Here is a 72089-nt window from a genome sequence, read left to right on the forward strand (position 1 = left end):
CTTTGAACTTCTGACTCTCCCAGACCTCAGAGAAGAAAGCCCGCTGCCTGGACTAGCTGGCTCCCCAGTGACCCCCAAAGACTCTCCCCGAGCCAGGGACCAACCCCCAAAGCATGTTGAGGAAATCTGAGTCACAAACAGCACGGTCTCATCAGTCAGCCCCATCTGAGGTCTGTGAGAACGCTCCCTGGCTGGGGTGTTTGCCTTTCTCAGTGTTTGCCACGCCTCGTATCTGGAAGATGTACTTGGTAGACACAATGGGCCCTAATGAAATAGATTTTCCCAGTAGTCACAAGATTCTAGAACAAAAAGAAATTGCAGAGGTCAAGTAACCCAAACCCCTTTCAAATTAAAAAAAAAAAAGTTGGTTTTCAAGACAGAGTCATATCATGCAGCCCAGGCTGACCTCCAAAGCACGCCTTTTCTATCTTACCTTACCTTCCTGAATGCTGAAGTTACAGGCCCAACCTGAACTTTTTGGTTTTGGGCTGGTGGTACAGAACAGGGGCTCGTGTGACACAGGCTGGCCTCTAGCTCACCTTACAGCCGAGAATGTGTTTAGCCTTCTTTCCTGTCTCCCTGGTGCTAGGACTATATGCATGTACCACCACACACGGTTTATTAACCCAGGGCACCTGCCCACTAGGCAAGCATTCGACCAATCCCCACCCCCAAATTTTAACGGCCCCACCCCATCCACTTTTACAGGGGGCTAGACCTGTAAGGGACTTCCGGGCAAGCAGTGATCTAGTCAGTTGAAACAGCTAAGACTCCCCAGTGAGGATATATGTAGAATGCAAAGAGTAGGGGACAGAGCTCTTCGGCTTTGGGAGGGACGGTCCATGGCGAGGATGATGTAGGAAGAGTGCTCTGGGACATAGCCGTGCCCCGGATTCCCCTCTGTGGTCATCCCTTTCAACAGCTGAGCCAGGTGCTGCTCCTGCAGAAGGGGAGGAGGTGCAACTTGACATTATATCGGTTAGGAGCAAGCCCCGCCCGCTGAGCCCGGCCTGAGTTCAAACACAGTGTGGGAGAGTCAACCTTGGTGTCCCGCCTTCTTTGTGGCCCAGTCTCATCAGCTGTATGGAGATGACCACGGCAGGCTGGTAGCAGATGATGCATGCAACCTGCCTGGCAGTTATTACCCTAGGCCACTGGTTCTCAACCTTCCCAACGCTGCCACCCTTTAATACAGTTCTTATTGTGGTGACCACCCCCACCCATAAAATTATTTCATTGCTACTTCATAACTAATGTTGCTACTGTTACGAATTGTAATGTAAATATCAGATATGCAGGATATCTGATATGCGACCCCTGGGTGGGGGGGGGGATCGGTCTCAACTCCTTGAGAACCACTGCCCTAGACTCTAGGGCTGTGCTTCACTTGCTGCTGGATCCTGAGGGTCCCAGACAGCATACAGCATGCAGACAACATTCTGTTTGTGTTTATCATTCTTTACCTTCGTCCAGTTATTATTCTTTATACGGCCTGGAGTTTTGCTCACTCTGCCTTGGTCACCTTTCCTGACTTTTTTTGGTCATGGCCAATTTTTCCTAATGCCCTGATTGCATCCGCGTGTGCTCCCGCACCCTGCAGACTCAGCCTGCCGGGGCTGCTGGGCTTCCGCCTTTCCCACCTGCAGGGGGAGTGGGAGCACCACCCAGCCTGCCCATCCCTGGCTTTGCTGCCCATCCCCCTCCCATGGCTATTCCCTTTTCTATATCTTGAAATATAGAATTATTGGGCTTTGACTAATAAGCCAGGAGTGGCAAGAAAAAAAAAATTCTACATTGCTTTTCCCTGAGAAGGTTGTCCACTTGTTTTTGTTTTGTCTGACTCAGAACTGCCTGATGTCATTGCCTTCTTCTCTGACAAATGGGACCCTCAGCAAAGAAGGACACAGAGCCAAGGCAAGAAGGGAGGGGCCAGCGGCGTTCTGGAGGGTTAGTGCAGGCAGCTGGAGAGTTCTCTGTGTTGGGGCGTCGACCTCAGGAAGACAAAACACCTTCTTCTGGGTGATTCTGGCAGGGCTAGCCCAAGAGTTTCTTCCCATCAGCCTCTGCTTCCTGAGGGTTCAGCACAGAGAAGGCAATGGCCGCCTCCTTCACCTAAAGGTTCAGCACAGAGAAGGTAATGGCCGACTCTCCCACCTGAGGGTCCAGCACAGAGACAGGCCCTGGAGTATCTGAGACAGCCTCTCACCTTGGATTTTCTCAGCAACTGAGGACTGGCATTCACTTTGATATAGTGAAAATTAGTAGGATTTAGGAAAATATAAGATAAATGATTCAACTCTGCAAATTAACCTGAAGGCTGGGAGTGGTGGTTGGTACCCTTCTGTAATCTCAGCATTCTGGAGGCCAAGGTAGGCGGACTGCTACAAGTTCGAGACCAGCTTGGTCCATTGAAGTGTTTTCCTATATTGTTCTATTAATAATAAATAAATAAATAAATACCCAGGAGTTAGATATTGGGGTAAAAACCTGGTAGATCCACAGAGCAGCCTAAGAACGATCAGCTGATCCTGCCTCTCCACACTTCCCACATCGAAAAGACTGTGAATCTCTCTAAATTCCTCCCTGTATCTTCCTGTGCCCCCCATCTGGGTCCTCCAAAATCTCTATGACTAATTCCGGCCAGTCAATCGCTGACTCCACCTCTTGATTCTAGGTAAATCTCATCAGCAGTCTTGGAGTGTCAGTGCCAACAAACAGCCTGCAGCATCCTATGTAGCAAGTTTCATGTCCACCAGAACAAAACAAGATCCTGTCTCAAGAAAGTAGAATAAAAATAATTGCCCAGACCTGAATGGATCAGATGGTGCCAAGTGAGAAGTTTCTGAAGCAAAGGGAACACTAGCTGAGTGCAGCAGCTCACGCCGGCAAGCGTGGAGGTGGGGACAGGGATCCAGTTGATCAAGGCCATTCTCAGTTACACAGTGGCTTGAAACCTGAACTGCATGAGACCCCGGATCAAACAAACAAGCAAATCCACAGGCAGGATAGAAACGAATAATTAAAATAAGAGCCACAGCCATTGCCACTGAGCTAAGGCCTGCCGGAGGTTAGACTTCGGCGATCTACATGGAAACTGCAAAGTAAACTTCTCAGTCGTGAATGCGTGCGTTGGCCTCTGTGCTTCTTTAATATAGACAGGCGAACGCCCGACACTGTTCACTTTCATGTCTTTGGTGGGTTGAATGAAAATGGCCCCCATAGGCTCACTGTTTGATAGGATTAGAAAGATTAGGAGGCATGCGTGGCCTTGTTGGAGGAAGTGTGTCATTGGGGGGTAGGCTTTGAGGTTTCAAAAGCCCAAGTCAATGTTCCTCTGCCTCTCTCTCTGTCTCTCTGTCTCTCCCTGTCTCTCTGTCTCTCTGTCTCTCTGTCTCTCTGTGTCTCTCTGTCTCTCTCTCTCTGTCTCTCTGTCTTTCTCTGTCTCTCTCTCTGTCTCTGTCTCTCTGTCTCTCTGTCTCTCTCTCTCTGTCTCTCTCTCTCTGTCTCTCTGTCTCTCTCTCTCTCTCTCTCTCTCTGTCTCTCTCTCTCTCTCTCGGCCTACGGACCAGGATGTAACTCTCAGCTACTGCTCCAGCACCATGTCTACCTGCATGCTGCCATGCTCCCCACCATGATGACTCTGATCCTGTAAGCCAGTCCCCAGTTAACTGTTTTCCTTTATAAGAGTTGCCGTGGCCATGGTGTCTCTTCACAGCAACAGAACAGTGACTGAGACAATGTCTTTGTAAGGACAGTCAAACCAGGGTTCAATGAACTAAGTAAGCAGGAATGTTAGGTCTGTGCAGTGCTTTTAAATTTTATTTATTGTTAGTTGGAGGGGAGTGGGTGGACGCCTGCATCGCGGCACACATGTGGAGGTCAGAGGTTAACTTCAGGAGTCAGTTTCTCTTCTTTTACCTCTACGTAGATTCTGAGGATGGAACTCTGGTCGTAGGCTTGCAGGACATGTACCTTTATCTGCTGATGTCATCTTACTGCTTTAAGGTCGGTCTCCTGTTTGTCCGAGTGCAGATCTCCCCGCCAGCACCCTGAAGGCCAGCAAGTGGCAAGAACGGCTCTGACCACGACCACGGTTGTGGCAACAGTGTCTCTACCACGGCCACAGGTCTTTTGTGAAACAGTGTCTCTACCACGGCCACAGGTCTTTTGTGAAACAGTGTCTCTACCACGGCCACAGGTCTTTTGTGAAACAGTGTCTCTACCACGGCCACAGGTCTTTTGTAAAACAGTGTCTCTATCACAACCACAGATCATTTATGGCAACAGTGTCTCTATCACAGCCATGGGTCTTTTGTGGCAACAGTGTCTCTGACTAGAGCCCCAGGCCTTTTGTGGGAAGAGAAGTCTTAGGTTCAGTCTGGAAGATGAAGAGGCAGGTCTTGGTAGTGGCAGGCATGAGGTACTTTCTGAGGTGCACAGCCTCAAGACTAGGGTGTGAAGCTAGGGAGTCCTAGAGCTAGGGCCATCTCCACAGGCAGAGCCCAGAACAGCTTGGGGGAGCTGGTGTTTGACTCCAGCATGGCCCCATGCGCCCAAGCTCCATGCATGGGCTAACATTTTGTCCCAGGCCCTCTACCTCATCTTTACCTGATGTGTCTGCTCTCAGCCTGTTTCACAACTGTCTTTGAAATCTAAGAATGGCCTCCTTCTCTGGGCACCAAAATCACCTCAGTTCCTGTAGCTGAATCCCACCCAAGGTACTCCAGCATCAGGACTTGTGGCCTGGAGACTGGTGCAGAGAGAATGGCTGGGAATGGGCGTGTGAAGAGAGGGAGGAGAGTCTGATGGATCTCAGATAAGACCACACTCTGTGTGCTGCCCCACAGACAGCGTGACTGAGACACCTTACTGGAACTGATTTACCCACCCTGTGGCATAAGCCAAGACAACCAGCAGTGGGCCTCAGTGACCCCGCTTCAGTCTGGCTCTTTTGACTTTCAGTTCCTGTGACCTCTGAGGAGTGAGAGCAGGAAGGTGGGTGACTCAAGAAGAAAGAGCATTTTTTTTTTTCAAACTCCCAGCAGCCCCAGCCCGAGGCATCCCTGGCGCTACTCTCCTCCACAGCCCTGACTCCCGGGGGCCTTTTTCTTGCTTCTGGGAGGCTCAAGGCTCCGTGATCAGCCGGCCATGCTCTGGTCTGGGAGTCCTGATACCTCTTCACAATGGACATTGCTGCTTTTTCGTGACATTCTCTGTCCCATCCGGGGTCGTTGTCACTGGGAGTGAACACAAAACAATGGGCTGTGGTGACCTGAATGCTATCAGTATTTGCCTTCCCGCCTCGTCACTGTGTGGCTCTTCACCTGGCTACCCAGCCACTTGTGTCCCAGAAAGCCTCACCCTCATCTGCTCTTGTGGTCCCAACAGAAAGTTCCCTTGGGGGTCCATTTATCTTTACTCCATCTTTCTGTGCAAACTGGGCCTCAGAAAATCTGCCAAGCTTTTAGAGACAACTGCTAACCTACCCTTGTAGGCACACAGATGGCACACTCATCCAACTTCAGGTGCTGCAGGCTGCAGTGTAGCTCCATGCATGAGACCCCGGGTCCCACCCCTAGTGTGGCAAAATGAAGTAAATGACGATTTGGGATGATAAAAAAGTTTGTAGAGCCAAGCGGTGGTGGCCTATGTCTTTAATCCCAGCACTCAGGAGGCAGAGGCAGGTGGACCTCTGTGAGTTCAAGGCCAGTCTGGTCTACAGAGTGAGTTCCAGGATAGTCAGGGTTACACAGAGAAACCCTGTCCTGAAAAAAAAAAAAAAAAACAAAAAAAAAAAACAAAAAACTTTTTTTTTAAATGTTGTAGAGAATCCTTAAGTAGGGTCAAAGAATAAGATTTCAAGTCATCCTTAGACTGGAACAGGAACTGAAATTGAAGTCATCCTTAGATTGGAACAAGGAACTGAAATTAGCAAGATGAGATTTACCACCGGCAAGCACGAACTTCTGTCTTCAGACTCAAACCCCTAGCAGTACAGCTGGGTGGGTTCAGTATTCGGACGATGGACCTCAAAGACCGCAAGCTCGGTGTGTGCCAGGAATGTGACACACACTCCGCAATCACGGGGGAGCGGGGCTGGTGACGTGAAGTCCCCGGGGTGTGTGTGTGTGTGTGTGTGTGTGTGTGTGTGTGTGTGTGTGTGAAATAGGCAGCATCCTCGGCACTGCGGGACCCGACATGGTGGCGTCCCCATGGCCCGACCATGCATGAGAGAGTGGGAGCGTGCGGGAATCTAGAATTCTGACAGACACAGGCCATGAGAGAACTACGAAGGTTTAGAGACCGAATTTAAAAACAAAGAAAGTATTTTTATTTATTTATTTTTATTTTTCGAGACAGGGTTTCTCCGTGTAGCTTTGGAGCCTTTCCTGGAACTCACTCTGTAGCCCGGGCTGGCCTCGAACTCATGGAGATCCGCCTGCCTCTGCCTCCCGAGTGCTGGGATTAAAGGCGTGCGCCACCACTGCCCGGCCAAAGAAAATATTTATAGGGAACACAAGCACTATTTTTAGTGCTGGAAGGGCTGTCCTGTGCAGGAGATAAAGCAGCCCCACCCTAGAGGACAAAGCAGGCCCTGGAGCAGAGAGAAGGGCTCTCTCTGGTGGCTAAGCAATGAGCTCCCCGTCACGGGGGGCATTCAAGCAGTCGCCAGGTGGGGGTAGTGCAGAGAGGACACTCGAGCTCAGCAGAGAACTCAGATGCTCTGATTGGGGGTGTCTGTCACAGCTGGTTCTTCCCTACATGCGAGCGTCCAACACTCTTTGGAAAAGCAATAAGGCCGCTGGACTTTGGCAGTATTTCTCAGCTGTTTTTAGACCAAGCTTTAAGATTTCAGCTAAAGAGCTGGGGAAGACGGCCCAGTAGGTAAAATGTTTGCCATGCAAGCCTGCAGACCTGAGTTTTATCCCAGTTTTATTATTGTTAATAATAAAAAAATTTTAATTAAAAAAAAAAAAAAGCTAGGCACAATGGTGAGGAGGGAGAGAGTGGATCCCTGGGTCTCAAGGGCCAGCCGGCCTAGCCATATGGGTAAATTCTAGTTTCCAAGAGAGCTCCTGTCTCAAAATATAAGGTGAGAGTGATTAAGAAAAACATTGGATGGCAACCTTTGGCCTCCACACACGAATATACATATGTTCACATATGTGTACACGCACTCAAACATGCACATATATAAAAATAAAACAAAATTTCAGATAAAGGACACAGCTCCCGGGGATAACAACCTGGGTCCAAATCGTGGCTTTGTTAATTTTTTTAGCTGTGTGACCTTGAGCAAATCACTTTACCTCTCTGGTCTCCATTTTGCTAGTCTACATGTTAGGGATAATTATAGAGATGTTACAAGGATTAAATAAATTAGCCTTTGGGAAGCATTCGGAACGCTGTGGGAACATCATGTTGTAAATGTGCTTGTTACATCCAATAGGCATATATAATGGCTGAAGACAGATGGTTCAAGGTCTTCGCTCTTAACTGGCTCTGGAGCAGCAGCTCTAGCTGTAAAGTCAAGAGCCCAGAGGCAGCAAACAAACAGACGAATTCCAGAAATCACAGGCACAGACTCTGCTCACCCCAGACACAGAGTGACCCCCCTGCTGTCAGGGTGGCCGATTCCCCCTCCTTCTTCTGGAGCTCGGAGCAGCCTGAGTGCACTGGAGGGCAGCCTGTGTTTGTTCCAGGGAGACACAGGGTCTGTGCCTCTCCTCGATTGTAACTGTCGTCCTGGCTTCTCCACGTATTAGCCCAAATTAGTAAAAGGACTCGTAAAAGCGTTTACTAGGCTCAGACAGCCGAGCCACTTTCTCTGGCTGCAGGGCTTGGCAGCTACAGCTGCTGGTGCTGAGGGCTGACGGAGGTGCCCACTGCACCCCGAACTCAGCCGGGTTCCAGCCAGCCAGCCAGCCATCTCACCCGAAGGAACCATCACCATCGCCATCGCGCGGGAGGCTCTGCCACGGCACACTGGGATGTGTCAGGCAGAGCTCACACTGACTACAGGCTGTGCGAAAGGAGAAGTCCCTTCCTTGGAGTTGAAGTTGCAAAGGGGATCATCGGGTTGAGCTGAATAGCCGAGGCAGGATCTCTCTATGTATGAGCCTGGCCTCGAACTCCTCATCTTTCATCATCTGCCAGCTTTTCATCTTGCAGGATGTCTAGCCCACTTTGCAAAGAGGGGAAAGGGAGCATGGGGAATTGGAGCTGGCTCACTCAGAGAACATAGGGCACACTGGCTGGAACTGACCAGAAACCTACATTCCCCCAACCCAGTCCCACAGGATCTGGGTATAAAAAGAATGGGTGAGGCCGTCCGTCCCCATGGGGCGGGGAAGAGCGTGATCATTGCCATCACGTCTCTAAATTATTATTGTTGTTATTATAATAACTAGTGGGTTGAGTTGAGTGGGTGGTGGATGCCAGATAATTACCAAGACCCCCAAATTAAAGTGTGGAGTCTTGACTTTTCCACGGCTGCTCAAAGATGAAAATGAAAGCTGGCCTCGGGGAGCTGGGGAGGAGCCCTAATGGGAGACCAGGGAGCGCGACTCCAGGGAGCGCGACTGGAACGGCTATGAAGAAGGGCCAGGCCCAAGGATTGGAAAGCTGGGGTGAGACCTGAGGATCCTGGACTACAGTGTCTGCCCTGCCCTGCGATCCCAGGCTGCAAAGGGTCTGTTCTAGGAGCACCGAGAAGATGGTCACACCACCCCAGTGTCCTGTCCTGCATCTGTACTCCCTCATTGCCTGAGATTCCTTGGCCATGATGTGGGGACAGGACTCACACCTGCCTTGAGGGGCTGTGGCCAGTAAGGTGAAGTTGGAGGAGGCCCCGAGAAGTTAAGAAAGGTGGGTCTTTGTCCACCTCTACTGTACCCCGACCGACTCCCTTGATATCTGGGTGACATTAGGAGGCAAGGCCCTGCTCTCTACCAAGTTCAGCAGAAGTGCTAGACTTAGTTTCCCTTTGCTTAAGACAGAGCAACAAATTCTCTTCTGCCCTTGGCCCCTCCCTGGCCCTGAGGACTGTGAGATGGATGGAGATACGGTCCTGGGAGGCAGGGTGGGAGCTAATGACAGTGGGCTCTGTTATTATTGTCATTACTTCTCTGTCCAGCAGGCAGCAGGAGGTGACTCACCGTCTGCATTCTGAGGCCTGTCAGGACCTGCCTGCCAGGATCCCTCCATTTTAAGCCCTCATCATTCCCAGCTCTCTGGCAGCTTGGGGGCCCTCTGTTAATGGGTAGAAGGAGGAGGCCTCAGTTTGGGGACTCAGGGTGTCCAGCTTTGAGTCAGGAGCAGCAGCAATAGCAGGACTCAGGCAAGAGCAGGTTACGGGGGACTGTGACCCCAGCTCCTAGGGAGATGGTGACTCCTTCCAAAGAGTCAGGGTGGGATCGAGAACCTGGGCCTGGTGGGCTCCTCTCTGTGGGAAGCCCGGGCAAGGGCCAACCCTGCCCTGGCCTCCTGGCCCAAGGAACCTCTAGAACAGTGGTTCTCAACCTTCCCAATGCTGCGACCCTTTAATACAGTTCCTCATGTTGTGGTGACCTCCCTACAGTCATAAAACTATTTTGTTGATACTTCATAACTATAATTTTGCTACTGTTACAAATCGTAATGTAAATATCCGACATGGAGGGTATCTGATGTGACCCCCCCCAAGGGGTCAAGACCCCCAGGTTGAGAACTGCTGCTGTAGAAGTTGAGTAGCTGAGTAAGATGGTTCTTACCCTGTTCCCCTTGTCTCCTAAAATCCTCTCTGCTGCAGGAGGCAGCCCCCCAGCCCCTGAACACTAGACACCCCTGCAGACACAGGAGAGGACAGGGCTCCTCCCAGTTGGTGCTGGGGGAGGAAAGATCTCAGGGCAAGCATCCAGACCATGGGGTGGGAGTTCACAACCCAAGAGCTCTATCCCCTGAGGGGGAGGGGGAGGGGAGGGTTAGTGCTGGGTTCTGACCAGATACACCTCTCCCCACCCCCCAGGTCTCTGCTGTGGTCCCTCAGCTGTTAGAGAACGTGACTTGAGTTTGCTTTTAATTGGAGCCGGAGGGATCTAATGGGCCTCACACCTGTACACAAGAAAACGAAGTCTGGAGGCTCCAGGGCAGAGTGCAGGCCCTGACACAGACCCCAGGGTCCTCCCAGGTACCCATGTCCATTTTGATTCACTGAGAAATAATAATGGTGTCTGTAACTATTTGCTGATGAAGTGGGGGAGACAGAGGAGGTTCTGGGCTCTCCTTCCAGGCTGAGGCACATTTCCTCACGTGCTTTCCCGCCCATGATTGTTCAGGCAGCACTTGCTTTATCCACTGATGTGGAACTTTGTTTGTTTTTTTGAGACAGGGTAGCCTTGGCTGCCCTAGAACTCTGTAGACCAGGCTGGCCTCGAAACCACAGAGACCCACCTGCCTCTGCCTCTAGAGTGCTGGGATTAAAGACGTGCGCCACCACTGCCCGGCTTGATCTGGTACTTTATACTGAGATTTTAATTAGGTCCTAGGAATCCAGAGACAGACTATGGCAGGATCCTTGATGGTAGCCTGGATCAATGATTTGCTGGAGTTATAGACCAGTGATCAGGGATACAGAAGGGGAAATGTAGTTAAAGTTTTCCTGCCTGGCCCACAGTCAGGACAAATCTCTCTCACCTGCCAGTCCCACAGCTGCTCAGACCCGACCAAGTAAACACAGAGACTTATACTGGTTACAAACTGTATGGCCGTGGCAGGCTTCTTGCTAACTGTTCTTACAGCTTAAATTAATCCATTTCCATTAATCTATACCTTGCCACATGGCTCGTGGCTTACCGGCATCTTCACATGCTGTTTGTCATCGTGGCGACTGGCAGTGTCTCTCTCAGCCTTCCACTTCCCAGCTCTATTCTCCTCCTTGTCCCGCCTACACTTCCTGCCTGGCCACTGACCAATCAGTGATTTATTACTTGACCAATCAGCAACACACTTGACATACAGACCATCCCACAGCAGGGAAAGAAATGCTCCCGGAAATGGGGAAGGCTTCGATACAGTGACATTTAAATGGGTTTGAAGGGTAAATAGGAGTTTGCTAGAGAAGGCTGAAAATGACAGAGATGAAGTAAATGCAGAGAAAACGACATGAAAGAGTTGGTGGAAAGAGCTCTGCGTATTCGGGAGTAATAAATAGTTTGCAGGCTGGAAAGACAGCCTCACAGTTAGTCATACTTGCTAGACCTCCAGAGGACCCAGGTTTGGTTCCCAGAACCCATGTTCGTGCCTCAGAACTTTTTATCTCCAGCTCCAAGGACTCCAACACCCTCTTCTGGACTCTGTGGGCACCAGAACACATGTGGTGCATGCACACATACAGATACATTAATAAAAATAAAATAAATTGAGAACGGAACAACCCAGAGCGTGTGAGATGGTGTGAAAGAACGGAGGGATGGCGGGAAGCAAGGCTGCGGGGTGGGCTGAGACCAGCCCAAGGGAGGCGCAAGGCAAGCTTGCATCTGAGGGTCTCACTCCCAGGGGCAACACTGTTTCATTTGCATCTAATTTGCATCTCCCCTCCCCCACTCCTCATTGCCCACCCCTCGCTACCTGAGAACCTGCCGGTCCTCTTGGTCCTCTTGAGACTAACCTTAGGCTTCCAGAGAGGCTAAGTACCAGCTGTGGTCACCAATGCACGCTCTGCCTGCACAGGGGCCTCTCCACACCCTTGGCCACCCCTCTCACTGTGTGGCTGTTATGGAGTCTTCTCACCCTGGCATGCAGCAGGGTCAGGCTCTGAAGCTGGGCACAGGACTACACACCAATCCCTTCCCTCCCCTCTCCTGGTCTGACCCAGCTCCTGGCCTCCCAGCTCCCTCAGCTGGCACTCCAGTGTCTTTAATCTCTCTCTCAGGGCAGCAGGCCTCCCTGCTTTCTGGCTGGTGGCTTGGCAGCGCCCCACCCCCCACCCCCCGCCCCAGCTCTGGGAGCCTGGAGTATGGCAGCATGCTTCCTTTATGCCTAACTAGGAAAAGAGGACTCTCTGGCAGAGGAGGGAGGTGCATTTTGGGAGTGACAAGGCTTGAACTGGGGTGGGGTGGGGGGACTGGGAGACATTTGACTGACTACTCCCATCTGCAATATAGTCTCACCTGCAAAATGGGGGCATCAGGCCTCTGTGTGCAGGGGCTAAGGGGGGGTCACACGTGCCCATCAAGGCGGGGCAAGATTGGTGAGACACGAAAGCAGGAACACCCTTCTGAGACGGGACGACTTAGCTTCCAGCTAGAAAACAGAAGCAAACCAAGCAGTGTCTCCGTTGGAGCTCCGCACTGTGTGGTGATGACTCAGGAGTGAGGCAGGAGGGGAAGGTGTCCCCCACCCCCCTGGGCCGGCAGAGCCTCTACTGGGGGGAGGGGAAAAGCACTTCCAAACCGGAAGGAAGGCAAGACGGCCCTGTGGGAGGTCCCCCCGAGAGCCTCAGACAGGTGACTCCTACTGACCGGGGCCCCGCCGACCCGGTTGCAGTCTGTCTGCCCAGCCCGCAGGGTGGCTGTGGAGCTGGTTGGTGGAGTTGGCTCAGGAAGAGTATTTTGTATCTGGCTTCTGGAATGACTAATGAATGAGCTGTCTCTACTGCAGGAGAATTATGCCACTTAAGCAAAACCCGGCCGGGAGCTGGGCGGCTCTGAGATAGCGAATAGGAAACGCCTGTCAGGCTGATGCTTCAAAGCCAAATATACTCTCTGCGTGGCTCTCTCGCGCGCGCGCTCTCTCTCTCTGTTTGCTAAGTTTACTTTATGCAAAATATAACTCAGCTGAAAATATGTAGATGGCAATGAGCTGGCTCCCTCCCCCAGAGAAGCCGGGAGGAGGGGGGTAGAGCAGTCCCTAGACAGCCTGTGAGCCTCAGGGAGGAGCGGCCAGGTTCTTCTCCAGAACCAAAAAACAGGGCCTCTTCTATGGGGGACAAGTACTACAGGAGAGCTAGGGAGCTGGGTTCAAGTCCAGCTGCTCCCCATTTTCCAGATGTGGCCTCCAGTCTATGGCCCAGAAATGGGGGAACTGGACTAGGCCACATCTAACCCCCCCACCCCCTACCCCCCACCCCCGCTGCCACAGCACGCAGACACAATAGAGGCAGGGGTGTCTATGGGTTACTGAGAGACCTGGGTATAAGGATAAGGTCATCTTGAAAAAGACACAGATTTCTTAGTCAACGACGCAAAGGATGTTCTGGGGTACAGAACAAGAAATAAATGCAGGTCCTCGGTGAAGAGTCTGGACACAGTCACCCTGAGCCCCAGTGACAGCTCATACCCTTTTCCATTTAGGTTTATCCTTGGGGATGGAGCTGGGATAAGGGGACTGCGGTTTCCAAGAAGAGCTGAGGGTGGAACAGGGTTCAGCACTCCCAGGAGGGTGTGGAAAGGTACAGCTGAGGCCGCTCAGCCCTCTGAGAGCTTCCTGGGTTGCTGCACTTGCAGGAGCCTGGAACAGGAACCCCACTGAGCCATCACGGTGTGAGAAGTCTCAACAGATAAAGCGTTGAGTACACTGAACCTTTCTGAGCCTTGGCCCTGCTCTAAAACAGGGACAGTGGTTGCCAGTCTTAGCGGTGACATGCAGCCTGCCTACCACAGTACCCAGTGTGCTTCATCTCCGTTAAAGGGAGCCGCTATAGCTTTATTTCCAGGGCCTAAGGAGAGCTCTTGACAGGCACTCCATGAGCTGGGACTAGATACAGCCTGTCAACCATTTTATTCGCTCTTTAGGCTACTGGCAGCACCCCCCCATTAACCCCGTGTGTCCCCCATGATATATAAAGATCATAAGGAAGTGTTAGAGAGGTAGCCCAGTCAGTAGAGTATTTAATATGCAAACATGAGGACCCCACTTCAGACCCCCAGAGTCCATGGTTTAAAAAGAGTATATTGGAAAGCCCCACCTCCTCTGCAACAGGAAGCTTCAGAGCTCAAGGACTCTGGAGAGCGATGGGGAGGAGGGAGGCCTGCTGGAGAATGAAGAATCACAAGCCTGGCGGTGGTGGCACAGGCATGCCTTCGGTCCCAGCTGGGAGGCAGAGGCAGGAGGATCTCTGTGAGTTCAGTCTGGTCTACAGAATGAGTTCCGGAACAGCCAGAGCTGTTATATAGAGAAAGCCTGTCTGGAAAAACCAAGAGAGAGAGAATCAGGGAAAATGACAAAAACAGAGCGGGCACAAGAGTGAACGGCGGTCAGCCTGGCGCAGAGGGTGGCCGGGGCTCAGGAGCGGGCACAGGCAGGACAGGGTCCCCTGAGAGAGATGTAGCATGGGCTAGGCAGGGCTTAGGGCTTGTGGGACAGGTTGAGACTTAGGAGGTCATACTGTACAAAGGTCACAGCAAGCAAGCAGAAAATTGCAGGATTTGGGGAGGTCAGTAAAAGGCTGGATCCTCGGGGCAAAATGGGCAAGACTCTGTCCCAGATTGGGACTAGGGGGGGAAGGTGGACCCAGTCACAGGGATGAGGCTTCTATTCACAGCTGGAAGGAGGCAGGGAGGAAGTCAGGCAGAGGCCTGTGCAAGGGGAATGGAGACAGGGTGCTGGCTGCCAGGATGAGTCTGTGTCCTGGAGTGAAACAGCTCTGCTAACTGGGCCAGCAAGAAAACTTCCAGGGTCTCTAGTCCCTCCTCTGTAAGATGAAATTAACCGTGTGTGCCGCGCAGGGTTGCTAGTGACTATCAGGTGATAGATACATGGGAATCTGTCCTCTCAACAAATGTCCTACACGTGGTAGCTCCCGTTAATAAGAACAGTCACTGCAGAGAGTTGGGAGGAATTGACAGGGCTTGGGAAAGATCGGAGTTGACATGTGGGCGCCATTAGCAAGGCTGAGTATCTTCTGTAGGTTTTAGCTAGGAGCTGAACTGGGAGGTAGGGGGAGTCAGCTCCTGCTGGAGGGGAAGCCCCGTATCGCCAGAGCAAGGGACGCAGCAACTCAGCTGAGGGGTATCTAGGTTAAATGTTCTCACCTTATTTTCTCCAGTATCTTCCCAGACAGATGTTGTATGGGAATTTCAGTCAGAGCCAGAGACAGGCTTGTCTTGGCCCTTGGCTGACATGCCAAGGTCCCCCATGGAAACACACACACACATACACACACAAACACACACACACATACACACACATACACATACACACACAAACACACACAAACACACAAACACACACACATACACACACATACACATACACACACAAACACACACAAACACACACACACATACACACACACAAACACACACACATACACACACAAACACACACACATACACACACACACAAACACACACACATACACACACACAAACACAAACACACACACACATACACACACACATACACACACACATACACACACATACACACACACATACACACACACATACACACACACATACACATACACACACATTCCCACCAGTGTTCTCTCTCTCTCTCTCTCTCTCTCTCTCTCTCTCTCTCTCTCTCTCTCTCCCCGAAACAGGGTTTCTCTGTTTTGGTGCCTGTCCTGGATCTCACTCTGTAGACCAGGCTGGCCTCGAACTCACAGAGATCCACCTGGCTCTGCCTCCTGAGTTCTAGGATTAAAGGTGTGCGTCACCACCTCCCGGCTACCACCAGTTCTCTTAATAGAAAAGAGCTGAAAGTCTCAGGAAGCCTCAGAGGATACAGGAAATGCAGCGTGCATGGCCAGCCTGAGAACTGCCCCCAAACCTGTGCCCACCACATCTTAATGAGGCCAACTCCAAAGCCACTTTCTCTGTAATCTGACAGTGAAGAGGAGATGATGCTAAGAAACCCCCACTCCACCCTTGGGTTGCCATGACTACCCAACTTCTTAAAAAAGCAGGAACTACCTTGGCATCTCATTGTAATACAAAATAAAGTTACTGCAGGTCTACAAGCAGAGAGCTCCAGGAAAGGGAACCTGTTACTAGAGCAGATTCTTCCCAGTGGCCAGAGATGAAATCTGAGCCTGGCTGGATGGGCCCTCTGCTCTCCCCAGCCTGCCGTCATTGCTGGCACTCTCTCCTCAGCTGGACTTCATTTGCTCGTGAAATGATGAGCAGTAAAAGAAAACACATCTCCAGTCCATATGAGAGGCCAAGTGGCCTAGGTCCCAATGCAGTAGAGCCCCAAATGGAAGCAGAGGCAGCTGCTCATGGGGGGACCTGCGGAGGCCAGAGATCCACGCAGCACACTGCACCTTTCCTTTGTGACTGTGGTAGGAACTGGTGTTTCCAGAGCAGGGACTCTGTTAGGTCACAGAGCAAGCCTAGAGGAAGTCTGTCATCTAGGAGCATATTTACCTGCAGTGCCCAGGCCCATGCCATTGGGCACGAGGAGGGAGGGAGAAGGGTGTTTTACTTCCTTTTTCAAGAACTCTACTTCCTGGGTAGAAGTGGCCACCCGCCCTTAGCTAGGGGGAGACAGTGGAAGAGCCTCACCATAGGGAAGAGCTTCAACCCTAGCAAAACACTCATTTATTGAAACTAATTACTGGAAGTCCAGGAGCTACTCAAAGGACCCAGCACTGCTTCCCTGAATGCCCCACCAAACCCTCCACTCATTCACACATCCAAGGTTATTTGGGGTCTGCTTTGTGCAGAGAACTGCTCTTTGATATAGTCTATTGAAATTCTGTCCAAAAGGAAATGGCTATTTCCCTCTTTCCAAGCTGTGCTCCCTATGAACCCTGTAAGAACCCTGTAGGAGAGTAGAGAGGACTCCAGCAGAAAGGCCCTGGGTGCATGGGAAAGTCTCTGGAGATGGACATATAGGTGTCTTCTTTATGTTTCTATTGATGTGATAGAAACGCCATGATCAAAAGAAACTTGAAAAGGGTTTATTTTGCTTTATACTTCCATATCATAGTCTATCACTGAAGGAAGTTAGTGCAGGCACTGGAGGCAGGCACCAGAGGCAGGAACTGGAGGCAGGCACCAGAGGCAGGAACTGGAGGCAGGCACCAGAGGCAGGAACTGGAGCCAGGAACTGGAGGCAGGCACCGGAGGCAGGAACTGGAGGCAGGCACCGGAGGCAGGAACTGGAGCCAGGAACTGGAGGCAGGCACTGAAGCAGAGGCCATGGAGGAGCACTGCTTGCTGTCATGGCTTGCTCAGCCTGCTTGCTTATAGCACCCAGGACTAACAGCCCAGAAGTGAGTCAGGTCCTCCTACATCAATCATCAATCAAGAAAATTCATCATAGGCCAATATCTGGTGGAGGCATTGGCAATTTGCCTGCATGTACGTTTGTGTGAGGGTATCAGATCTTGGAGTTTTAGGCAGTTGTGAGCTACCATGTGGATGCTGGGGATTGAACCTGGGTCTTCTGGAAGAGCAGCCAGTGCTCTTAACTGCTGAGTCGTCTCTCCAGCCTGGCATTTTCTCAGTTGAGGTTTTTCTCTTCCCAAATGACTCTGACTTGTGTCAAGCCAGTATAAAACTAGCCAGCACAACAGGCATACACGAAAGTGGGAAGCAGACTCACACACCAGTGAGGGGAGAGGGTTCTCGAGTACCAGCTTCACACTTATCTAGATGTGAAAGCTCAAGCAAGTTACCATACTGCTAAGACTCAGTTTCCTCAAAAAATGCTGGGAACAATAAGAGCAGCTCAGGGAGTTGTAAAAATGAATGAAACAAAATCTTCTCTAAGAGGTCTTCTCCAAGAGAAGTGTGCCCCAACCAAGCTACACCAGTGAACCCTTTATACAGAACCCTTCATAAGACCATCTTCACTATTCAGAAATGAAATATATGGGTACCATAACATATGCTTTACAAAAATCAATACAATATCACAACTGAAAGACAGATAGGTAAAAGGAAAATAACAGAGTGAAACAATACACATATACACATTGTAGTCAATGAGTGAGCATGATTGTACCAAAAAAGCCATCAATGCAGCCAGGTCAGATGGCCACACCTTCCTACAGTCAATATATTTGAATGAAAGAAGTGAAGCAATATTTATGCAATATTTATTGTGTGAGTCTTTGTATTTGATGTTCTGAAACAAGATTAAACACCGTATATTTGTAAAGATAGTTAACTTACCACTCATCTACCGACGTGGAGGAATAGAGGTGTGTTGTTTGGGTAACTCAAATACTGTAAACAGTGTTGGTAGTGCTGTTTTCTGAAATGGTGAACAAATCCTGTTAAAGACAAAATACAGTGCTCTCTTGATTTGTAAGATAGTTCCAGACACAAAAATTATGTACTCAAAAGCTATGAAAAGTATGTTGTGTTTACTTACAAAACAGAATTAGGTTCTAGGCACAGACCAATATAAAGAGGTTCTCCACCTATTCTAACAGCTGATGAGGTACTGAGATGTCACATGAGGTGTAAGACAAGAGTGGCCCCATTTATTTTGTTTATTTTGTTTTTGGTTTTGTTTTTGTTTTTTGAGACAGGGTCTTACTATGCAGCCTTGGGTGGCCTAGAATTTGCTGTGTAGACCAGTCTGGTCTCAAACTCATAGAGATCCTCCTGCTTCTGCCTCCCAAGTGCTGGAATTAAAAGCATGCACCACCACAGCCAGCTCAAGAATGTCCCATTTTTGACAACCCTCCACCTCCTCCCAAGTGGCACCTCAACCAGCCACAAACATAAATATGCCACACACTTCTAAAGTGCCTCTAGGGGGCAGCACTGCCTCCTCTATAATCAGCAAGTCAGCGAGCTCAGGACATTTCCTATGGTCCACTACTAAGGGAGAGCCACAGGGCCTCAGGAACAGAGCACAGTCAGCATCAGGAACTCCATCAGCACATCACCCCAAGTTCCAGCTCATATTGTATCCTGCTACATTTTCATTTGTTCGGTACCACAGGCAATGGCCATATTCTGATGTGAGGAGTCTGGAAGAGGGGAAGGGAGAAGATAGCAACAAATAAGTGTGTCCCAGAGCACCCTGGGCTGCAAAGGCGAGACCAACCCCATTCCTCCAGACATACAAAAAGCATCACCTGAGCAACGAGCAGATCCTATATCACTCCCCCGGACAGTTACTGACTACTTCAGTAGGAGTATCAACAGCACTCTACAAGTTAATCCCCCACTTGCTCACGTTGGTTCAATTGTAAATCCACACCACCAACTAGGCCACAATGGTGGAGCATCCGGCGTCTCAACTGAACGTACCTGAAGGAAAACCATCATCTTCTGTGGAAATAAAGTACGCCTCTGACAGGACCAGTCAAGGCGCTGGGTTGAGAGGTCAGCTGGGATGCACCCCAATAATCAACCAAACCTTGCTTAAGTCTCAGATCTAATTTCCCACAAAAAGGAGCAACCATTTCTAGCCACCCCAGAAAAGGGCACACACTTGACAGGAAACGAGTCCCGATGCCAGCACCACGGGGAAACTCTAGCCTCCACCGCTGGATTCCTTTACTAAAGTGGGTGCGTCTGAACTTTAAAGTCCCAGCTTCTGCTGCCAGGCCCTGGCTGCTGCTGTCCTGACCACACAGGAGCTGCCCCCACACCGGCGGGGCAGTCCTGAACGCGGGCACCACGCCATGGCTTGTCAGGGAGATCTGATAAGGCTGGATTTCTGCTTCGCTTGCTCTCTTGTTCTCCCCAACAGCTGTAAAGGGTGGACCGAAGGATCCAGCCTGATCTTAGCTGTGCGTTTTGGGGGGCTGGATGGGATGCTGGGTGAGAAATCCCATCATGCCTCTAGCACAGATTCTCCCTTCCCTGCTTTGCTGGCGGAGCAGGTTTATCCTTTAGGGAAAATGAGGTGACTTTGCCCTAGACAGCAAACTCGGGAGGCTGTAGTCTTAGACGAACCAGGAAAGGCACTGGGAAGGAGTCTGAGGCTCGTGGATTGAACCCACCTGAGAGAAATAGGAAAGCCAATCTTACAGAAGATTTGAGGTTCACACACAGCCCCACAGAGCACATTTTGTATATCCATTCTGTCAAGAGACAAAGTGGTCCACCAGCAGCTGACGTGGGCAAGCCTGTGTTTGGGAGCAAGTGGTTCCTACCACGTATCAGGTGAGGCTGGGCACAATGCAGGCTTGACAAGTGTCACCGGCATACGTCTAGGGCCTTGGGAAGGGACCAAGAGAAAGAAAACAAATCCAGAAACAAAGCAGGAATGCTGAAGACATGTTCTCTGGGTCACTTCTCATCACAGCCTGTTCTCTGAGGGGTCAACACCAAGGTGGGCTCAGCAAGTCCCTGCAGGTGGGAAGAACTGCATCACGGAAGTGCCTGGGACTGTTGTAGCTTTTGAAGAGGAACTGATGTTTCCTAATGTGCACAGGAACATGCCTTTTAGAGGTACACGGAGATGCTTTCTTCAACAAAGACAACAGCAGCCACAACATCCCTGCCGCCTCCACCAGCTGGCCTTCTTTGTACAGCGACCTCTCCAACTTGGGGCACACCTTGGTAGAGACCCAAAGGGGCAGAAAGCTCACAAAGCCAGCATGTTCATGGGTGGCTCTAAGTCCTACATGTTCATGAGAATCACCTGCCAAGTATTTAAATGTCCACACTTGGTCCCACTGCCAGGGATTTTGGTTTAATTGGTCTGGGCCAGGCCCGGGGCACAGGTGTGCTTTAAAATTCCCCAGGAGATTCTGCTACATGCCAGGACCGGGAATCACTTGATAACAATAGGAGAGGGCCTCAGCTTCGCATCCAGATCTCAGCTACCTTTCATTTAAACACACTTCTAACAATCCAGTGGTCTGGCTTTCTAGCTGGTGTGAGATTGAAAGCCGTATGTTCAGAGGGAGAGAAAGATCACGAATGGTATGAGCGAGATGCAGCAGGGCAACACATCAGGTCTGATTATAAAGATAGAAAACCCGGGCTGGAGAGATGGCTCAGAGGTTAAGAGCACCGACTGTTCTTCCAGAGGTCCTGAGTTCAATTCCTAGCAACCACATGGTGGCTGACAACCATCTGTAATGAGATCTGGCACCCTCCTCTGTGTACATAATAAATAAATAAATCTTAAAAAAAAAGATAGAAAACCCATAGAAAGCAAACAGAGCATCCAGCCCCCCCTCTACACACACACACACACACACACACACACACACACACACACACACACACACACAGACTCCAGTAGATCCTATTTACAGTAAGGCCAGAGATCAATCACGGGGAGTCAGGAGAGCAAGGGTCATGGTGTCTCGAGTGAGTGACACACACACTGTCCGTGAGGTGTAAGGCATGTGTAGACAGGTGCTACCAAGACGATGTCACTTGATCCTTACCACAGCCCTCTGACACACATATTAGCCCATTTTACAGATGAAGGAACTAAGACTCAAGGAGGATCCCTCCTGACTTGATCAAATCTGAAGCAGCAGCAAGCTTGAAAGCCAGAACTTGTTGTTACTGTTTTTCAAACAGGGTTTCCATGTATACCTCAAGCTGGCCCCCAGCTCCTAATCCTTCTGCTTCAAGCTTCCTAAATGCTAGCTTACAGGCATGTGCCATCATGGAGGGCCCAAATCTGAGATTAGAATGTCAAATGTGGGTCCATTTGATTTGAAAACCTGTTAGTTTAACCCAGCAATCACATGTGTTTGAATGTGCTGTATCTGTTCTGTGCAATTACTGACATTCTTCTTGACCTAGTGCCTAGCACCACATTATCCTACATCATATGTCCATCTGCTCAAGATGTTCACTTTAAGAACAGCTACACACGTGCACATGAGCATACACACATACAAATATGTGCTTTTTTAACAGTGATGAAAGAACTGGGCATCCATTTGGGAAATAAATAAATAATACAAGTTATTTCCCAGCTCGCACCATTCATCAAAATGGATACCAGATGGCTGAAGGCGGAAAGGAAACCATCAAGGTACTAGAAGAAAATATAAGTGAATATTTTATAATCTTAGGATGGGGAAGGACTTTCTAAACATGTCAACAAAAGCAGAAACCATAGAGGAAAAGATTGATAGATTTGACTACATAAAAAATTAAAAACTTATGTACATCAAAACCCAACATAAATTGAAAAAATACTCAACCTCACTAGCATTCAAAGAAAGGCAAATTAAAGCAGCAGTGAGGGGCTCTTTTTTTCTGTGCTGATCAGATTGGCAATGATTAAAAAGAATGATAATGCTGAGAGCCGGGGAGGGAACCAGCCCTCTCACACACACGGTGGAGGCAGTGGGAATCACCACATTCTTTCTAGAAGACATTTTGACTCTAAGCATGAAAAGAGCCCAAGAAGGCCCACACCTTTGACCTCGTAATTCTACATATAAAAATGTATCCCATGGACAGATTTGATGTATGCACGCTCAAAACGGTCACTGGGGTGTTTTTTATTTTTTGTTTGGTTTGTTTGGTTTTTGTTTTTGAATACTGAAAACCTGGAAGCTGAATGTTTAATAAAACTGAATTAGTCAATTAAATTGTAATATACCACCCACTAGAACACAACCAAACGTGATACTGGAAAGAGCGACAGACCAATGAATGGCATAGAACAGAAAGCCCCAAACAACCTAATACAGGTGCAATTCTCCTTTCCCATAAATACCAAGCCCGTGAGGCAAAGGCAGATTTTATTTATTTATTTATCTATTTATTTTGGTTTTTCGAGACAGGGTTTCTCTGTGTAGCTTTAGTGCCTATCCTGGATCTCGCTCTGTAGACCAGGCTGGCCTTGAACTCACAGAGATCCACCTGGCACTGCCTCCCAAGTGTTGGGATTAAAGGCATTCACCACTGCCACCCGGCTCCCCAGATTTTTAAATCAATGGAGCTTGACTAACTGAGAAAAACCTGGACCAATATTTCAAAGGAGTATAAAAGACTAAACTTCAACTAAATCAAAGATATAAATGCAGCCTGGTGTGGTGGCTCATGGCTTTAATCCCAGCACTTGGGAGGCAGAGGCAGGTGGATCTCTGGGAGTTCGAGGCCAGCCTGGTCTACAGAGCAAATTCCACCCTGTCTCAAAACACACAAAAAATTAAAATACCATATTTATGTGGTTCTCATATCTACTGAAAAATAGCAAACTTCAGAAAGATATACTAGAAAATACTAATAGTACTCATCTCTAGTTGGTAAGATTTACAATTACTTCATTTTAATTATTTATTTTCTACTTTTTCTGAAATGATTGCATTTGTTTTTGTTTGTTTGTTTGTTTTTCAAGACAGGGTTTCTCTGTGTAAGAGCTCTGGCTGACCTGAAACTTACTCTATAGACCAGGCTGGCCTTGAACACAGAGATCTGCCTGCCTCTGCCTTCCAAGTGCTAACATTAAAGGTGTGTGCCACCACCGCCACCCAGCCTACATTCGTTTTTTATCACTGCAAAGTAAAGAGAAAAACTTACCTTAAATAAGCCTCAAGGTTATTATTTTTCACAGTTACTTTATAAAACAAAATTTATTAGTGTGGTTCAGGACATGTGAAGATATACAGATATGTTATACATATACAGAACAATGTATGTAAGATGACTATTTTCAAAAGCATAAATGTATACTAAGAAGACTTCAGGAGGTATGCTACCAAGTATTTGTTTTCTGTATGTGTGCCCCGTGTGTCTTCCTTCCTTCCTTCCTTCCTTTCATGGTCAGAAGTATCTCTGTTCTCAACAATAAACAATATGATCTTAACAAAATTTTTTTAAAGCTGGACAGTGGTGGTGAATGCCTTTAAACCTAGCACTTGGGAGGCAGAGGCAGGTGGATCTCTGTGAGTTCAAGGCCCACTTGGTCTATAGAGTGAGCTCCAGGACAGCCAGGGCTACACAGAGAAACCCTGTCTGGGGAAAAAAAAAAAAATTTTTTAAACAGATCCCTCAAGAAACATTCTAAACTTTGTACCCACTGGTCTAAGGAAGCAGTAAGCATGGCCCTGGGCCTCAGCAGAGGTGTACTCAGCCTTTCTTTGGTTCCCTTGAGTAGCCCTGAGTGCCAGGGTGTCAGCTGCCATGCTGAACACAACAAAACTACCTGTACTTGAAAGTCTGTCGCTGAGGCGAGGCAGGCTTCCTAAGAAAGGCTCCTTCAGCCCTTTGCCTTGCAGCGGACAGGCTACAGATCTGTTGGACCAAGAGATGCTCAAGGAGGGCATGAATAGCGAATGACCACAGGCAGCAAAGGCTGTCTGTAAGAATCCATTTCGTGCCCAGGTGCTCCCCTGGCAACTTCGGCTACAGCCTGCTTGGTCATCCTACTCTGACACCGAACTTGTTAAAAGAAAGCTGGGGGGTGGGGGGGTGTAGCCTGCGCGACGGCTCAGGGAGTAAAGGCGACTGCCACCAAGCCTGGTGACCCGATTCTTGGGACCCGCATGGTAGAAGGAGGGAACCAGCTCTGAAATACTGTCCTCTGACCTCCAGGCATGAGATTTTGCATTCATGCATCCCCTTCCTCCCACACAAACAAACAAACAAATACTTGATCAAATTAGAACCAGCAGCAAGCTCTAAAGCCAGAACTTCTTGTTGTTACTGTTTTTCAAACAGAGTTTCAACGTATACCCCAAGCTGGCCCCCTGCACTCCAGGAAAGGCCCCCTGCAAAAAGGCCTGGACAAGGCTGAGCCCTGAAGTCCATTCAACCCCCAGGCTCTTCACTGGTCCTAAGAATTTACAGCCTCAGCCTCCAAACTGGCCTCTTGCCCTCCATCCATGCCCTGTCCAGCTCATTCTCCAAGCCCCAGCACCCTCCTGGAAATACAGCTCATTATTTCATTCCTGGGATCAAAACATACTGTCCAAAAACGGTATTTCTCTAACTCTACCACTGAAGCCAGCAAAGAGCAGAGGAAAGAAATGTCTTCCATTCTCCCAGCTCCCAGCAGCCCTGCTAGCAGACCCTTGCTCTCTTGGAAGCCCTGCGTTCTCTTAGGGATTCATGAGATTTTTGAATTCTGTTGCTCAGTACATCTGAATTTCTTTCTTTTTTTTCTTTTTTTTTTGTTTTTTGTTGTTTTTTTTTGTTTGTTTGTTTTTATTTTTGTTTTGTTTTTCCAGACAGGGTTTCTCTGTGTAGTTTTTGGTGGATCTCTGTAGATCAGGCTGGCCTCGAACTCACAGAGATCCGCCTGGCTCTGCCTCCTGAGTGCTGGCATTAAAAGCATGCACCACCACCGCCCGACCCGGATTTCTTTTATATGAAGCTGTTTAAAATTATTCACCTCAAGGAAAATTGATGCTTCTGAAGGAAAATTGTGTTTATGCAGAGGCTTCACGTGTCCTCTTGGGAGACTACCAGTGGGGTAAAATTCAAGCTCTGGCAAGCAAGGCTTTTTATGGTTTGACCCTCACAATTTTTCCTGGACTTTTCCTATCACTCATCACTGGGCCCCCTGGACCCCCGCCTTCCTGATACGCCATCTTCCTCCCAGTCCTGAGGGGACATTGTCTACTTGTTGACAACCAATCCACTATCCCAAAAGGCCTTGAGGGAGACCAAAGGACCAACTGCCATGCTATGCCTGTGCTTAGAAGCAGAAGCCTGGTGTTTAAATCCTGACTCCATTCTTCACACCAGACCTGTTTACCTAACTTCTCCATCACAGCTATAAACTCCTTGAAGGGCTGTTACAGGAATGACCTAAGATTCGAGCCGCTCAGTCTGTAACACAGGCTCCCTTCCCCTTCTCCCAGCTCCCACTGCACGTTATGCACACCAGGAATGCCTCCCATGTATTCACCTGGCCACTTTTCCATAACTGCCCATTTCCTTCAATAGGCCAGTGTCTCTGCATGCCTCAGAAGCTCCTTGTATTGACCTACAATCCTGTGATTTGGATGTTAGGAAATAAACTTATGCCTCCGCTTGTTGTTTTTGTTTTTTATTTGTTTGTTGTTTTGAGACAAGGTTTATTATGTAGCCCTGACTGTCCTAGAACTTGCAGGCTGGCCTGGAACTTGCCGAAACCCACTTGCCTCTGTCTTCTGAATGCTGGGATTAAAATCATGCACCACATGCCCAGCCATGAAATATACTTTAAAGAATTATTTATTTATTATGTATACAGAAGAGGGTGCCAGATCTCATTACAGATGGTTGTGAGCCACCATGTGGGTGCAGGGAATTGAACTCAGGACCTCTGGACGAGCAGTCAGTGCTCTTAACCTCTGAGCCATCTTTCCAGCCCTGAAATATACTTTAAATAATAGTTTCCTTTACTAATGTCTCATTCCCTTAAAAAAAAAATTAATGAATTTGGGGGACTGTAGATGGTCTACTGGTTAAGAGTGCTTCCTGCTCTTCTAGAGTTCAATTCCTAGCACCTGCCTTGGACCACTCACCACTCTCAGTAACTCCAGCTCCAGTGATCTGAAGTCCCTTTTGGGTACTGAAGTCTCCCTCCCTCACAAACACATAAGTCAACAAAATAAAAATTAGGCGGGTGGTGTTAGCGCATGCTTTTAATCCCAGCACTCGGGAGGCAGAGGCAGGAGGATCTCTGTGAGTTCAAGACTAGCCTAGTCTACAAAGTGAGTTCTAGGACAGGCTCCAAAGCTACACAGAGGGACCCTGTCTCGAAAAAACACACACAAAAAAATTAAAATTAATTGGTCAATTCAGCCTGTGTGGTATATGCATGTGCGTGCATGCATACACAGGTGCACTTGCCTTTGCATGCATGTGTGGAGGTCAGAGGTCAGATTTAAGTGTCTTCCTTTATCACCCTCTACCTCCCTGTTTCAACTATAATAGCTGGCCAACAAGCTACCTGGGACCTGCCAATCTGCCTCACCCGGCACCGGAACCCATGCTACCCCTTGCTTTTCCGTGGGTGTTGGGGATCTGAACTCGGGTCTTCATGTATTTACTCACTGAGCCTCGTGAGTTCTCATTTCTCGTTTGAATACGGAGAGTGTTCTCAGCCATTCCTTAGACAGTTGGCTCTGGAGAAGCTGGCTGGGAGCCACCCACCAAGACCATAAACACCTCCGGAGTGCAGCCCCGCCTCCCTGCTTCCCACAGCACCTCACTCAGCCTGTGCTTAGAACACACCTAGTAACTGCTTGTGGCATAAACAAAAGCTTCACATACATGATGTGGGTGGGGAGGGGGGGAGGGGGGGAAGCCCTCTCCAAATGAGCCGTTATGCAGAAAGGGTCATTGTTACAGGAGGCAGAGCTGGAGGCAAGCCCTTCTCCCATCCACAAGGACCAGCGCCCCCAATTACACCAGCTGGCCTCCAACTTCTGTGTGAGCCGATTAAAAAGCACCCTCTCCAGTGTCTGGAAACTCCTGCAAGGAAAGTTTGCTGCCCAAAGTTGGCTTTTGACTAGAGTCTTAATAAGAGGCTTCAGCAGGCTGTGTGGAGAGACAATGTCACTTTAGAGAAGCAGCTGGAAGCGGCAGTTAGAAGAATTATTTTAATGAATACATTTCCTTTCAATTGTATGGGAATATCAAGATCCCATTAGAATGGGGAAGCAATTAGAACTAATAAAGATGAATGCGCAGCGCTCAGTGCATGCGGAATAACAAGCAGCCGACAAAGGGACTCCCAGAGCAGGCTCTAATCCAAGGGAGCCCACAGCCAGCAGAGGGGAGAGGCCCCGCGCAGCGCTCAAAGCCACCGTGCCCTGGACATTCTGATCACGGCCTGGCCCACAAATGGCGTGAGTGGTGCCTCCGAGGTGGGGGGCGGCCCCCACCCCCTCCTGGGCCAGCCTCTTGGGGGTTGAGATGGACTGTTGGCAGCCCCTTGGCAACAGCCATTCAAACCGGGGCTCTGGCTCCTAGCCAGCTTCGAGCCTATCCCTTGAACTAGGCCTCATTGTGTCCAGGTGGCAAATGCCCTTCTCACCAGCTCTCCTTAGAGGTCTGGAGAGGGACTGGGACAGTGAGAGGGAAAAGGGGGTGAATGAGAAGGGGCCCTCCGCCCCTGCCTCTCCCCTCTCCCCTCCTCCACTGCCCACAGTCGGTACCTCCTCTGAGTTTGGGTTATGTTACAGTCGGTGGTGAGTCACAGGCAGCCAAACACAGAAGTACTGTTGCTCACACAATTGCTCTTCAAACAGCAACAAACAATTTTCATTACCCAAGTCAGATCAAATCATCCGCCTGGCCATCCCGCCTCACTCCGAGCCACACAACCCACCCGAAGCCTCAGCTTTGCCGGTTCGCCTCCGACAGCACTGGTCTTCATTCTGCCTCGGGCTGGGGGGGGGGGGCAGGGGGGGCACAAAGCCCTTTCTCTCCTTTCTTTGAGCTGGAGCTGCTGCAAGGCTGTCAAGACTATCCGGAGAAGCAGGGGGGGACACAAGCACCGCGGCCCTAGGGCCCACTCAGCCCTGGGCCAGCATGCTGCATAGCACCTGTGTGTGAAGCAAAGCCTGCCCGTGTCCCAGTTTAGGAGGTGTCCAACAAGAAAAGCCTGGCTCACCACCAAAGTATTCACTGGCCCCGATGCAGCGTCTGTACTTGACGTTTCTTTGTTTAATCTTTTTTGGCCAGACATTTTTTTTTGAACTAGGAATGTGTAAACTCATTCCGAAATGTCTGTATGAGAGGTCAGTTACACGTTCATTGCTGGGACTTTTCTATCTATCACTTCTCTAAAAAAAAAAAAACAAAAACTTCACAATCTTATTTGAACCTCAAAATAACCCCCATAGGATGGACCAAGCAAGAGTCCCTGAGCCCAGTGACGAGGACACGCAGGCCCTGGGTACAGTGTCCTGCGCAAGGTCACAGGATGATGGGTAAGAACGTGGCTCAGCACCCTGTCACCTTTCCCATGCCTCCACCAAGTGCCAGGCATTCCAGGAGACTTCACTCTGCAATTGTGTACTTCCACCGTAACCCCTGACCCCCTCCTCAGGCTACGCCGTGCTACGAACCAAGCGCGACGAAGGACCCTCAAGATTCTGATCGACAGTCACCGAAGTGCTTGCCACGCCCCCTACCAAAGAGAAAGCCCCTTCCTCCCTTCCCATAGCTCAGGTACAGACTGTTTGGAAAGTATCCAGGACACGGCAGATACAGTAAGAACTGGAGGAAAGTTGCTGCTCATGTTCCTTCCATACAACACTGTAGTGTCTAGGGACTGGCAAGGATAAAACCAAGTCTATGCACCTACCATGCCCGCCCACCCCACCCCCGCCCACATCTAAAGGCCTATTAATTGAACTTATGAGAGTCTCTGTTTTTATAATTCTGGAGTGTAACTGGTAAACTGTGAAATGCATAGGCAGTAAGTATATAGTTTGGCAAGTTGTAACCAACGCATAATATACTGGAGACATAGAGAACGTTCATCGGCCCAGAAAGTTCCTGCCACCCCTTTCTAGTCAGACCCACCCCCCGTCCCCACGGTCCTAATTGTATCACCTAGATGAGTTTACCTTGCCTTAAACACACAGAATCCTAGAGTAGATATCTCCTTGAATACATGGAATTCATCTGTATCTTTTGTATCTTTCGTCTACTGTAATGTCTGTCAGGTTCACAGTGTCAGTAGTTTGTTCTTGTTCAAAAAGTAAGTATTGAAAAATGAAATCATAAAATTTTCTGGTAAGTGGATAGAGCTGGAAAAAATTATACCAAGTGAGGTCACCAAGGCCCAGGAAGACCAACGCCGCACATTCTCTCCCGTAGGCCGATCCCAGTTCCAAACCATCTGTTTTGTGTGCTTAACTCAGCCCAAGTGAAGCCAGGGAACTAGAAAGGGACATTCACTTTAAGGGAAAGGGAGAGGTTATAAATAAAACAAAAGCATAGATGTGGAGTACTGGGGCATGGAAGGCTTAGGCAGGGAGGGGATCCGGGAATGGGGAGGGGTAGCCCAAGGGAAACAGGCATGAAAAAGTCATGTGGAACCCCACTGTCTCACAACCAGTCAAGAATTATAATGGGGGGTGGAGTAGAACACACGTGATATGGAAGAAGATGGCAGGTGGGGGTCGGGGAGCACTGGAGGTTAAGGTTTGAACTGGGACAGGGCTGGGTGGGGAAGGGGACAGGAGTCAACCACAATTAAGGATATGTGGAAAACCTTGGTGGAAACCCACTAGCAGTAAGGTAATTTAAAAATACATTTTTAAAAAGGTGTTCAAATGTTAAGTATCCTGCAAGGATGGACAACGTTGTTCCCAGAACCCATGGGTTATTAAATAAAAATGGCAGTACAAGAGGCACAGAATACCTCCCTAGGAGCACTAACCAGGGAGGAGGCCCCAGAGGTCTCTAAGAAATCTCAAGCTATTGCCTTGCTCTTGGTTATCCATCATAACTACATGGTAAGGGCCTATTGCTGAAGACACAACATACTTAACTTCGGGACATAAAATCAATGGCAAATGTCCTCCTTGCTGCCAGCTGGAACTGGAAGGTGCTAGGCAGGCTGCCGGGGGAGAAAAGGCATCAGTGGTCTTACCCAGCACCAGACCCTGCATGCTATAATCCCAACCTGATGGACAAGATGGGCCCACTGGTCAATGACTGCTGTGTGGCAACTAACTGCTTTGTTTGGTTTGGTTTGGATGGTTTTGGTTTTTGGAGACAGGGTCTTTCCACGTGGTGTTGTGTACAGATGTTTCAGTACAGTAAGGCTACCCATGGCTTTGTAAGTAAACCTAATGAACTCATGGGTTTCCCAGAGTGAGTGCTGGTGGAACTGTACCTTGGTTTGCCGTTGAGATCTTAGGAGGAAGAGCAGACTTTATGTCTCCCCTACAGGTAAGGACTTTTAGCAACACTGGTGCACGTAAGAACCTACAGCACCTGTGGCTCCCTGCACAAGACCAAGACAAGCAAAGTTCCAGCATGGATGGGGGAGGTGCTCAAGAGGCCCCCACCCGAGGCGCTATCGATAGTTGTTAGTTAGCTGCTGGGGAGAGGGAATCATTCTTCTTTTGGGGTGCAGGCAGGGATAGGTTGCCCATGTTCTAGTGGATAACCCCATACCCCTGCCTACATGGGAGAACTAACCTGACTTAGTGGTTATTTAAAAGGAGAAGGAGGGAAGAGGAGGAGGAGGAGGAGGAGGAGGAGGAGGAGGAGGAGGAGGAGAAGGAGGGAAGAGGAGGAGGAGGAGGGAAGAGGAGGGAAGAGGAGGAGGAGGAGGAGGAGAAGGAGGGAAGAGGAGGAGGAGGGAAGAGGAGGGAAGAGGAGGAGGAGGAGGAGGAGGAGGAGAAGGAGGGAAGAGGAGGAGGAGGAGGGAAGAGGAGGGAAGAGGAGGAGGAGGAGGAGGAGGAGGAGAAGGAGGGAAGAGGAGGAGGAGGAGGGAAGAGGAGGGAAGAGGAGGAGGAGGAGGAGAAGGAGGGAAGAGGAGGAGGAGGGAAGAGGAGGAGGAGGAGGAGGAGAAGGAGGGAAGAGGAGGAAGAGGAGGGAAGAGGAGGAAGAGGAGGAGGAGAAGGAGGGAAGAGGAGGAAGAGAAGGAGGAGGAGGAGGGAAGAGGAGGAGGAGAAGGAGGGAAGAGGAGGGAAGAGAAAGAGGAGGAGGAGGAGGAGGGAGGAGGAGGAGGAGGAAGAAGGGGAGGAAGGGGAGGAGGGAAGAGGAGGAGGAGAAGGAGGAAAGAGGAGGAGGAGGAGGTAAAGGGGAAGAGGAAGAAGATGAAGAAATTAAACAGGAAGGGTAGTGTTTTGGGGGGATCCAGAGGGAGATGGAAGTGGGTATGACCATATTTCATTATATATGAGTGTGAAAGTCTCGAAGAATAAATTTTTAAAAATCTGTTTCTTAAATGACTTGAGAGATACAGTAAGGATAACACTGAAGTGAAGCTATTTGTTAATTTAGAAAGTGGGGTGGGGGAACTTTGGGAAGCTTTGAAGAAAGTAGATTTAAACTAGCTGATATTTTAATAAAAAATAATAGTTCACCTGACATAAGTATTGTTAGTAATTTTTTTGTTGTTGTTGATTTTTCGAGACAGGGTTTCTCTGTGTAGTTTTGGTGCTTGTCTTGGATCTCATTCTGTAGACCAGGCTGGCCTCAAACTCACAGAGATCCTCCTGGCTCTGCCTCCTGAGTGCTGGGATTAAAGGTGTGTGGCACCACCGCCCGGTGTATTGTTAGTATTTTTAAAACCATCTAAATTATTGCTAATTTGTCTCTTAACATTGGTCCTATTCCTGCATGCTCCTTTCCTCAGACATTCTCCTGCATCTTTCCATGAACAGTCTTGCTGCAACAGGTACATTACTTTATCCTCAGCACTGTCCTCCTAAGAGGGCACTGGCAGGGCAGTCCAGCCGGTGATCATGGACCTGGAAAGACTTCAGAGATCTGGGTTTGCATTTCCAGTCTAGCACAGAACAGATGAATGGTTTGAGGCAGGTAATTTAACCTCTCTGTGACTGTTTTCCCATTTGTAAAATGAGGATAATAATACTTTGCTAATAGGGATTTGGGAGGACTAAATTATATTGTACATAAAACGTTTGGCACAATGCTAACTAACAATTGCCTCAAGCTAGACTATAATAAACATCTTCCTGCCTCATTCACACACTTCAGTTTTTGTAAGTCATATGATATTAATGGGTATATATTTTTCAAAGTTCCTTTCTTTCTTTCTTTCTTTTTTTTTTTTTTTTTTTTTAGACAGGGTCATGCTATATAGCCCAGGCTAGATTTGAATTCTTTTTGTTGTTGTTGTTGTTTTGGTTTTGGTTTTTCGAGACAGTATTTCTCTGTGTAATAGCTCTGGCTGTCCTGGAACTCGATTTGTAGAGTGAGCTAACCTTGAACTGGCAGAGATCCATCGGCCTCTGCCTCCTGAGTATTGGCATCAAAGGTGTACGCCACCACTGACGGGTTTATTATATTCTTTTTTTTTTTTTTATCAATAATGCAACTGAAGGGCAAAGAGGTTTAGTTAACTTGTCCAAGATTATGTAGTAGGCAAATAGCAAATGCCACAGGAAAAATACAACCATTTGTAAAATGTAGGTGATAACAGCAGTACTTTAATGAGAATCAAATGAATACAGGAGAAAATTCTTTTAGAACAAAACACAGCACACGGATGTTAAATAAATATAACTGCTATGGTGATTCAGAAATAACAGTGAGTACGGAGTACTTGGATGTTAAACGGACATAATTGCTGTGACGACTCAGAAGCAACAGCAAATAAATTCTATGCATGACCTCCACGGAAGACTTTGGAAAGGCGATGTTTAAGCTTAGCCCTGAAGAGTGGATAGGATTTGAAAAGATGGAGATACTGGTAGGAGAGGGAATTTTCAGAATGGGGAGGAGGAGGGATACGAAGTGGGAAACAGCTGGGGTTGCGCGGTTAAAAGAGGGGAGAAATGAGAGTAGTTTTGATTGGGGGAAACGTTTCCTTTCCTCCAGCCAGTCAGTCACCAGCCGCTGCTGCGCGTGGTATGTGCTTTCTCGGTTTATCTCTCATCACCGCGGTGTGCTGTCCTCACCTTGCAATTAACCACGGACCAGTGTTGCGGGCTGCCTCCAAGATCCTCTTCCGCACTCTCAGAAGCATCCTCGCCACATGCCACCGGGGCCGTAGACAAAAGGCTGCAGTCTTTCCCCAGGTGTCCTGATAAATTTTAATGTCCCTAGCATCCTGTCAGAGGCCCTTTTCTAACTTACCATGCCAGCCTTGTCTCTATGCACGCCGCACTTAAGCCTCAACATCTCAGATAAGAAAAAAAAAAAAGGTGCCCGAACTCTGTGCAAGCTCTCGCACCGAGAAGCTTCCCCACCCTGAGTGGCTGCTTTCGGGCGTTTACCCCACGGCACAGGCACACACGCCCCGCGGCGCCTGCACCTGCAGCAGCCGGTGCACGCCGCCAGCCCGGGAGGGAGCCGGAGGGCTGCGCGCTGCCCCCGGCCGCCATCTTGGCCGAGGAAGCCGGGAGCGCGGACTGCGGCTGCGCGGCCGTGGGCGGGCTCCGAGGTGCTCGCCGCGACCTCCTGGTGCTCCCGCCGCCGTCTTCCCTGGCCTGTTGGCGCAGTCTCTGGGGTGGCTCGCCGGGCACCGCCTGCCCGAAGGCATGTGGCAGAAGCCTGAGAGTGGGGCCGCCCTGCCTCCTCCCGCCGAGGGCGAGCAGGATGGCCGGGACGGCGAGCCCGGGCCCTGGCCGCCTCCCCACGCCCACTGATCGGACGGCCGCCTACTCGGTGCGGTTTCGGCTTGTGGAGGACACGGGGGGGGGGGGGGGGGGGGGGGGGGGGGAAGAGCCTCATCGCACGCTTCCGAGACGGTGAGACGTGTTTTGGGAGACCCGAAGGGTCTGCACCGGACGATCGCCTCAAGGGCCGCAGAACGTCTTTGCTTCCCAGCTGAAAACAGCTTCACCGCAAGCACCACCCTTACATCTTGACCGACAGGTTAAAACCTCTTGAGGGGTTGGAGGAGGCTCTGGGAAGAGATGGCCCCAGATTAGTTCTCTTAGTGATAATCATGGGTCTTATCTACACGAAAGGTAATAGCTGTTCTGGGAGATGCTGAGTCGGTTGGGGAGGGGCGTGTGTGTGCTTCCTTTAGAGAATTCTCTCTGGGTACCCAGAAAGGCTTCTTATGGAAGGTTTTGTTCAGCAGCGATACCTTAGTTACAGACAGGCGCCTCACACCAATCATCGGAATATGAATGCTCTTGGAGTCCCCAAAGCAACCTGGAAATCACCGGGATGAAAGCCCAGGTGTTCGCGGCCAGGCTTCAGAAGAAAGAACCACAGTGTTGTCCGGAGCAGTACGAGGTCAGCTGGGCCATGCGAGGGCCACCCTCCAGTGCTGGTGAGGGCAGGAGGAAGGGCAGCCAATGAGGGCCCAGTAAGTGCCTTTTCTGAGAAAACTGGAACTTTAGTTTTTAGATCTTGTATCTTGCTAGGTTTTGTTACTTTGAATATATTAAATTGCTGTTTATAAATGAGGCTGTTCGTTCTTTTTCCTATAGAATTTTGTTGTTTTTGTAAAATGAGGTGAAAAACATTGCGTTTTATTCTGTGATCCTGAATGCGCCGTGCAGGCTGTGATGCTGGTCCGTGATGACTTGAAGGAACTCAGCAGGTTGATCTGGTACCAGGGAGCTTATTTGATGCTGAGCCTCTAACATTTTTTGTGTTTTATTAAAAAAAAAAAAAAAATACTGGCATGTACTTCCATTTGCTTAGCTATTATAGTGATCTAGAAAAACATTAAAATGCAGTGAATGAGAAGCATATCCTGGTACACTTAATAAACTTGTCGAGCATCTTACGTCTTATACTGCACTGTTTCAGGCATTTGGGAATAGAATGGATCCTGTGTTTGGCGGGAAGAGTAAATAAACTGGAAATTATGATACAATGAATGAAAGGCTACAAAGGGACGCGTAATCTAGCTGAGGGGGTTGAATGAGGCTAGCGTGAGGTAACCTTTAATAAATCCCCTCAGGTTTTGGAGGAGACAAGGGGAAGGAATAAAGGAAGGAGATGGAGGGTTTGGGGTGGTACAGAAAATGTTATAAGAGCACTGATGATTCTCAATAACACAATAATCCCTGGAGCTCCTGTTCCTTAGCAGTGGGTTGGAGAGCACAGTGATCGTGACCCTGACCAGTTTGGCCCTCGATACCTTCCTTCGATCAACTCTATAAGGGTCCCTCTTGTATCGAAGCCTTCCGAGGTCAAATAATGCCTGAAATGTCATATAGATAGTGGGAACACATATCTCTTCCAGCCAAGAAGCTCCACCTCAAGACCTGTCTCCGGCACCAGGAAGCCCCATGCTTTTGTTCTGTGTGCAGTCTGTTGCTTTCCCACTTAGTGGAGACCCGTAGACACCCGTGGAGATTAGAGATCAGCCCCTGGCCTCTGCAGTATAGACCACCCACCTTCACTCTGGGAATAAATACTTTAGAAAATAGAAACAGGGAACCGCAAAGGAGTGGGACCCACTAGAGATAGGCATTAGGGAACTGTGTCCTTGTGTCCTTAAAGCGGCCGTACTAGAAAAGCTTTCCTACTTATCAAAACTTTTCTGCTACCAGTTACGTTCAAGTAACATTAAGTATGGTAAGGTTGTCAAGGAACATATTTTAGGACACCAGCTCAGGGATTCAACGAATCAGATCCAAATCAGAATAAAATCCACCAGTAGGCAGTTTGCTAATGATTAAAAATGGCCCCCGAGTACTTTGTAATTCATGTGGAGGTGACCTTGCTGGGTACCAAGTTAATTAAATGGGAAGAATGCCTTTGCCTTTAAGGAGCAATACTTGCTCCCAGGCAGAGGTCAGAAGCACGAGCATGGAGGGTCAGGCTATTTGACTTTGCCTGCAGTCACTTGGTTAAAGGGTCAGGGCAGAGCCCAAGTCTCTGGTGCCCACTCCTGGGTGTTTCACTCCAGCACGGGGTGCCCATTTCTGGCCGTCCGTATGCAAGTGAGTTGTGTGTAATTATCTTCAGCTGCCACTCAGTCTTTAAAGGACTCAGGTAGAATAAAAGCACTCTGAATTTTACTGGTGACAAAAAATTGACTTTGCTCAAGGTCAAACGTGTAAAGACTTGGCAGAGACAAGACTAACAAAAGTACCATTCATTAAACATATTTTACAGGCCAAGGGCATTTTCCACTACTTTTTACAAGCGCACTGCAAAGTATTACTAAATATCTACATTTTAGATACACTAATGACACTAATACCGCTTACCCAATATTCCAAATGAGCCAGCTCTTATGCTTTCCACGTTTGTAACCATCTCAAAGGGAAGACAGGGTCTTCCGTTTCACTAATCACACGCATTCGGCGCATTCGGAGACTACGGAGCTCTCACAGTTGCCCTGACAGGACAGGGTTAGAGCTGAAGTCTTAGTCAGGAGTTTGTGCTTTGCATTATTGTAGATTTTCTTCTCAGAACTCCTTCCAGTCTCGGGGTATCTGTCACCAGGCTCGTCAGTCCTCCAACATTGCAGTGTTTCTGGAGATACAAACAAGGACTCTGTCGCTGTGGTGATTACAGTAAGGGTGAAAGCAGGAAAAATAAAGTTGGGGTACTGTTTATTGGTGATCTTCGATCCAAGCTGTGGGTACTTTCAGTGTTCTCAGAGTGTTGATTACATCTAGAACATGTAGTTTTGCTCAGTCTTAGCTTTACCCTCATAGGCCATGGCTCCTCAGTCTTTAGCCTCCCGTTTCTAGTAAGCCCCAAATTAGTCTCTCATGCCGTTGAACAACAGTAATATTTGTGACCTGCAAACGTGGTTCCCAGGGTTGCTTCCAGATGGCAGTAGAAAGGCTGGCAGAATTTGTACCCTTGCCTCGGGATGACAGACCTCCCATGTCACAGATGCCATCATCAACTTTTCAGGACTAAGAGATGGCCCCTGGGTCCATGTGTGCAGCAGATACTGGCCGTGGTAAGGGCAAGAGATGAAACCCATTGTTCATGGTCATTCTCATGAGTGGGAAGAAAGTCCTGCCAAGTACAACTAGGAAGCAAAGCCAGCAGAGGAAACTGAAAACAGTGACTTCCATATTGGACAATGGGGAGATATCTCAGCCGTAAGAACTCTTAGCAGGGATTTATTTGGTGGTATTGGGCATTGAACCCAGTACCTTGGGCATGCTGGGTAAGTATGCTATCACTGAACTACATTCCCAGCCCACAGAAACAGTATCTCAATATGCAGCCCAGCCTGGCCTGGAGTCTGCCATGTAACCCATGCTAGCCTCACACTCCTCCTCGGTGGTGTTGGGATTGCAGGTGCAGTGCAACACCCAGCTCTTCAGGGATTTTGATGCCAGAGTCAGGACTCATGACCTCCTGGAACTTGCATAGCAGGTGTTTGGAAACAGCCTCAGGTTGACTGCAGCTGTCCCAAGATCCAGCAAGCACATATTGCTCCAGAAGTGGCAGCTCATTTGTAACTCATACAAGTCAGGCCTCCATTCATAGGCCCAACCCCAGTTTCCACTTGAGGTAATTATTTTTCATGCCTTGGTCATGGTGGCAATTGATACTTATGTAAATTATACCTCAAATTGTGCAGCCCAGCAAAGATGGCAGCAATTACCTCCCGGCAGAAACAAGCATAATAAGGAAGTTGGGTATCCTGAAAAGTATCCTGATCAAGGCCTTTTAGAAGTCCCGGCCATGTGACCTTGAACAAGGAATCCTAGTCTCAGTGCAGATCCAGGAAACAGTTTAGTGGATGATTGAAGCAGGGGTCAGTGAAATCCATACCCCATACTCTAGTCTACCAACTGAAATCAGACGTTGGCCACCTCCCAGTCAATAACTGTAGCAGCTAGCATTCACCAAGCCTGTGTGCCAGGCATGGTGCTGAGAATGATAACCACATGGTCTCCTGCATCTGCACAACAGCCCTGTGAGGCAGATTCCACACTGTCAACATTAAGATCCCATAAGAAAACCACGGGAAAGAATATTTCTACCATTCTCTCAATACTCAAGTTGAATGCCTTGGCTACTCAGCAGGGTACTGCTCATTATATTACAACTTGAGCATCTGGACTGGACTGGAAAACAGAAACAGTGAGCAGTTGGCTTCATGGTTGAGGATTCTGAGGGAGAGGGAGGCCCGCTTTTGAGGGATGATGCCCCCGACACACCTCCAGACCTGCTGTTGGAGCCTCATGTCCATGTTGTGAGGGAGGAGCATCCACACCTGAAACCAAAGTAAAAGGCAGACCCCTGGTCCCTTGAACATCTACATCTGCCCCCAACCCTGTTTTGCCTGTGGACAAGTTGGCCTCTGCTGGGTTTTTAACCTCTCCCACTTTGGGGTGTCGTCTTTGACAGATAGTGCTACCTACCTGAAAACACATTGAAGACTAGCCGTAAGAAGGGAGCTACCAAAGCTCCTCCCCCCATATCTGCTACGTGGTGAATACTGTTAAGACATGTATCACTCACTCAACAGATACGTATTGAGCAATGTCTAGATGGCCAACACCGCACACACAGGTGATAAGACGACACCAGAGAGCAAAATGGATAAACATCCTTGTCCTGGAGCTCGTGTGCCAGGGCAAAGAGAAGAGGCTTCCATAGCTAGCATGCAGGGCAGTGATTGTGTTGTGAGGACTTGGGGAGAGCGCTGGACGATGGACAGTCTTAGAGGACTCAGCCAGAGAACTCCTCACTGGGAAGTGGCATTTGAGTCACAGTGAAACAGGAAGTACAGAAGCTGACTACAGGTGTGTGTGTGTGTGTGTGTGTGTGTGTGTGTGTGTGTGTGTGTGTGTGTGTGTAATTATTTCTACTGATAGCACTGGGAAGCAGCCATAGATTAGCAGTGTATGATGGTTTTCCATGCCCAGCATACTTTGTTTTCACTTGCCTGGAGTATAAATGACCTGTGGGGTTTGGTTTTGGTTTGTTTGTTTAGATTATTTTTAATTTTATGTATCTGAGTGCTTTGCCTGTGTGTCTGTGCACCACGTGCATGCAGTGCCCTCAGAAGCCAGAAGAGGGCATCAGATCCCCTGGAACTAGAGTCAGGGTTGTGAGCTGCTGTGTGGATGCTGGGAATCAAACCCAGGTCCCCTTCAAGAGCAACGAATGCTCTTTACTGCTGTTCATTTCTCCAGCCCTTGACTTGAGGTATTAATTGTGAGCTCTAATTCACAGCATTATGTCGTGGAATATTCTCTCAAGATTTCTTGAGGATTATCATTTGGGTTTTGGTTTGTTTGTTTAGTTTCTGAGACAGGATCTCATGTAGCCTAGCCCAGCCACAAACCTGTATGTAGCTGAGGATGATCTTGAACTCCTGATCTACTTCTATCCACCTCCTAAGTGCTGGGACTAGAATGCCTGGTGATTCCTTCATTATTTCTGAGAGCTCCCAAATGGGGTAGCTTGCCTGATGCCACAAAGTCATCTGTACTCTGCTGTCTGAGTTGGGTTCATGGAGGACCATCAAAGGATCCTGCTGGGACCACTTGTGAGTCTCCAGCACTCATGGATGATGCCTCCCTGTTGGCAGCACATAGCTCTTCTCGGATTCTAGGAAATTCAAGGACTTTAAAGACACATTAGGTTCTATGCAGAGATGGACACAGTATTCTCAACACCCCCTCCCCATGTCACAGTATGTCATGGGTCCCTCCCACCTTCCGAGGAAGGCCACTTGTCTCTGCTTGTTATCTCTTACAGCAACTCACCAAACTTTAGCAGAAAACAGCCATTTTTATGGAAGCTCCCTCCCCAGCTCCGGGGAATGGGAAGAGAAGAGAAGGCAGTGTCCTCTCCCCAGGCATGGCTGTGTGCTTTGCTGAGCCAGAACCATCAGCATCTGTTCATGCCAACAGTGACTATTCAGTCATTGGTTTGTGATGATTTTTCCAAAACAGCAACTCACCTCAGAGGTGAGTTGAGCTCACTAGTTCTAACAGACTGCTAGAAACTTTGAGCAGCTCTTGGTCCTAAGCGTCCTAAGTGGCAAAGCTGGAAAAAGCCACAGGATGTGGAAAAAAGCCAGGGCTGATATCTGCTTAAAGACTGGGAATTTTGATAAAAGCCTGGGATGGGAGAAAGGGATTCCAGGCAAGAGAAACAGCTTTATCTACTAAAGTTAGCATGCAGGGGTGCTCCATGTCCTGGAAACAATAAGATTACCCCTCAGGATTGAGTCTCAAGTCTGTGGATGCAGAGAGCAGCTGGGAGGCAGCGGAGGAGCAGAACACTGGGCTTGTTGTGATGGTGCTGGAGGGAGATGGATGGGCTGATGGATGGGCTGGAGGTAGGGAGGGCAAGTGGAGACCTCGCAGCGGTCCAGAGGAAAAGAGGGGACAGCATTACCAGGATAATTGTGGCAACAAAAGGGGGTGGGAGAGGCCTGGTGGGGGCAAATAACTAGAATGATCTGATAATTGGTTAAGTGTAGGAAATGAAATGGGAAGTTGAGGTACAGCCCAGTGTTTTCTAGTCGGGTGACTGCAGGGATGCAGCAGTTATTGATCATAAGAGCCCTGCTCAGGGAGAGCTAGCTGGGGGTAAGGAGGTGGCTTGTGACTCACTTGCTCAGCTGGACATCAGTGAACACTTGGAAGACAGGTGGGAGGGATACCTAGGATTGGGGATGCTAGAGTCATCCTGCCAGGGGACATAACCCAAACCATGGCCCTGTCTTAGGAGGGCTTAGAGCACAGGACAGGTCCATTTTCTTGGTTGCTCTTAAAGAGAGCAAGGGTCTTGGGGACACCAGGGTGCTCACCAAGCAGTGTGGTCTTGCTCCCTGCCTGTTGGGGGCTGGACCGCCTTCTAGATCCACTCCTACACATCATCGGGGGTTAGGAGAAGGTCTCGGAAGGAAGCATCATGGCCAGGGCATTGTAGAACTGGGTAAGAGAAGCTGGATTGTTTTAGGTGGGTATCAACAAGGGACTGGTCAAGGGTTATTTGAGGGAATGAAAAGCAGAACTGGAAGCTACCGAGTTTCATCTCAGCTGGAAGGACTTACCAGGCCCGTCAGGGCTTAAATGGGTCAATCCTGCTGAGTCCAGGGAACCAGGCTTTTCTCCCCTGATTAGTCACCATCTTTGCTTGAATGGAACCTTTAGTATTGGATATTACAACAGCACCCAATCTATAGCCTGAGGAGAGGAAGTTCTCACTGGAGAACACCGCACATGTTCCCACCCCGTGGACACACGTGGCATCTTACACACACCCACAGAACAACTCCCCTCCAACTCTAAAGGAAACCTGAAGAGAACTGAGCATTTTGCAGTGGCCATAGCCAGACACTTTGCTTAGAGACGTCTGCGAGTCTGCACATTGAGTCTAGCAACAGTTGTGAGAGTGAGAGATGGTTTTCAGCAAATGCTTTGCCTCAGATCACCTGGCGAGAAGATGGCAGACGGTTCCTAACCCAGGTTGCATGTTCACACCCATCTCCTCTTGATCCTGTGTGTATGTGGGCACAGTGGACTCATACATGCAAACACATGTCCATCCCCTCAGACCGCAAAATCTCTGTAGACTGTAAGGCCCTGGGGTCTTCATTTTCTTCTTGTGTGTATCCCAAGCCACTAGAATAGGGCCTGGCATATAGTCCGCGCTCAGTAAATACATTGTTGTTGTTAAACGGATTAAGTGAATGCACACAGAGAGATACTCATCTGTACCCGTGGGCGTCTCCGTGCACTGTGCATGTGCTCATGTGTAGATCTAACCTGCCTGAAAGGCACTCTCAGAGCTGTCCCCGCTGGGGGATGACCTGGTGCCATTAGTCCCATGGTGGTCTCTCTCCTTTCCAAGCAGGCGACTGGCCTAGCAGCCCTCTCCCAACCTTCGCACAGCATGCTTCCTTCTTTCTTCGGCTCAGTCAAAACAAAGTTTCTAAAAGATCTTTACCAAGAGAAAGCAGAGAAAAACAAACGGAGTGATTCCCAGCTCCTGCTTGGCTACATTTGCAGAGCCGGCTCCTAAAATCTGGCTGAGCCAGGCTTTGAGGCGGGGGCTTCGGGGGCTGACACGCTGCTCTGTCTGGGAGTGGTCTCCTTTCTTCCAGATCCTGACTCTGCTGCTGATCCCAGGACAGAGACCTTCTGCCCTTCTGGCCATGAGTGAGCTGTCAATTTGTACTGTCCTTACTATCTACTGGGCCCTCAGCTTGGACACCCTGCTGCTTCCGCCCAGATCACTCGGCTGGACTGTGCCCGTCCGTTTCTTAAAGTTTGAACAAATCTTTACTGCCATCCAGCCCCAAGCTATGCCTGGAGCAGCTCCTGCCCACCCCTTGGCCTTATACCACTCTACTCTTTAGGTCTCTGGTCTGTTTGTAAAGCCATACTGAAGGATACGCCAGAGCCCAGGAAATAACTCAGTCCTTCCCAGCCCTAGTTATTCATACAACTTCCTCCAGACCACACACACACACACACACACACACACACACACCACCACCACCACCACCACACCAACAACAACTCTGATGACTCCACAGCAGACTCTGGGCCAGCATGTCTATATCGCTAAAGACTCCAGATTCAGATGTCAGTTCCTAAGCCCACCCCAGACATGCTGAATCATAATGTCTGTGGGTGAGGTCCAGAAACGAGCACTTTCAACAAACAGTTCTCACATACCAGAGTGCAAGAAGCACCACCCTCAAACTGAGATTCCTCGCCTTCCATACACACATAGTAGCTAAAACATTTATTGAGCATTTACTATGTGCCGGGAAGTACTTTCTCATATTTCACTTGTTAAAATAGTCCTGTGAAGGACTGGTGGGAAAGTCAGGAATGGAACCTAGAGGTCTTGGAACTTCTGGACCTGCCACACATCTGTAGTATGCAAGTGTATACTGACTCCTCTTCCGGTCACCACACACAGTATCCCACTCTATCTCAACAATATGGAGACTGAGACACTGTTTGGGGAGGGACTTGGTGTCTTCTCTGCCCAAAGTCTGCCCTACACATATGTAAGCTAACAGCCAGTAGCCACAGCCGGCAGAGCCAGGGACTTAGCAAATAGCCGCACTAGGGCTCTGGCAACCTTCAGGCCCATGAGACCTATCCCTGGCTGCTGTGGTGAGCACCTCCACTGCAGACCTCACCACCAAAGGCACTGGACCCCGCCCATAGCCTCCACAGCCCAGCACCTCCAGCCCTGGGACCTAAGACCCCTGACAGGACCTTCCTGGAATGCCACAGCCAGAGAGCAGATGTGCTCAAAGCCTGCTCCAAAAACTAGTCTTCTTAGGAATCTGCCGCGGGGGTTGGAGGGATGGAAAAACAACCCAAATGCCATAACACAGAAAAGTGATCCAAATAAAAAGCAGCAACTGTGTATCTGGAAGGAATAAACTGAGGAGGAGAGGCGCAGAGTTGTGCAGCGTGGCCACGAGGCTGCCAACCTTGGCAGCCTGAGGCAGGGGCTGGGTGGCGCCACCAACTGGCCACAGGGCTGCCCCAGCCAGGGCTGGGCTGTGGGAAGAGCAGACCTGGGCCGGCTTAAAGTAAGGCGCGGGTCCTTCTTCCCAGGGACTCCACACAGGGTGTTCTGCCGCACCCAGAAGGCTGGGGAGGAAGTGGGTTCAAGCAAGGGCTTCTGGAGCCCCAGCCTCCACATAACCTGCCTGGAGGGTTTTCCACACATTTCACTTAACGATCTATTGGGACCCAGCAAGAATGATGCTTGTCTTGACCAGAACTTGGGTGATAGGGGTGGGTGTTTTTTCAGATTAGGGCTGGGGAAACAGTGAGGAGACAGGACAGATGGATTCTCCAGGCCACAGGACAGAGTTGAGCAGGCCATTCTTAGGATCCCGATCTCCTGGCTGGAAAGAGAACGTGGTGTGCTCTTCCTGGGTACTCTGGGCTCCCAGAAGTGGTGTTAAGTTGTGGAAAGCTGCATCTTGGACTTGCCCTTCTCTCCAGAGCCAAGGCACACATGCAGAATAAGGTGTCTGTTCACACTGGCATGCCTCCCTCAGGTGCTTAGTGTTGTTCCAGAGAAGCAAAGTAAGGCGGAGGGTGTTAAGGAACTCCGAGAGCTGCCAAATAGAGGACTTGAACCGTGTTGCTATGAGACATGATCACATGGACATTTTAGCCCAGTGGATAGGGATGGGCAGCATTATGGTGGGTGAGCCCAGCACAGCGGTGATGTCTAGACACCCTAGCAGAGAAGACCATACAGAGACAGTGGCTGCAGGTGGCAGGTCCCCAGGCAGAGCAGGAGGCTTGGCTAGTCCTGAAAGAATTGAAGCCCTCGGGCCCTGTGACAGCCCAGAGGCTAGAATGGGCAATCAAGAGCCTGGGGGTGCAAAGGCTTGTGATCCACCCTGGGGTCATAATTTACACGGGGTGGGGGGGGGGGGTTGGGGGATGGGGGACGGGACGGGATGGGACTGGCAAGGCCTCAGAGCACACAGATGAATTTGGGGAAGATGCGGCCAGCCACAAGGGTGTCCCAGGAATAAACAGTCATGTCTGAGTCCTCCTCAAGTGTGACCCAAATGTTCCCTGTCACTCAGGGGGGCAGAACACCAATGCACATGTAAATAAATACATAAATGAACACACAAACAAATAAATAATGGTTTGGCGCAAGTGCGGAAGGAGAGCTGAGGAATGGAGTTACTGGGTCTCTTACTAGCTGTGTGACCTTGGAGCAGGCACCCGCCCTTTGCTCTGTTCAAGAACCAAACTCAGGAATAGGGCAGAAGGCCATTCCCAGGCCAGTCCAGCCCGGGTACTTCCTCTGTAAGCCTGCTTCTCTGGTGAGGTGAGCAACTCCCTCCCCAGCGCACTTCGTTCTAAAGACCAGCAGGAGTGTCTGCTGCCCTGTAGGACTGGGGCTTCTTCTGGAGCTGACAGAAGAGCTGGCAAGTGAGACATGAAGCCCTAAAAGAACAAACCCCACCAAGACGGCTTCCTAAAGTACAGCCCGGCCACCTGGGTCTTCAGGAGGGCATCACTTTATTGTACTTTTTCTTTAAAGAAATTAAAGCTTCCCTGGTCTCATAATGCTCGGGGCTAGCCGTGACAGTCTCCAACAGTACTGAAAGAACTCTGTCAGCCATTGCTCACCCGTTCCAGGAGCGTTTTTTGGCTCCATACTTCGTGCTGGGCTGGAAGCAAAAGCTACGAAGACATGGGTGTCCTTAGGCGTAACTGTGAAGTGGACAGACCTGGGCATAGACAAGCACGTTGCTGTTCCGAGGCCATCAAGAGAAGTCTGCAGATGTCATTGAAGAGACACCAGCTCAGTCCAGGGAGGAATAAGGACACACAGAATCGCCACATGTGACTGCGGTTCTTGTACTACACAAGCCAGCATGCCTTGTCCTCCAGGCCGGCAGGATCTGTGAGCCTCGTGGCAGCCCCACTTGCCAGCTCCGGTCAACCTAACTTGTCCCAGAGAATCTTTGCCTCTTGGCTTCTCTCCTACCCACAAATTCCTTTGTCCAGGCTTCCAGAAGTTTCTCCAGGAGAGCTCCCCATGAGCTCTTGCTGTCCCCCTCCCTGCTGCCAGCTCTATAAAGCAAGCTGACTCCTCTCAGGGGTTTTACATCTTAGGGAAGTGTGATTCATGGAGAAAGAACTCTTTCTAACCTCTGCTGTGACCCCCAAAACCTGTGGCTAATACTGAGTGATCTAAATCTCACAAAGCTAATAAAATCGAGAGCCGCGTGGCATTGAGCCGTGAAGAAGGCCTCTGGCCAGCCAGCTCCTGCCTTCCCACTGGCACCAGTGGCCCTCCCCGAAACCCTGCTCTCTGTTGGCAGCTCCTTCTGGGACCCACAGCCTTGGTGGGTTGCTTGCCAGGGCCTCCAGTGGCCAGCCAGTCCATAGCTGGTCCTGGAATCTCTGGCAAGAAAGAACTCAGTTGTTGAACAAGCAAGAGAAACGCCGAGAAACAGGCATCTAAAAAGGCATTCTTGAAGGGAAAAATAGTGGGACAGAAGGACACTGGTGAACTATAGATGACCAATCTGAAGAAGTTATGTCCGCTGTGGACATGGCTGCCACGGGCCTGGCTCAGACTGAGGCCTCTGAAAGTTCCCCTGTAAAATATAACGTAAAATCCATTTCCAACCCCATGAAAACAGTGTTTGAAGAGCTAGTGTTATCAGCCAGAAGTATGACATGCTCTTACCCTACACAGCACAGCTCTCCTGTAGTAACCAAGGAGGCAATGTTCATGCTTTGCACGGCGCCTGACTTAGAGTAGACATCCACAAATACTCACTGTAAAGACACGTTTCATTTTATGACTAGAGTAATGATAGGATAGGAACCAGCGGGGAGAGAGCTGTACACGATCCAGAGCCTTGTCTGAGGGTCTGCCTCTTGCACCCTGGGGCCCAGGAGACCTGGGGCTAGGGTTTCACGTCAGGAAGTTGGCTGGCTGTGCTGGGCATTTGTGCTGCTGCTGCTGCTCTTGCTGAAAATAGTGCCTCTGCACAGCTGGTCTCTAGGCGAAGGGAAGGGCAGTGGCAGGATTTAACTGATGGTGGCTTCAGGACACACAGCCGGGTGCACCCACCCCACCCCCGCGGCCGCCATTCCAGTAACAATTTGGAAATCCAGGTTTTCAGCACTGGGTTTGCCCTCAACTCCCACCCCTCCTCCCCCCTCCCCCTGAGTAGGCAGCCCTAAGCCACCCCACCCCCATCCCCAGGCAGGATCGTAGAGAAGTGTGCTAGGGGCCATCAGCACCTCTGGTCTTAACCAGCCTGTACCTGTACCACCCATTGTATCAGGGAGCCAACAAGGTCCCTGGGCTCAGGCTCTGGACAGAAGAGGGAGTTCCCTTGGTGTGCCCATGAGTGTAGGGGGCTGGGAGCAGCATCTTGCTTCCTGGAAAACCTTTCTGAGATTTCTCTTCCCACTGTGGCTGGACTACATAGAAGAGAGATGAGGCAGGGGACTTGGTTTTTTTGTCCCAAAGGTTGAGGCTGACTTTTGGAGAGTACTGGGTTGTGTCCTGCTGAAAGCCACCTTAAGGTGCAGGTGTGGAGCCAGAGAGCTCCACACTCTTGAATCGCTTCCCTTGGCCCCAAGGCCTCTCCAGGGGACACCAGCATGTGTGACAGCTACCTGCTTCTCTGTTTCTCAAACGCTCACTTTCTCCACTAAGAGAATCACGGGGAGCTGCCTGGGGTGTGTACAGGGGTTTCATTCAGAGGGCGCCAGGGACTCCGCGTAGCTGGGCCCTACTACAGCTTTATGTGTTCTGGTGCTTTTATTTTGTTGCTGAAGATGGAACCCAGGGCTTCACACATGATGGACAAGCATGCCACCACTGAGTCACACCCCTGCACTCTCGAACTTAATTTCAGGATTTGGGGTTAAGGGACAAGGCTTAACCACTCGCATTGTATCATCCTTTACCCTTTTGAAACCAAGCAGTCTCATTTGTCACAGAGATACCACTCAAAGCATGAGAATGTGGCTTTCCAAACCGCGGAGCGCCACACAACAACCATTATTATGATCACCGCTTTATTGTCTGAGTCGATACAAGTAGCCGTTATGCCCTGGAAGTACACCGCCGAGCTCGTGTGTGTGTGTGTGTGTGTGTGTGTGTGTGTGTGTGTGTGTGTGTGTGTGTGTGCTTCAGAAGACCACCACCAGGCCAGGAGCCTGGAGCCTGGCTCCTGGGTCTGATGTGAGCATGGTCATCATTTACTTTTTGACCACCAGTGGCCAAGAGAGAGGGCCTGGGGGACAGTATCACAACCTTCACCCAGGACAGGATGAGTTCCCCTCCCCTAGGAAGGATGCACCTTGGTCCTGAGGGAAGAGAAAACGTCCCTCAGAGGCAGGTTTTGAACCCTTGGTCTCCAGCTGGTGGCTCTGTTCTTGGAGGTTGTGGAAGCTTTATCTGGAAGAAATGGGTCATGGGGCGGGGGCGGTTCTTGGGGGCACATTATCCAGGACTGCTTCCTGTCCTTTTTCTCTGCTTCCTAGTTGGGCACCAAGTCTCTAGTGCCGCACAGTCTTACCAGAAAGTTCTACCCAAACACATGGGGACAAGAGACTATGGGCTAAGTCCTCTAAAACCATAAACCAAATAATCCCTTTCTTTCTTGTTTCTGTCAGATTCTTGGTCAGAATGGTTAAAAAAAAAAAAAAAGTAACACACCCCTAGAGCCAATGACACACAAAATTCGGAGAAGAATGGCTGAGTAGCCAGCCTGAGTTCACATGGCTCTCCCAAGAGAGGCCAGCTCCTGAAGTTGAGTCCAGGGTCTTCCCCTGCCCCAAGAGCCTAGGCAGGGGGCCGAGGAGACTGAAGCCCCAGGAGTAGGTATTGTTTGTTGAATCTGTGCAAGGCTCTTTACGACTGTTGTCTTTCATGTGTCCCTTATCACGCCCTGTGAGACTCTTATTAAACTCTTTCTTGGATGAGACGCCATCTGATGTGACTTCCCCAAGAGTCCTAATTCAGTAAGTAGTAAAATTGGACAAGACTCAAACCAGGCTCTGACCAGGTCCAAAGCTGAGAACCATTCTATTTTTTTGTCAACTCTACTTGGGGACTGGCCTACTTGGCAGATTGGGATGGGTAGCTGCGAGATGGAGTCACCAACCACCCCCAAAAAGAAGAAAGAACCACAGAGGAAAGGCGTGTTTACTCTGGGCAGCTAGCAGTACTTCTGGACACCCGCCACTCCTGCACACCGCAGAGGAGGCCCATAAGGCTGCCCTGCCCTTGGACCCACTAAAGAAGTGTCAAGGTTGGTGTGCTCTAGAGCTTGGGCCCACAGGGGGACTTGGCATCTGCAGTGGTGGCTTCCCACCTCCCTTTTGCTGCATGCATAGTGACAGGGGCCTGACTATGAGTTCAACGAAGCCCGCCCTAGGGCCAGGCTTAGGGGTGAGGAGGATGCCAGCGCCAGATTGGCTGGGGGGGAAATCCTGAGTCATCACCACAGGGCTGGCACTGTAAACTCTGCAGCAGATCCATCGAGCTGGCCACCTCTTTTCTCGTCATCACCTAGGAAAGGACAGGGTGCAAGGAGAGCCGGCTAGCTCAGAGGATGGACTATGGTCAAACCTTGTGAGTTTTGTTAGAATGGACACCAGAGGAACTTGGGGATATTTTTGTATTGCAAAAGTCAGTATAGAAAATTCGGCAAATAGAAGAATAATTCTGGCAAGATGATCAGAGGATACAAATGCCAAGCCTGAGTTCTGTCCCTGGGACCCACATGGTGGACTGACAGACCTGACCCCAACAAGTTATCCTCTGGCACCCACATGTGACAGGGCACACGTGCCCCTCCCATACTTAATCAATCAATTAATTAATTTTTTTTTCCAAGACAGGGTTTCTCTGTGTAGCCCTAGCTGTCCTGGAATGCACTCTGTAGATCAGACTGGCCTCGAACTCAGAGATCCACCTGCCTCTGCTTTCCAGGTGCTGAGAGCAAAGGCACGCGCCACACTGCCTGGCTTAATTAGTTAATTTGAAAGTAATTTTAAACCAGAAAGGATTGGCTGGAGTTTCCTGGCACCCTGGCAACATTCTCACATCCGCCCTTGTCTCCTACTTCTTGCTCTCTCTCCCGCCCTCTCTTCCTTCCTTGTAAAAACTACTTTAAAAACTATTCTAAGGGGCTGGAGAGATGGCTCAGGGGTTAAGAGCACCATGTGTTCTTCCAGAGGACCCAGGTTCAGTTCCCAGCACCCACATGGCAGCTCACAACTGTCTGTAACTCCAGTTCCAGGGGATCCGACATCCTCACACAGATATACATGCAGGCAAAACACCAGTCGATGCTCATAAAATTTAAAAAATCCATAGTGCCCACTCCTTTATTTTATTTATTTATTTATTTATTATTTATTTATTTATTTATTTATTTATTTATTTATTTTGAGACAGGGTTTCATTGTGGCCCATGGTGGCCTGGAACTCACTATGTAGCCTGGGGTGACTTTGAATTTCTGATCCTCTGGCCTCCACCTCCTGAGTGCTGGGTTTACAAGCGTGCACCACCAACATCTGACTTCAGTGATGCCGGGGAGTGAGCCCAGGGCTTTGAGCATGCTAAACAAACCACCACCTAAGCTACCTCCCCAGCTCCCCACTTCAGAATCCTGCTGGAGACACACTCCATCATGGCAGGGGAGAGAAAGTCCCCATTTAAGAGCATTCACACTTGATAAAGTCTTTGAAAGCAGAACACTGAATCACACAGACCACTCTTGTTTTGTTTTGAGGTGGGGTCCTGTGGGGTCCAGTTTGGTTGGCCTCTCAATCCCCTTATCTCAGAGGCCTCCTAATTGGCACCACCTATTTTGACAAGAATAAAATTACATGGACTCAGAGCTGGTCCAGAAAACCCAGGCAGCACTTGGTTGCCGCAGATTAGGAGGGAAGCCTGTGGGTGGGGGAAGCACAATTAACGTGGGGTTGAGGCCACTGCCACCCATCCAGGAGCCCCCAGAAGCATATCTACTTGCTTTCTTGATCCTGCAGGACCTGGGATGCCAACAGAGCTGGTCCAGGGAACTGTCAGGAGACCCTGGCTGGGGAAGAATGTTAGGTTAGAAGCCGTGGGGGCTACTTTGTCATCTGCCTGCTGTCCTTTTGGGAACGTCCTGCATCTGTGAGAAACTGGAGAGGCAGCCTCAGGCTGTCCTGGCTACCATTGAACCATCCATCATCTCCATCCTCAGCGAGTCTGTGCCGTTGACCACCCCAGGCACTCTGAGGCTTGTTGACGACTTGTCAAAGCCTGCTGACTGGAGACCTGCTGCAAACAGGAAGGGTCCACCCTTGTTTATATTCCATTTACTAGAAGTTTATATTCATACATTTACTCCAGACTTTCAAGCCAGCACCACCACCGGGTCTGGTGACCAGCGGCTGGCACTCTGGAGTCAGACTCCCCTGGGGCGAGTTCCTCCCTGGCTCCTCTCCACGTGAGTCAGTTGGCCCTTCTACCTTTTCCAGCCCAGCTTCCTCATCTTCAGAACAGGGCTGTGGTGAGGAGCCTTTTGAAAAGTATGAAGCACCACGCTTTGGTCAGCTTTCAGAAATCCTGGGTTATCAGTAAAGTGGCATAAAAACTGTGCAAACTTCTGAAGACCCCACACGGAAAACATGTAGGTCAGAGCACTGAAGGGTGAGGGTGAACAGCGCTTCCAGGGCAGTGAGGTTCACACTCAGCTCTGCAGCAGAGCGTTAAGGTTTGCTGGTATCCGGGCCTACCCTGACCAGAAGGGGCCTGGGCATGGGAACATTTTAAAGCCTACCCAGGTGACATGCTGTCACCAGGCTCAAGAACGACCGTGTGAGGAAGTATTTGGAAATTTGATTTGTGAGGAAAGGAAAGGACGCTAACCAGTGTTGACCGACTTATGCTGTCCACTGTCAACCCCTTGCTCCCCTGGTTCTCCCGGTGACTAAAGCCACTTTCATCCAGTGTGAAAGGAAACAGGTGACACACGAGTATTATTGAAAGGGAACCCCCAGCCCAGGCTCACTGTGTGCATGGAGCCCCCAGCGCAGGCTCACTGTGTGCATGGAGTCCCCAGTGCAGGCTCACTGTGTGCATGGAGACCCCAGCCCAGGTTCACTGTGCTGCATGGAGCCCCCAATGCAGGCTCACTGTGTGCATGGAGCCCCCAGACCAGGCTCACTGTGTGCATGGAGCCCCCAGTGCAGGCTCACTGTGTGCATGGACCTTCCAGTGCAGGCTCACTGTGTGCATGGAGCCCCCAGTGCAGGTTTACTATGCTGCATGGAGCCCCCAGTGCAGGTTTACTATGCTGCATGGAGCCCCCAGTGCAGGTTTACTATGCTGCATGGAGCCCCCAGTGCAGGCTCACTGTGTGCATGGAGCCCCCAGTGCAGGCTCACTGTGTCCATGGAGCCCCCAGTGCAGGTTTACTATGCTGCATGGAGCCCCCAGTGCAGGCTCACAGAGTGCATGGATCCCCCAGCGCAGGCTCACTGTGCGCATGGAGCTCCCAGTGCAGGCTCACTGTGCGCATGGAGCCCCCAGTGCAGGCTCACTGTGCGCATGGAGCCCCCAGCACACACCATCTAATAGAAACACACTGCAAGCTATCAAGAGGAACCACACTGTAGAGCTGCTGCATTGAAAAAAAAAGTGAAACAAATAATTTTAAATGATGTATTTTATTTAGCCCAATCTATCCATAACATTACCATTTTAACATGTAAGATACACACACACAAACATACATAAATTTCATTTTGAGTTTTTGAGTCAGGTCTCGTCATGTAGCTTGGGCTGGAGTTGAGCTTACTAGCCCTGCCTGGCTTTGAACACACGATCCTCCTACCTTAGATCCTAAGTGCTACCATTGCAGACAATATAAAAATTAGCAAGCTATTTTACATTGCTTTTTCTATAACAAATCTCCAAACTCTGATCTGTGTTTTACACAGCATATCTCAAGTGAGAATAGTGTCTGGTGGCTGGCCATACTGAACTAATAGAGTAGCTGAGCTGGTATACAGCTGGACAGATCATAAAAGAGCTGGGGAGGACCCAGGCACAGGGACTGAAGGGTTTCAGGGTAGCCAAGTGGCAGCAGGGACTAACCACTGGTTCTTGAGAATGTCCTGCCACAGCACCCGAGGAGGCACTCCAGGCTGAGCAGTTCAGAGGCAGCCTGCAAGCAAGAACAAAGCCTCCCAGAATAATGGAGACCCACGAAGGAGACCCTGCCAGGGGGCACTGGGAGTGTTGGCCCGTGGCCTCACCTGAGACTAGAGGTCTTGCAAGTAGGGTCTACAAGTGTGAATTCCCCTCACCCGGGAGGTGGGCAGGTCATCCAGTTCTGGTTGGAAGAAAGCCGTGGGGACCCTGAGGCTGTTTTATGGTTCTTCTCGAGGCGGTCACACCAGATCCCTTCCTCTGCTCCCCCACCACTCCCTCAGCCCATAAAGGGTAATGAAGCTGATGTTAAAATAGTTACATGAAACCCATTCATTTGAAAGGGCACCTGCTTTAAAGGCCAAATTTCCTGAGCCCAGGTTTATACATTAAGCTACAGAAAGCCCTAATTAATTCAGACCCCACTCACTCTGTATTTGGGAGAAATTCTGCCTCCGGCTGGTCTGGAGCCTTCCCTTTTACACTATCTATGAAGAAACGGTTTGCTAAGCAAATAAATAGTTCAGTCAGGATCACAGAGGAAGGGCTGGCTCCCTTCACTGTTTTCTAGAACTTTAAAAAGTCGCTGGAGCAGTCCTATTCCCAGAAAGTTAATGAGGTCATTACAGCTGGTCCCTATCTTTAAACATTTCTGTTTCCCAAACTGGCTGTGAGCTGATGTGGCCCTTGGAGGGAGTCCCAGAGTGCTCAGCTTCCCGCAAGGGACTGAACATATTACCCAGCACATAGTAGGTGTTCAGCGTTTGCTGGATGAATGGAGGTGAGAAATCATATTTCAGGTGAGAAAGCTAAGGCTCAGAGAGGTTATTTGTAAGGTACCCTGTCAATGCCAAGGGGCTCAGGGCACCCCTAGAGCTGGACCAGCCAGGCAGCCAGTAAATGATGAGTCTGAGGCCGTGCTTGGTGCAGGGGACCCTTCCACTCTGTTATTTTATTATAGTGTTAACCCAGCAACAATAAATTGGCTGAGTTCTTAAGGAGCAACACCAAACCCCCGATTGTTCTTTTATAGCTAGCCTTTCCGCTGGGTACTGGAATCAGCCCAGTTCCACTCCTTGAAGTCCCTGACTGTGACCCCGCCTCCAGCCACGTGTAGACTGTGGGACGTCAGGGACAGTGCAGGTCAGTTTTCTCCTTGCGGGAGAAGAGCTGGAAGAAAGGAAGGATCTGGACCCGGTTCCTCCAGGGTCCTGGTTCCCCAGGAAGGCTGGTTTCTATTCTCCAGGCCTTCGCTGGCCCCAGGTCGGGGTCGGGGGCGGCTTTTGTCGGCTTTCCTTTTCCCTGATGAGGGGCGGGTGGAAGAGAAGGGAGAAGGGGAAGACGGCCTGCGCGCTCTCCCTGCCCTGTGTTCTGTAGGCTCTGCCCGCCTGGAACACCGCACAGGGAAAATTCCCTGACCGTGAGATCTGCAGGCTGCAGGGTCCCCGGGGAGGGCCAGGCCTCAGGCTCTTTGGAGTTGCAGCTGGAAAGCAGGGTTGGGTTTCAAGGAGCGGGGCTGGGGGAAGGCAGCCTGCCTTCCCGGCGGTGAAGGAGCTGGCCCTGGGAGCCCGCGGTGCCGACAGCTTCCTGTCGAGAGCTGGCGGCCCACGTGACCGCTCCCCACTCGGCGGATTAGGGGGTGAAAGGCCCAAGAGGGAGGGAGGGCGGGAGGGGCGCCCAGGCGCTATCTGCGCTCGTCTGGGGGAGTGCTTGCGGGGCAGAGCACCAAATCCGCTTTTGCTAAATGAATTCGGCTGGCTCCTTGTCACACGGTCCAGCGAGCTGCCTCTGCCTAAAGAGGGAAGGAGGAGAGTCTGGGCACTGACTGGGGCTACGGGCTGCTAGTTTAAAGTCCCCTCCTCCCAGCCTGGCCACACACATCCCCACAGTGCCTGTCAGGGAGGAAATGCAATAGTCACAGACCTGCTGGTGTTGAGGAGATGGGATCCGGCTGCGACGCAGGGAAAGCTGTGTGGTTGGCTTAAAGGGTTGGCTTGTGTAGCTCTGACCTCCTGACCTCCCGACCTCTCTGACCTCCACCCACCCCCACCCTCCTCTAGGCCAAGTGCAGCCACCCTGACAAGGACATCAGGCCTGATCTTAGAGTCCTAAGCAGTTATTGAGCACCTACTGTGTGCAGAGCCGGGCATGGAAATAAGTTGGATACTGATCTACCTGAAGGAGACTTGGGGTGCATGCAGTTTGAGCATGGCCGGGTACCCCAGGGTGCAGGCTTGGGGTTCAGAGAGAAAATAAGGGTCTAGTGTAGTAGATAGTTTGGGGTGACAATCGTAGATTCAGCCTGAATGATAGTGTTTCTCTTCCTGTCATGTTCCCAGAGCAAAGAGGTGGGCTAGAACCCCACAGATCTGTGGGAGGAGGGCACAGGCTATGTGAAGGTTTCTGAGTCAAATGCCAATGAGGACAGACAGCCCCAGGCAGAAGTTCATTCACCTTACCCTCCAACACCTGAGCCACTGGCCCTCCGTTAAAGGCTGCCCAGGGCTGGAGCAGTGGCCCCTCTCCTTAGAGATCTCAGACTCCATTGGCCCTGTGGGTGATTTTTGTTCCAGGTTGCATCTCTATTGTTTATATAGTTCAGAGTTCAGGGAAGTTAGAAAAACATGCTATCCTTTCCACCCAAGGTGATAGGAATAACAGCTGGGGGTTGGGAGGGAAGGGGCAATGGACGAAGGTGGGATCTTGTCGGTCACCACTTCATTTCGATGGGCATCTGCACCATAGAGATCTCTCAGAGAGATCCTGATTCTCTGCAGAAGCCAGGTTTATGGAGCTCTAACTGGGTAAAGTGTCTTTAGGAGTTGGATTGTCCCTGAGGGGAGCCCTTCAGACCAGGGAGTCTTCTTAAAAATCAACCAGCAGCTCCCCCTTTGTCTGAGGACTCTGAGGAGATAAGGGCAGCAGCAGAGCAGGAGGCTGGGAAACAGTGACTAGGACTGTGGGCATCCTGCCACTCCGTCACCTTGAGGGCTGGGAACCCCCCACTCAACTCTACCCCCACCCCCACCCCCACCCCCACTTTGGATCAGCCTATTCTGCCTTTGGGTTTTCTCTGCCACAACGCCCCCCTACACACACACACACACACACACACACACACACACACACACGAGAGCTATCACTCACACTTGCTTCACTTAGGAACTGCTCCGGTGCCATGGCAGAGGTCTGGCTGAGGACTATTCTTCAGAATCTCCTCTTAAGAATTTGCTCAGTGCTGGACATTGAGGTGCACACGTTCAAACCCAGCACTTGAGAGGCAAGGGCAGAGGCAGAAGCAGGTAGGTCTCAGTGAGTTTGAGGCTAGCCTGGTCTACATAGTGAGTTCCAGGACAGCCAGGACTACATAGTGAGACTCTGTTTGGGGCAGGGTGGGGATGAAGGGAAGAAATTTTCCCTTTGCATCTTGGAGTCTTCTCCACTCCCCGGCTGACGCTCCTACCCATCTACCAGCCAACAATAATAGGTCAAGTCGTTCACTTCCCCAGGACTCAGTTTCCTTGTCTATAAAATGGGGAAAGTAGCAGGTGAGTGGGGCTGCCTGCCAGTCTTGAGAGCTCCGACAAGCCTAAGACCAGAAGTGCCTATTTATGGATGTCTTGGTGCTTGGTGGAGACCCTCAGCCCCATTCTCCCAGGCCAGCCGGCGGACAGGAGTGGTCCCCTTGACAGTGACTGCTACAGGTCACACACAGGGTGTGGCACAGCACAACAGGGAAACCCCAGTGGGAAGAGGAACAACCAGACTGAATGGAATGAACCTCCTACCCTGCCTCCCTGCCTTGACTAGTCCAAATAGTCCCAAGTGCTGAAAAAATCCCCCAAATGTTTCTAAGCAGAGAATCTCCCAAAGGAGTGGTTCGGTGTCTGGGGTTACAAAGACTTTGTTACTTCAGCAAAGCGCACTACAAGCCATTTACTGGTTTAATTTAATTATTTATGATAACACTTCAGAGTAAAAACTACACTTGTCAAAATAAAGGGGACTTTGTGCCGCAGTGACCCAGATTTTATTGTTGCATTGCCTAATGCCCCAAAACGTAGTAATCGGTACCAGATCTCCCTTCACCCGGGCAAAGGAGCGCCAAAGGAGAGGGGCTGACACAGATTACCGCCTCCTGGGGGAATTATCTCAAACTATCCTAACAAAAAGGCACTTCAGTTCCGTCCTCTTATCTAGCTACAACTTCTTCTGTTCCCCACATGAGCTGGTTTCTACGCTCACTTGACCCTTAGCCATTTCCTGCGAGCTCTTGGGTCACTTCCTTCCCTTGCACATGCAGACCCTTTTGGTAGCATGCTTTCCCCACGTCCTCTCCCATGCTAAGGAGCCCTAAGCCTGTTTGCAGGGCAGCCGCTCGGATAATCTAAGAACCCGTTCGGATGCCCGGGACAGTCTGAGGAACTCCCACTAAGCTTAAATGTCGTCCGTGCTCCAGAGCCACCCCACTGTCTCCACCTGGTTGGGCATGGCTTCCACTGCAGTCCTCACAGCCCATGGCCCCTTTCCCAACAGTGCTATCCAGTGTGTGCCGCCAACCTCTGTGTGCTCAACCTTACTCAGCCGTGCGTGCGGAGGGTCTGCCTGGGTCAGAGCGCAGTGAGGGCAGCTGGGTGGGACCTCCAAGAGCAGAGTTTGCTACAGTTATGCAGACACCAACTCCTAACCTCACCCAGTGCCAAGCCCCTCCCATTGGCGCCTACGGAACACATTCTTCCTTTAACAAAAATGATCTTTTTGGACAAAAGACCTTTGGGGATGAAACCTTCCCAGTCAGTCACACCGTGTGATGGGCCACTGAGAGCTGAGAAAGCACCATAAAATATAATGAGTGTGGGATCTGACCTCCCTGTGCACAGCTAGGTGGCCAGGCCCAGCCTCGGTGCTTTCTTTGTGCTAACGGCCCTCCCCAGGATCCCAAGGCTAACAGGCTCTCTGACTACCCAAATGCCTCCCTCAGCCACTGCCCTCTACTCTTCACAGTGGTGACAGAATGGTGGCAGCCTAGATGACCCACAGCCCAAAACAGTGATTAGTACCAAAGACAGAGGGTAGAAGACTCTGTACATCTATATATCTATGCACACACATGCGCACGCGCGCACACACACACACACACATATCACACACAGAGATACACAAACACACACATACGATACACAGACACACACACACATACCATACACAGAGATACATAGACACACACAAACACACAACACACACACACCACATGCATATACACACACTGCACACAAACACACACAGACACACCATACACACACACCATACACAGAGATACACACACATACCATACACACACACACACACATACACCACATGCATATACACGCTGCACACAAACACACAGACACACAGACACACCATACACAGAGATACACACACACATACACACCACACATACACACACACACCACATGCATATACACACACTGCACACAAACACACACACAGACACACCATACACACACACCATACACAGAGATACACACACATACCATACACACACACACACACATATACCACATGCATATACACGCTGCACACAAACACACAGACACACAGACACACCATACACAGAGATACACACACACATACACACCACACATACACACACACACCACATGCATATACACACACTGCACACAGACACACCATACACACACACACCATACACACACATATACACACACGCAGACACACAAACACACCACACACAGACACACACAGGCACACCATACACACACACACCACACATACACACACACTCATATACGCACAGACACACAGACAAACATACCACACACAGACACACACAAACTGCCCACAAACACACACAGACACACATAGGCACACCATACACACACAGACACAGACATACATACACATATACATACACACATACTGCACACAAACACACAGACAGACACACAGGCATGCCATACACACACACACACACACACACACACACACTCATATACACACACACCACACACATACATACACACACAGACACACATATATATACACACAGACACACATACATACACACATGCATACACACACAAACAGTTATTTATCAGTAAGTGTACCAGAAAAAGAAAAAAGAGCTGGTCCCTGCCCATAAAGGGCTTATAAATTAATTGGAGAAACAGAGAGCTGTTAAAATTTTGATCTTATTTTATCAGGTCCTCAACCAACCATCTATAGTAAGAACAGTCTCTCAGCTGGGCAGTGGTGGCACACACCTTTAATCCCAACACTCACTCAGGAGGCAGAGAGACAAATGGATATCTGAGTTCGAGGCCAGCCTGGTCTACGGAGTGAGTTCCAGGACAGCCAGGGCTGCATAGAGAAACCCTGTCTCATAACTAATTAATTAATCAATACTTTCTCATACTAGTCCCCAGTTTTGCTGTCCAAACTGAGTTACACCAGGTATGCCAGGGGCTCGGCCTGCTGTGCCCAGGTGGGTCTGCTTAGGAAGGAATTCCTAGTAGAGAAATGTTAGGGGCCCACAGTCTGGAAATTGACCCAAAGCCACTTCCTGGAGGTGTTTCTAGGGACCCAGGCATTTTCAAGGCAGATTAATGAGCCACAGAGTCAGAGAACTTTGGGAACCACCCAAATCCACGACTCCCAGACCTGGATACATATTACAACCACTTTAGGGCTTTAGGGATGGAATGGACGTGTTGGGAACTCAACTGGATCTGTTTTTCTTCAAAGCCCTTCAGGTACCCATTTCCTGCAGCCAGGGTTGAGAACCACTGTGCTAACACCAGTGTATTCTGTGCAGGACGGATCCCAGGCTAGGGGCAGCAGAACTTGAGCTGAGACTCACACAGAAAACAGCAGGGACAGATGTCACACAGCCAAAGCCCCACTTTCCCATGATGCCAGCTGTTCTTCATGCCTTCATAGACGATTAGTTCTTTTCCACCCACTGTCAAAGACATGGAGGCCCCGCTGTCCCCGGAGATTCTACTCTGCCCTCATTCTGGGAATGCTTAAAGCTGCCTGGCGTCCTGATGTGTCCTTTCCTAGTGTTCAGAGGCAGAGGGACAGTTTGGTGGCAGGTGACGTCAACTTTCCTCAGAGTAATTGTGTTTGTCCTAAACAAACAAGAACTTGTTCCAGGAAAGCGTTTGTCGGCATAGGGTAGGAGCCCCATCCATCAGGATGGCTTTGGGACCAAGAGCAAGAAGTTAGACTTTCAGGGCCCTGACCCACAGTGGAGGAGTTTGGGGGCAGCTCCCCCAGGACCAGCCAGGAGGAGATGTCAGGAAAGCTAATGAGGGACCAGACAGCTGCAGCTTGTTAAAAACGGTGCTCGGGGCTCATTGTAACTGAGACCTTTAAATATACATCCTAGTCAAATAACCAGCATCCTCTCGCCCACTGGCTGCTCCCTCCAGGGCCGTCCAGGCCTGGGCTGGTCCAACACAACCCAGCTCAACATAGCCCACCCAGCTCCTCTCCTGCCTCCCATGTGTATCCCCATCCCCATATGGAGGGGAAGCACTCCCTCATGCTAACCTCTCTCCTTGACTGAAAGTGAGAAGTTATGCCTGGAAGAGGCGGATGCAGCCAGATTCCCAACCTTCCTCCTCCAGCCTCCTCTAAAGAGTAAAACACCAGAGACCCAGTGATTCAGGAAATCGTGATGGCAACTGTGGGCCACTGCAGGTTCCACTTCTACAGAACATACCCCCTGTCAGGTCCAAATCTCCTAGAACCACTGAGAGCCATCCTGGAACACCTCACCAGTTACCTCACCTCCCCACACAGAACTCCACCTTGTTGTTGGTTTCTCATCTTCACATACTGGACCCCTTGCCAATGACCCCCATACACTGTACCCCACCTTTTCATGAGTCCCTCTCCTCCCCACACTCTATTCCACGTTGCCATTAGTCCCTCACCTACACACACTGTACTCCACGTGGCGCTGGTGCCTCCGCTCCTGTGGTGGTTTGAATGAGAACGGCCACGTAGGTTCATATGTTGGAACACTGGGTTCCCAGTTGGTCAAACTATTTGGAATGGATTAGGAGGTGTGACCTTGTTGGAGGAGGTCTGCCACTGGGGGCCAGCTTTGACATTTCAAAAGTCTCCCACTGCCTCATGCTTGTGGATCAAGATGTAAGATCTCAACTACTGCTCCAGGGCCATGTCTGCCATGCTCCCCACCATGATGGTCATGGACCCTGACCCTGTGAAACTGTAAACCCCAAGTGGACTCTTTCATCTATAAGTTGCTTTGGCCATGGTGTAGCTTGGGAGAGGGAAGTTGGTACCAGGAGTGGGGTATCACCAGGACAGGCCTGACCACGATGGGTTTTTGAGAGATGTGGAAGACCTTGAGACTTTGGACTAGAAGTGGTTGGACACTCTAAGCAGCTTATAGGCTGTTCAGAGGTTTCAGATAGAAACAATATTAGCAACTGGGCTAGAGACCACTCATAATATTTTAACAAAATATGTGGCTATTTTGTGCCCTTGTCCTAAGAATTTTCCTTAGGCTAAATTGAAAAATATTGGATTAATTTCCTTGGTTGAGGAGATTTCAAGTCAGCCTAATATTGACTCCGTTGTGTGGTTATTAGTAACGACTCTTGTACAGGTCTACAGCGTGAAAGAGCAAGTGAGGCAGAAAGAAATACAAAATGTACAATTTGGGGAGAAGAAGAACACCAGGAAATGTAATGTTGAAGCCAAGGCTTGTGCTGAAAGAGATAAGGAGAGGCCTGGTCTAAAATGGAAAAAAGGGAGGGGAGCCCTCAGGGCAAGACCCTACCCAGCTGAGCTCCCAACTTGTGAAAAGGTAATGCCTGAGGAATTTCTGCACCTAAAAAGCAACCATAAGGAACGCTTATGCAAATATGATTCAAGGAGGGGTCAAGCTGCATCTCAACTGGACAACCAACCTTGTCAGCATTATCCATACAGCTCTGGTTTTAGAGTCATGAAGTCTACAGGAGTGAGGGACTGTGGAAGGTTCCTCTGCAGCTAAGGAAACCTGCCAAGGCCAGGCTTGTGGCAGAAGAGTCCCTGCATCCAGGCTCTGAGAGTCCAATGAAGCTGTGAAAGTGGAGCCTGGATTGTGTTGGAGACCCCAGGTCACTGGAGATGCCAGAGTCCTGGGATATCTGCCAGGGAGAGCTGCATATGGGAAGTAGAACCAGCCCAAGAGAGAGAAGTGTGCTGCGTTCAGCAAAGCTGGAAGGGAGGAGCCATCTAAACCACCCCCCACCCCCCCCCACCCCCCGCACCTCCCCACACACACACATTAGACATGGAGCTACAGGATTTGGAGTTCGACATACTAGGTTTTAGTCATGCACTCATCCAGTATATCCTCACTATGCTTCTATTCTTCCCTTTGGGATGGTAATGTATATTCGGTGCCATTGTATGTTGGAAGAGTGTCATTTGCTTTTTGACTTTGACTGTACAGGGAGTTACAGTTAAAAAGATTGCCTTGAGTCTCAGGAGAGATTTTGGACTTTGGACTTCTAAACTGTGTTGAAATGCTGAACGACGATGGGGACTTTAGAAATGTGAAGACATGTGTTTTGTATTATGATACGGCCACAAGCCTTTGGAGGCCAGGGAATAGAATATGTTGGTTTGAATGAGAATGTCCTCCACAGACTTACATGTTTGAATACTTGGTCTCCATTTGGCAGAACTGTTTGGGGAGAATTAAGAGGTGTGGTCTTGCCGGGCGGTGGTGGCACTCACCTTTAATCCCAGTACTCAGGAGGCAGAGGCAGGTGGATCTCTGTGAGTTTGAGACCAGCCTGTTCTACAGAGTGAGTTCCAGGACTGCCAGGACTACACAAAGAAACCCTGTCTGGGGTGAGGGGGAAGAGATGTGGTCTTGTTGGAAGAAGTATATCATTGGAGGCTGGCTTTGAAGTTTCAAAAGACTTCCATGGTCTTCATTTAGCTCTCTCTGCCTCAAGTTTGTGGATCAAGATGTAAGCTCTCAGCTACTGTTCCAGGGCCATGTCTCCCTGCTGCCACCATGATGGTCATGGATCGTGACCCTGTGGAACTGTAAGCCCCAAATAAACTCTTCTACAAGTTCCTTGGTCTTGGTATCTTATCACACCAGTAATAAAGCAATGCAGACACCTCTGTAGATAGGTTTTTCTTTGGGCCACCAGCTCATAATGACATGGAGACTTACTAATTATGAGAGCTCAGCCTTAGCTTAGCTTGTTCCTAACTAGTTTTTATAACTTAAATTAACCTAAATTTTTAAATCTACATTCTTTTACATGGCTCAGTTACCTTTACTCTGTTCTGCCCATCCTGCTTCCTCTCTGCCTGGAAGTCCCAGAAATCCTGTCTACCTATTGGCCATTCAGCTTTTTATTACACCAATCACCTCAATACGTCTTCACAGTGTACAAATACCCCACCACAATCTTGTGCGACATTTCCCTGTGTTTTCCACCTATTACCATATTTGTTCTTATGAGGATAGCATCATTGAGCTCATCTTACAGATAAAAAAAAACTTAAGACTTACCCAGGGAATAGAGCTTGCAATTTGTAGAGTTGGATTTTGCACTCTCCTCAACCCCCAACCGTTACCCAAGTCCTCAGATAACCCAGAGCTCATTGTCTTACACTGACAGTCAAGCGGGCAGCATGTACCAGAAGCAGTGACAGCCCAGGCAGCATCTGACCAAAACTGTAAAACTTTTGGTTGACAACAAATAATGGTACATTTTGAAGGGGATGGTAGAAAGAGTATTTAATGTTCCCAACAGAAAGAAATGGTAAACAGCATGAGAAGTGACCCGACTACCCCAGGCTGAATACAAGCACTCAAATATCACACTGCACCTCATAAATATGTGCAGTTATTTTGTGCAAATGAAAACACTTAAAAAAACTTATAGGATTTATTCCAGGGGGGTCTAGAGATACTCAGCCTTGATCTTACTGGTCTGTACATCCAGTGGATATAGAGACGCTTCCCTGCCCAGGGTACCAACCAAACACTCCAGGTAAGGCTTCCCGAGCACCTTACAGGAGGCTACTGGTCTCTGGCCGCTTCCTTAGCCAGACCGGCTCCCTCCATTCCTGGAGCACAGGCCAACCACAGCCACATGGTAATTCGTCCCCATGCCGTTGACTCCTTGGCGACTCACTGGGCCTGCAATGCCAAGACCTGACCCCAATCATGTTTTCAGTCCTGCGTCTGGGGCTTAGAGCTCGGCAGAAGTGAAATACACAAGGTTTAAGGCCATGCTGTCCACTGGACTGCCTCTGCTCACTCGACTCTAGAAACACTGGCTACTTCAGGGCGGAGTGTAGATATTCTAGAGCTCAGAAACCTTTGCCCACCGGTTGGGGCAGGGGTGCAGCTCAGTGCCTGTCTGCAGGGCTGATGCACACCATTCAGAAAATTCCTTATAAGGTAGAGAGAGGCACCCCACCATGTGGCCAGGTAGGAGTTGAATACCCCCTCCCGAGAGCCTGTCTGAGCCTTCCTTATAGCCCTGAGGCCAGATCTGCCCAGGAAGGAGTGGACAAAATTATCCCCTAATTCACACAAAGGTGCTGATGGCCCCACTGACACCAAAGTGCCACTAAACCTCACTGAAAAAAGGATTGGGTGGGGTGCAGCCTCTTCCAGCTGCAGCAGGAAGAGCCCCAGTGGACACCCATCCCTTCCAGCGCCTTCCGACTCTGTCCACTATTCCCAGCTCTCTGCTCTCCCCATTGGCCCAAAGCCACCCCCATGAACCCCTGGGGCTATCCTGCCCTCCAGGACTCTGCTCTCTCCCTTCCCTTGGTGAGGGGTATAATTCTATTTATTTATTTTTAAATTGTGGTAAAATACAGCTGAAGAGATGGCTCAGGGAATAAGACCACCTAATGCTTTCCCAGAGGACCCAGGTTCAGTTTCCAGCTCTTGAGTCAGGCGGTTCACCACGGTCAGTAACTCCAGCTCCAGAGGATCCGACACCTTCTCAGGTCTCCATCAGCATGTGCACACACAGCAGACGACACTCAGACACACACACACACACACACACACACACACACACACACAAACACACACACCCCGCACACACATATAAACACAAATGAACAAATGCATCCATATACAGTGACATAGCATGAAGGTTACTGCTTTTAAAAAATGTACCGCTTGAACCAGTTTCTCTTCTGCTTTTCATTTTATTTATTTATATATTTGTTTTTTGCAGAATGGAAGTCAGAGCTTGCCACGTACATCTCAGTGGCATTAAGCACGTCCCCAATGCTTTGTAGCTGTCAGCCCCGCCCATCTGCAGAACTTCTGTTCACGCTCTGAAACTGAACTCGGTGCCCATCAAACAGCCAGGTCTACTCCCCTCTGGCCTGCTCCTGGCCATCTCCACTTTCTTTACAATCTCTATGACTGAACCAGTCTGGTACCATATGTGGGGGGATCATGTAGTCTGTGTGCCCCCTTCTGTGCCTGACTTCTTTCACTTACTACGATGTCCTCAAGGTGCATCTGTATCGTAGCACGTATCAGAACTGTCTCACTTTGTGATGGCTAAATAGGATTCTGTGATCTGTCCATGCTGCTGTTAGACCCTAAATTAACCTGTAAGCCCCACATGCCCAAGGACCAGGTACCTTTCTGAGATTCTGGGAGTTGTAGGTCTTGGAAAATAACCACAAAGCCTCATGGGAAAATACAGTGGCCTATGGGTTTTATCCAGATAAGCTCCACCAACACGTGTCTCGAGGCTCGTCACCTTTCCAGGTGATGGTCCTGACCAAATTCCATCATGGTCAGTATTTAAAATTTTAATAAAAGCTTGCTTAAATTCAATCAAAATGGTGGAACTGTTTTTTTTTTTCTGGCGGATTTCAGGATTAACGCTAATGCCTGTGCGACATTCATCTCTTTATGGTACTTGAGTTTGTCTGCTGCTGTGAATATGGATACCATCCGCTTTTTTCCTCGTATGGAATAATGTTATGTTGCACACGGTGTCCTCTGATTCCTGGGCTCAAGCAATCCTCCTGCCTTGGCCTCTTGAGTAGCTGGGATTCTGGAGGTACAGCATCTAGCTCTGATCCTATTTTCTACCATCTTCTTCACCCACTCTTTCCCCCTGGACTAGAAACCCACACACATACTCACCCTGGATCCGCAAAGCAATTTTCCAGAGCCTTCCTAGTTTCAAAAATTCTTTCCCTTGTGGTTCCCACAAAGAATATAAACGTCGCAAAAATCCCAATAAATTTTCTCTCTCTTCAGTCTAGATAAGATACACACCTGCTTTGTCAGAGCTGTTTATTATACTCAGAAACGGCATCACTTTGAAATTCTCTCCCATGCTCGGTCAAAAAAAGACGCTCAGCTGTGGCCTTCCAGGTGCCATCTCTGTCCTTCCATTTCCTGCCAACCCTCTCTGAACGTTCCGCTCTCCTCTGCTCCCGCACCCCCTGCCACTTCCTTAATGCCCTGCAATCTGGCTTCCAGAGCAACTAGCTCAGTCTGCTCCTGCAAGGTCACCGGGAGCTTCTGCTTCAGCCAGCTTGGCCGGCCTGTCGCATGCCTGCATTATCAAGTAGATGCTTCCTGTGGGAAGGTCCGGTACTCAGGAGGGTCACTCAGCGCACACCACCGGGGGCCCCCCGCTGGCACTTTGGTCTATTTCCTTCCAGTCTTTTTTCCTCGTTCTAAAAGCTTTCTTACTTTGCACCATCCTCATCTTTTTCTGATTCTTCTGGTCCCCGGTGTGACTGAATATTTACTCCTGTGCAGTCTCTATTCGTTCCCTTCACCGATCCATGCTAGGGTTTGGATGGCCCTTGAGTTGAGATTCATAAGAAAGCCAGGGCCTCTTCCCCAAAGCCAAATAGTAACAGGATATGCCAGAAACCAGGGATACACTTCAGGCAGGGAACTCATGCCAGCAAACCTTGAAGCAAACAGTCCTGGTGTCCTGACTCTCTCATCCTCTCCACCCTCGTTCAGACATGAGTCTTCCCGGCCTCCTTCTCAGGTCATCCTCTATCACGCTGTCACTCAAGCCTCTGTTCCTCCCGGGTTCTTCCCTGCATGCTGTTCATCCTCCAAGCACACAGTCTCTGCCTGAGTAGACAATGGTCCCTTTGCTTGGCTGGGTCCCTATCTAGCCTGTTTCTTAGGGGCAAAGGCCCTTCCTAAGCCCACTGGAAAACCCAGTAGCCAGTCCAGGTCCAGAAAGAAGAGCTGATCTCAAACTCCCCACCAGACCAAGAGGCCATGAAACCACAGGCCTGGAGGACCCCGACCCCCAGTTCTTTCTATGGCACCATTGTGGGACCACAACTGCAAAGCAGTGAGATAATTGTTTATGGTGCACAGCCCGGGGGCTGCAGACCTCTAAACATAAAGGAACAACTCAGAACTGGCGGAGACGGCGATGAAGGCAGAGGTGTGACTACGGTTGCTTCGGGGCCTGGCACCTTGAGTGGGTGAGCCTCTCTGCTGCGTCACCCAACTCGCCGACAGAAACACTATCCCGTGACTCACCCAACCTTCCAGGCTGTAACTTCCACAACCCCTGCTCTGAAACTTCACCTGGGAATCCCTTCCTTCAGTTCGACTCAGTCTCCCGGCCCCAAACATTGAACCACAAAGGGCAGCCAGAGAGTTGGAAGAGGGAGACACAGTTAGGAGGAGACCAAGGAAGGCTAATAGGAGAAGTGTGTCTGAGCTCAGCCCTGGGGTGAATACACTTCAAAGTAGAAAACACACAGAAACACACACACACACACACACACACACACACACACACACACACACACACACACACACAGGAAACAGCAGGACTGTTGCAGCACAGGAAAGCAGCTAACCCTCAGTAGCCTTCAAAGTAGAAAACACACACACACACACACACACACACACACACACACACACACAGGAAACAGCAGGACTGTTGCAGCACAGGAAAGCAGCTAGCCCTCAGTAGCCTTCCGGCTTACACCTCTTGGACTCTAAAGATACTTTCAGGTTGGTCCCAGAGACACTTCCCAGAATTCCCTCCTACAGAAGACTGGCTCTAGCAAGCACATGGGCAATGCATAGGGCAGGGGAAATACTGGGGCCCTGGACTTTGAAGACAGAGCAAAGCCAGGTGGAAATCCTGGCTCCGCCTCTTTTAAGTGTTGGTCCTAATACTTGCTCTAGGCAAGTCTGTTTCCTCACCTGTAAAATGGATCACAATAGCTTGGGAAGTTGTTGGTGATGTTGTGTGTGTAGCAGCTGCTCCATAAATGCTCAATAAACAGCACCAACCTCATTATTAGCACTGTTTTGAGAACTACCACTTGACACATAATTAGCCCCAAGGAAACAGACAGTGGAGGGACACTGTCAGATTTCTCCACCCTCATCGTCTGGCTCCAGTCTTCCTTCATCATCCTGTTTGGGATGTGATGAGGTGGAATCAGACAACCCAGGCCATGGGTGAGCAAAGAATTGCAATTCAGTGTCCCTACCTGGAAGGCAGCGCTAGTCACTTGTATCCTGTGGGGTTGCTGGAAAGCTCCGTGGTGCCCCCCAGTGTTACAGCTCCCGCTGGCACACCTAGGCTGATGGATGTCCCACAAATTCTTCTTCCACTGTCCCAAGACCCCATGTGGGGTCCAGGGCTGGGCTGTGGGTATGAGTTGCTGGGTAGGGGTGGGGGTAGGTAGAGGTAAGACCAAGAGATGAATGCATAAATAACTAGTCCTGGTCTCCTACCCTTTAATCATGGAGTTGCTCTTCCCTGGCCACCTTCCAGAGATCCGCCCACTCTCTTCCCGGAGGAGCACCGGTGCAGGGAGCATGTCTGCTTCACATGGCATGCTTCTAATCGATCCCAGGAACCCAGGATGGGGGGCTGCCTTCCCAGCTGACTCACCCTGTGTCCAACATCCCCCACCCCACGCAGCTCCCCCAATCAGAGAACTGTCTTTACCCTCTCTACCGTCACCGAGCTCCCCAACCTGACCTGCCCCTAAGCCCTGCCAGCTTGGAAAAGGGGGTCTGACAGAACAGTGTCCTCTCCTGACTGACCATTTGTGCAGTCCAGAGCATCAGTCCCCAAGGCCTGATAGTTCCAAGAGTTCTCATGGGACAATGGAAACCTAATATTAGAAAGTGAGCCGGTCTCAGAAAATCCAGGACATGTGTTTGCCATGTTGGTTAGCAGCCCCTCACCCCCCTGCAGGGAACCTCTCTTTATTCAAGGCGGAGTATTCCTTAGGGATCAAGGGTGAGAAGTATGTTGGGGGCAGGGAGAGGGATTGCATATGAAATCACATTTGGCAACTTGAGTCGTATTTTAATGCACTAATGGAGTCGGCTTCTTGAAGAAAAGAGCCAGTGAGTCTTTCTCATATGGGAATGGATTCATATGGGAAAGCATTCCAAAGAACGAGCTATTTTTAGATTTGGATATACTGGATTTGCTTAAACTGAGGTGCACCGGTGTTCAGTTTGCAACCTTTTTTCTTTGAGGTCTCTCTCCCTGGGTTTCAACCACCAGTTCTGTCTTTCTCATTCCTCCAGTCAAAGTAAGGCGGGCGGCATGGAGCCTAGAGTCTCCGGGCCTCTGTTTCCCACCACATGGCCTTAGTTACACCAGTGGTTCTGGGTTGCCATGTGGGGGAGTTGGAAAGAGTGTCAGTGATATTTTCCCTCAATAGACTGGATGAGAGCATCAAACCAGGTCACAGGAGTGATGGGGTCATGAGAACCTCCCCGAGGTTCTACCCCCAGATCCCCAGAACTTCTTTTCTTTTCTTTCTTTTTTTTTTTTTTTTATTTGAGACAGGGTTTCTCTGTGTAGTTTTTGGTGCCTGTCCTGGATCTCGCTCTGTAGACCAGGCTGGCCTCGAACTCACAGAGATCCACCTGGCTCTGCCTCCCAAGTGGGATTAAAGGTGTGCACCACCACCACTGGCTCCCCAGAAGTTTTTAAAAACATCTGCCAGCTTGGGGAGAGCATGTGCCCACTTCCAGCGTTCCATTGGGTTTGCAAACCAAACAATGTGCTTTTGTAAATCATCTTCACGCAGGGCTTCCCCTGTCCCGGATGAGCTCCCCTCCTGAGCTTTACGTGCTGAGCTCTAGCAGACAGCTGGGCTGGAGGGCAAAGGAGAGCAAGTCACCTTTGCCAGAACCGCAGAGAATTGTCCAAGCACACCTACCCTGTGCCACTCTTGGAACTCATAGATCCTATTAGCAAGCCCTGCACCTCCAGTTCCTTTCGGATGTGTGGAGAAACTGAGGCCAAGAGAGGTATCACTTACTTGGAGTCACATGGCTCCTTCAAGATGTAACTGGGTCCCCCTCCCCCTCCCTCTGGAGGGCCGCATATCTGGCCACAGGAGAAGCCTCCATTCTGTCTGGGCAAGGCTTGTGTCCCTCATTAGTCCACGCCCAGAGCTCTGAGTAAGTGGTGTTGGCCGACGGCTGACAGCATTCTTCACAAAGAAAGACAGTTTGAAAAGAGCCCTGCAAGCCCCCGGCTTCCCATCCTTGTCTTTGGGAGGCAGTGTGCTGCAAGGAAGGAGTCCACCTGTGGCTAGGAAACTTGGGTTTTGATGGAGTGGGGCACTCCTGTGCACAAAGAACCTGCCACACAGCAGATGTTGTAGTGGGGCCCATTTCTGGAATGTTAGTCCTGATTCTGCTACCATGTGTCCTCGAATAAGTCCACCAGTGTCTCAGGGTCTCAGCTATCTGGGGCATAGGACTAATCCTGCCTCTTAGCCTCAGGGGAGTCAGTTCTCAGAGACCTCACAGGGTTTCAAAGATACTTCAGAGATGAATTTACTACAAGCTTAAGAACAAGGAGGAACAGGGCAGGGGGTGTGGTGGAGAGATAGTTCCATGGTTAAGAACTTGTACCATTCTTTCAGAGGACCAGTTCAGCGTCTAGTACCCAGGTCAGGCAACCCACAAGTGCCCATTACAGGCTCTGTAACTGCTTTCAGAGTTCTGTGGCACTGGACAGCCCTTTAACCCTGAGTGAGAAATCTGATGATAGCACTTAGAGCTCAGAAAATGAAGGTTCCCACCCTTCAAGTTTCAGGTGCTCCCACTCTCAAGCTCCAGGTGCTCCCACTCCATTTTGATAGACTAGTCCTGTGGCTTGTTTCTTTCTTTTCCATCATCTGTGGTGACAGAGTTAGTTCCAGGTCCAAGGAGGTCTTGCATGGCTGAGTGGCTGTGAAGGACAATCTGAGGTCTGGGTTTCTGGAGGCATCCAGGGTGGGGCATGCTGCAAGAAGAGCAGCTGGGCCCAGGCTGTAGGTGCTGACAGAGCAGAGGGTCTGCCCTCCCCCTTCCTGAGTGACAGCAGCAGGTCCGGGCCAAGTGGCCTGATGGGGCTGTCAGGCCTCTTCAGCCACCATAAGGTCCCGGAAATACCAGGGCTGGGAGGGGCCATGGGGGGACAGAGGCTAACCTATCATTTGAGTCTCTGCCAGAGTATCTTTCAAGCCTTGGCCACACTGGCTGCCTTGCCTAGCACCCACTGCTGCTACCAGACCCCGGCCTCTGCCCCAGCCGAGCCCCGAACTTCCATTCCTATCAAGCTCCAACACCATACTCAGAAAGACTTTGTGTTTTTCAAATTAATGCAATTAAGAGCATTAAAGTTTGTGAACGATAGAGTTTTTCATTTTCTTTTATTTGATTAGAGAAATTCCCACCGCACAGTTCCTCCAAATGAAACCCAGACCTGAGGCCCATTGTTCCGAGGGCTTCCATGAGAATGTGTTACCTTTCAATCTCACACACTAATGTGTTTAGCGTTACAGTCCCCCCCGGGCGGCTGCAGGAAGGGTCTGGAGCCTTGATTAAAGGGGCCTAGGCTGGGCAGGAATGTGGGCTTCTCCACCCGGGAGTCACAGGGGCTGGGTGCTTGCTAGGCAGAGCCTTTGCTCAGATGGCCAGCAGGGGACTCAGA

At 49.8% G+C, this 72089-nt stretch overlaps 1 long non-coding RNA gene across 1 annotated transcript; it reads right to left on the minus strand.

Moving 5' to 3' along the window:
• Positions 1-16866: 16866 nt before the first annotated feature.
• Positions 16867-34162, minus strand: LOC128111779 (uncharacterized). The gene is made up of 3 exons (XR_008218698.1): positions 33428-34162; positions 18108-18208; positions 16867-17218 (listed from the first exon to the last, which is right to left on the minus strand). It is a non-coding gene; the product is annotated as an uncharacterized LOC128111779 (long non-coding RNA).
• Positions 34163-72089: the final 37927 nt, after the last annotated feature.

Source organism: Peromyscus californicus, unplaced genomic scaffold, assembly GCF_007827085.1.
Source record: "Peromyscus californicus insignis strain IS unplaced genomic scaffold, ASM782708v3 Scaffold_16__1_contigs__length_79575227, whole genome shotgun sequence".
NCBI lineage: Eukaryota > Metazoa > Chordata > Mammalia > Rodentia > Cricetidae > Peromyscus > Peromyscus californicus.